This window comes from Quercus robur, chromosome 2 (genome assembly GCF_932294415.1).
Source record: "Quercus robur chromosome 2, dhQueRobu3.1, whole genome shotgun sequence".
NCBI lineage: Eukaryota > Viridiplantae > Streptophyta > Magnoliopsida > Fagales > Fagaceae > Quercus > Quercus robur.
The window spans coordinates 36,738,786-36,810,874 of NC_065535.1; the positions used below are offsets into that span (position 1 = coordinate 36,738,786).

Consider the following 72,089-nt stretch of genomic DNA (forward strand, 5'->3'; position numbering starts at 1 on the left):
AGCATCCTTTGATGCAGCACATTTTAAGCCATAAAATGCTAAAAAAGGCTTAGATATAGCATTAGCATTTTTCAATGCTAATGCTTATAAAGAGAATATTGAAAGTTCAAATTGTGGTTTGCTGACTGCATTAATATTGAAACAGACAAGGGTATAAGAATAACTAACCTTATGTGGCTGTAAACACAAATTTTTCTCAATTGTAGAAAATCAAACAATTGAAAAGAAATTGGTTTGCAAATATAAATTTGTATTGATGTATAATGAGTACAATCTCTATTTCAACTCTTTTACAAAAGAATACCCTTTGATTCTATCTTCATTGAACTTGACTTGAACACGGAATCTTCTTGACTTTAGTTGAAAGATGGATTGAACGGTCTCCACAACAAATCTCTAGCTTCAAGCTTATTAGAGATTTATTGTTCTTCAAGTCTTTGAATATGAAGGCTTTTAGGTTGAAGTTCTTTGGGGCTTTAGAGGCTTGATCCGTTGAGCTTCAAGGATTTGAGGTTTGTTGAAGTTTATAGAGGCTTTTTCAGCTTAATTCCAATAGAACTTCAAAGAACTTATTTGAATGTTCTTCGTGTGTTCTTGAGACAGAATTTCTCCAGAGCTTTGACGTCTTGAAAACTTCATCTTTAAAATGAGAAGGCATGTCCTCTATTTATAGTGATTTTAGAGGATAAGCTTCACTTCGAATTGATATACTTGGAAGTATGTAGTAGACTTTTGATTGGCCCAAATTCTTCTTAGAGATAATTATCTTTATTTATCTATTTTGATAAATATCATATTTTGATAAAGATAATAATCAACAAAGATAAATAATTATCTCTATTTAATTTATTTAATAAAGATAATTATCTACCAATTTTGAATAGAAAATTTATCTTTATTTTATTTATTATTTATTTTAATAAAGATAATTGCCCATAAAATTGGAATAGGAAGTTTATCTTTATCTTTTGGGTCAAATGACATATGGCAAATTTTGGTATGTCAATGTGATGCCAATTTGGATGACACATGTCATCATCTAATTTAATGACATTAATTTAGAATTTGCCACTAAACTTTGATGTGGCATTTTATAATTGGCTTAAAATTTTTTGCCTCTTACCAAAAATTTGTAAACACAAATTTTTCTCAATTGTAGAAAATCAAACAATTGAAAAGAAATATGGTTTGCAAATATAAATTTGTATTGATGTATAATGAGTACAATCTCTATTTTGATTCTTTTACAAAAGAATACCCTCTGATTCTATCTTCTTTGAATTTGACTCGAACAAGAATCCTCTTGACTTTAATTGGAAGATGGATTGATCGGTCTTCACAATAAATCTCTAGCTTCGAGCTTATTAGAGATTTATTGTTCTTCAAGTCTTCGAATGTGAAGGCTCTAGGGTTGAAGTTCTTCAGGGCTTTAGAGGCTTGATCCATTGAGCTTCAAAGATTTGGGTTTGTTGAGGTTTATGGAGGCTTTTTAGCTTAATTCCAATAGAACTTCAAAGAACTCGAACAATAAATCTTCTTGAATTTGGTTGGAAGATGGATTGAACGGTCTTCTCAACGAATCTCTAGCCTTGAGCTTGATAGAGATTTGTTGTTCTTCAAGTTCTTCAAAGATACTTCAAGTTCTTCAAAGTTTCTTGAGACAGAATTTCTCCAGAGCTTAGGCCTCTTGAAAACTTGGTGTCGAAAATGAGAAGGGATGCCCTCTATTTATAGTGATTTTAGAGGATAAGCTCCACTTCGAATTGATATACTTCGAAGTATGTAGTAGACTTATGATTGGCCCAAATTCTTCTTAGAGATAATTATCTTTATTTATCTATTTTGATAAATATCATATTTTGAATAAAGATAATAATCAACAAAGATAAATAATTATCTCTATTTAATTTATTTAATAAAGATAATTATCTACCAATTTTGAATAGAAAATTTATCTTTATTTTATTTATTATTTATTTTAATAAAGATAATTACCCATAAATTTTGAATAGGAAATTTATCTTTATCTTGTGGGCCAAATGACACATGGCAAATTTTGATATGCCAATGTGATGCCAATTTGGATGACACATGTCATCATTTGATTTAATTAATTTAATGACATTAATTCAGAATTTGCCATTAAATTCTGATGTGGCATTTTATAATTGGCTTAAAATTTTGCCTCCTACAGTGGCAGCTTCACCAATTTTGGTTTCTTAGCTCTTCCTAAGTCTATAAATACATCACTACCTCTAATTTTCAAAGTCTCATTGAGAAAATTATTGAAAGGATAATATCTCATTGCTACAAAATGTCTCTAATAATGAAATTTTCAGTTCTGCAAATTTTAGGGCTTTTGATCTTGGATGGTCTCCTGCATTGCCAAGGTTTGGCTCGCCATACTTTTGTGGTATGTATTTGTTGTTTTCTATGAAAATAGATATGCATGCATGTTTATAGCATAATAAATGACCAGCTTGGAAACAAAAACAATATATGCTCTATATAAACTCATTTGTAGTGAACACTATGCTTAAGTGACGTGGTGGTAAGGGCAATTTAAAGATTAACTAGACTTAGTCGGTCAATTGCATTTGAGAGAGGGACACATATGTTGCAAACATGCTTGCAGGCAAGTAGCAAGATAGACTTTCTCCTCCTATTCCTAGCTAGCTGTGACTAAAAAAGAATGCATCTATTCTCACACATAGTTGTACACATTACACATTTTACGTTTTAAAATGTAAACATTTATAAAAATTGTTGACATTACATGTAAAATTATGGACGTGTGTATGGAGTATAAATTAACGAGTGCCTGAGAACAATTTTCCTTAAAATAAAAAAAGGTAACATACACCTTACATGTTATTGTTTTCCATCCATGATCTGTTGTGCACTTACAGATTTTTTATTTTTTATTTTTTTTAGAGTAAACTTACGTGAAGAAAGTAAAGTTTTTTTTAATAATTACTTTGATACAATAAACGGGGAAAGGGATTCAAATTTCAAACCCCGTGTAACCATATGAATAAAATCAGATAATACCAATATGAACAGCAAGCCTATTGGCAAAGGCATTAAAGTTAGAATCACTTCTCTTTTTCGTTTTTTTTTTTTTTTTTTTTTTTTTTTTTTTTTTTTTTGAATATGTAGTTAATTTTAATATATATATATATATATATATTGATGAAATTTGAAGTTATATTTTCTATGATTATACCTAATTATTTTTTAAAAATCAAGATGGCCCAAAGACTTCAAACAAATGGAAATAACCAATTGACTTACACTAATGACCCATTCTAGGGGGGAAAAAAGTTAATACACTTAAACGTAAGTTATACTGTCACACTGGAGGCAATAAGCACCTCAAGAAATATTGCCAACTCATGCATAGATCTCCGATATCTCGATGTCCTTAGTACTGCACACAATATTAGTTAGGTCAGAGGCTCTCTCTCTCTCTCTCATAAAAAGAAAATTTTGGATCAATCTTATTAATAATTGGGTTTTCTTGACTATACCAAATTCTTAAATTTTGGGATTGCAAAATCTATTCTTTCTTTCCATTTTTTTTTTCCCTAGTTAATTTACTTCTATTAGTTATAAGGAGATAAAATTTTACATAGAAAAAAAAAAAGTCAACAACAACAATAACAAAGATAATTTAGACTAATTTTTTTCCGTATGTTTGGATACGAATATTGTGATGCCCCAATTTGATTGATTATGTGATGTGTGTGGGGTGTGTGATGAGTCCCACATCGGGTATTTACTAGGTTGAACTGGGCTTTATTAACAACTGCAAGGAACCTCAATTGTGACTAGTCTTTTTGAGGTATAGCGCAGATGTGGCTAGCGCTTTTTCTTGGGTTATTACAAATATAGTTAAGATAGTAGGGATATATGTTAACATAATACCAAGTTGTTTTAAAAAATTCAAATTAAAAACACTATTTTTGTGTCAAATTATATTGATTTTGTTTTGTTTTGTTTTTTTTCAAATTTCTATTTTTCTCTCGTTGTTATTGTGATAGTAATTAATTCATCAATTTTTTTTCCTCAAAGTTTTTTTTTTTTTGGGGGGGGGGGGGGGGGGGGTGGGGGTGGGGTGTTCAGAATTAGGTTCTAAATAAGATATGGAAACATAATTTTTTTTATTTAAGAGTACTAGGTTAGAAAATTTAATAGTAGAATCAATGATAGATGATTTTCATGATTTAAAGAAAATGTCAACTTACAGCTTCCTAATGATAAGTTGAAATCTATTAAAATTTTTATTTATTTATTGTTTCATTTATAATTTATTAATACTAAATAGGTAGTAATTTTATTTTACATGAATTCATTTAGTATTGATTTTTTTTTTTTAATGATTCTCATTCTAAAATAGTGATTTTTTTTTTATAAAACTTTTAGATCCAAAAGGATTTCTCCTTGATATTATCGCTTTAATATATTAAGCAATATAAAAAAAAAATTCACATAATTGTTCTTTTAAGTACAATGGCGGCTCTAGGAATTTTTTTTAGAGTAGTACTAAAAAATTTAAATTATGCAAAATTTAATAAAGTGATAACTTGAATATTTGTTACAATTACGAGTCGAGTCACTAAGGAGAGCAAAATTGTTACGAATTCAAAGCCAAAAAGAGTATAACTTTAGTCACCATCAAGGAGAACTCATAACCACAATATTTTTCCTGGTACCATTTTTCAAAGAAAAATGAAATTAAATATAATTTATATTGAATAGGTTGAACGAGTTACAAATTTTATCATTTTGTTTTATAGTAGGCTTTTTGTTAAATAATTTGTTCACTTGTTGTTGTTTGGTCTTGTTTTGTTTTTATTTGGTTTATGTTTGTTGTTATTTGGGCTAATATTTATTGTTGTTATTTAAGCTTTTTTATTTAAAAAAAAGGATTAAGGATTTTGTTTGGAGGGAAAAATTAATTTTGGAGTAATGCTATGTCTACAACATTTTTTAGATAAATTTTTTGCAAAAAGCTTTTATTGGTGGGTAAAGAAATAATATCAATATTGGGCTCAAATTAGAATTAGTACATATTAGATTTGTTGTCAACTTATTGTGAAAATGTTGTGAATGGCTAAGGCAATAGCAGAGGTATTTGTTGAATCGAATCATCATTTATGTGTATGGCATATTTATCAAAATGCTGCTAAGAAACTAAGTCATGTATTTCATTCATCAAAGCAATTTACAATTGATTTAGGCAATTGTAGGTATGATTATGAAGATGAAGATGAATGGCTAGTTGCATGGAATAATATGCTTAAGAAATATAATTTTACTAATAATAAATGGTTGTGTGGGATATGTGATTTAAAAGAAAAATGGGCCATGGTATATGGTTGACATATGTTTACTGCTGATATGAAAAACACCCAATGTAGTGAGTCAATGAACAATGTGTTGAAGAAATACTTGAAGTTGAAATATAATCTTTTGCCTTTTTTGAGACATTACACTAGAGTCTTGGCTGATAGAAGATGTCAAGAATTGCAAGCTGAGTTCAAAATGAGGCAGACAACACCAGTTTTACAACTTGATGTAGAGATATTGAGACATGCTGTAAAGTTGTACACCCCAAAAATGTTCAAAATGTTTCAAGATGAATATATGAAGATGGGGGATTGTACAATTTTCAAGGTTAGTAAATCTGATACTATCAATGAATACAAAGTTAAATATTGGCAAAAAACTCAAGAGTAGCTAGTTGAATATGAAGCCTCAACAACTAATGTTCAATGTAGTTGCATGAAGTTCAACTTTGTAGGAATTCTTTGTGTCCATGCTTTGATGGTTCTTGAAAAAAAAAAAAAAAAAAAAAAAACCATTAAGATACTTCCAACTCATTATATATTGAAAGGATACACACAAGATGTAAAGGTTGGTTCTATCAAGAACTATCATGGTGTTGATATTAAAGGTAATGCTAAAGAGTCATTGGGAAAGCGTTACTCTCATTTATGTCACGATTTTTGTGAAGTTTCCATACTTGCAGTAGAGTCTGAGATAATGTATGATTATGCCAAAAGATGTTTTGACACATTATTGAAGGATTTGCAAGAAATGAGGAAAAAATGTTATTCCCTTAGCATGGAGGATCAGATAGAGGTCCATGATGAAATTGTTCTTGGGGATGTTTTACAATGTGATAATGGATGCCAATCTTATGAGGGCATAAATTTTCAAGATATACGTGGGATTAAAACAAAACTTACTATTGGACGTCCAAAATCAAGGTTTAAAGGTGTGTTAGAACGGCCAAGAAATCCTAAATCTCAAAGAAAAAAGGCATGTGAGTCAAGACAAGTTCAATCACTTGGATGCCTAAATAAAGTAAGATATGCTATATTGCACTATAATATATGAATCTATATGTCTATAAATTTATTTTAAGTTTATGTAACAATTATTCTTTGCACATGTTATAAGCCAATTCCTCAATTAACATTAATTCTCTTGAAGAACATAGTAATGTTGAACAAGTTTCACAGTTGGTGGATAATTTCACTTAGTTATGCATCTTTGGGTTTGAGTTTTCAAGTTTCACAGTAAATGGAATTAGATTTATTTGAATTTTGAAATTGATTGGGAGTCGCTTGTGTTTTGGATTGTGAATAAACAAGGCTTAGATAGAGCTACTTATACTTAAGTCTAGATTTCATCTCCTAAAATCTATTATTCCTTTTATTATCTTTATCCTTTTTTTTCCAACTTGTAACACTACTTAAATCCTAGTGCCGTCTACATTTTCCTTTTAATGAAGTGCTGTCAAAATGCCAACTTATGAAAAGCCCACTGCCCACCTGTAATTTTTTGCTTGTTGCATTTTTTTTTTGTTTGGCTGAGTGGTTGGAATATGTGATGGGCCACAAATCAATAAATAGTAGTAGATGGGGTAGTTCTTTTGATCACCACAAGATTGGTTTGATTATCCTGATAGCTTCTATGGAATGCATGCTAATGGTAACAAAATGAAAACTCAGATTTCTAATGCCAATTTTCAAAACAATAATCCAACAACTTCTCCCATTTACAAAAGCACACTTCCATGAGGTTGCAAGGGAACTCATCTTTTGATGGTTCATTTTTCCTTTCCAAACAGAAAATATCGAGGAATTTAAGTCCATTGGTCTCAAACAAGTTTCACATTAATTCGCTTGAAGAACTTAGCCATTTGATAGATAGTAATTTAAGAAGTTCCACAATTTCAGTAAGGTTTGGTTGTCTTTTTCATAGGAAATTTGGTCACGCTTTATCCATCTCTTGTGCTTGGGGGAAGCAATGAATGTGTGTTAGAATTGTAACTAGAATTTATAAGCTAATCTTGCATCTCCCCCACCCCCCCCTCTTTAAGAAGGAAAAAAAGAAGGAAATGTTTCCTTCCCATAACAAAGCCTAATTGACTATGTGGGAGAATTAGTTTATATATATATATATATATATATATTTGAATGAACACCTCACTACTTGAAATAATAAGATAAACATGTCATTAACGTAAATTTGTTAAAATGTAAAATGTAGGAATCTGTCTTTTGTAGTCATTTGGTTGGCAAGACTATGTTGTTGGACAAATTGTTAAGACAAATCAGGTATGCATATTCCTTGTGATTTTTGCTACAACTTGAACCTATATTTTTCTTAAGTTTTTTTTTTTTTTTTTTTTTTTTTTTTTTTTTTTTTAATACATATATTTATATTTGGTGGCATATTTGCAGGTTTCAGTAGCTCTTGATGATAATTTATAATCCTTGAAGAGTACCATATTGGAGACTTTGTGAATTATATTTTTGCAGAGTATGTCTTACTTGGCAAGCTAGTCAATATTTTTGGACAATTTTTTGCACAGCTAATGGACAATATATGGCACATACAAATGACAGCTAGTGGACAACAACATATTGGACAATTTGTTGGAAATAATATCTAACAATTTTTGTAACTAATGAAGCTACTCAAACATGTTAGGTTCTATATTTGCATATTTGAGTAGCTTCTAGTTAGGCACTAATGATATACATAAAATGACAAATATTTTTAAATGCAATGGAAATGTATATTTCTATATGTTAAGATCCATATGTGCATAACTGCATATTATGTAATGAAAAAGTTTTGTATATGCCTTTTTTGTTTCATTGCTAGGTGGTGTTCATTTTTGGACTTTATATTTCAAGATGGCTTTATTTCATGTTGGAGAATCTACAAACTAGAACAAAGTGATAGATTACAGAAGCTTTATGACTTTTCAGATTGCACATTATGTTTGTAAATTCTTCAAAACAAGTGAATATTTTATTGAACTAAGCAAAAATAGATAGAGAAAGTACTTATAGGCTATCCAAAGCCAAGTACAATTACCAAAACAAGCTAAACAATGTTAACAAGAATACAAGCAATTACAGGCCAAGACAGTTTCCAAAACAAACTACTAAAAGGAAACCAAAAGGCTATTCAACAACATTTTAGCCAATCTCTAGTGCAAACTTGAGGCCATATCTCCCACTTTTAGCATAATTCACTGTTGGTAGAGGTGAAAAATTGAGGCAAATATCTCCCACTTTTCAGCAATGATATCTGCATTATGGCTTAAGTTGTGCTCATCTCTAAGAATATTAGCTAACGCACATTCCATATACAAAGTCCAATGGAATTTTTTTTGGGTTAAAAGACGATAACATTAAACTAAAAAGCTACATCCAGTTTAGTACAAAGTATGCTAAAAAATACACCATTATAGTCATCCTCCAAAACATTAGCTAAGTCCACAGGTGGACTTGTAAACAAAGTGAAATCTAGTTCTTGGTCAGCACCTAATCTAGCCATTAGATCAGGGTCTATTCTAACTCAACAATAAGGCAAGGTATATTCAAGTTACAACACAACATAAGACCATCCCTAAGCCCCCAAAGTTCATCAGCAAAGCTGTTATGCTCCAACGTGTCTTGTGAATCCTGTAACCCAATTTCCATGCTCATCCTTAATTATACCTCCACATCCAGCCCGCTCCATACAACCTATAGACGATCCATCAGTGTTCAACTTCTTCCACCCTGATAAATATTGTTAGCAAATCTGGGTTCGTGAGAGAGAGAGAGAGAGAGAGAGAGAGAGAGAGTCTGGGTTCATGGATATTGTTATGGATTTTTGTTGTTTTTTATTTTTCTTTGTCTTGAGTGGGTTCGGTTGGAAAAGAGAGAGCAAATATGCATTCGTGAGAGAGAAATCGCAAAGGGAAAAAAGGGTAGAGGGGTTAGAGTGTTGGGCTTAGCGGCAGCGGAGCAGCAGCGGAGTATCTGTTCGAAACCTAGAAAAACTCAGAACAAGCACAAAAACATCGATCTATATCCAAAACCCATGCGAGCAAAACCCAGAACAACCAATCTTCAAGCTGCCGCCGCTGTCACCTTCAGTCTTCAAGCCTCTGTCGTCACCTTCGCCGCTATCATCACCCTTGCCAAGAGGGCGAGATCAAGAGGTAAAGATAGAGGTTTGGAGAGATTTGATGGGGATTGTGGAATAGCTCAGAGATAGAAGAAGAGATTTTTTTTTTTTTTTTTTTTGATAAAAGGAGAAGAGAAATTAGTTTATAAGGATTTGTTTGGTTTTAGTTAGGAATTGTAATTGAAAATGGAATTGGAAGAAAGAGATAGTCTGAACATGTTTCCAACCAAAGATTGGGGAAAAAACATGTTTTTCCGAATTTTTCGAATATTTTGTTTTTTTTTTTTTTTTTTAATTTTGTTCAAAATACTTTTTAGATCTTAATTTTAGTGATTTTTGGGTTTTAATTTTTTTTTTATTTAGTTAAAATTAATAAATTATTTTTTAAAATTTTTATGCTGACGTGGCATTATATTTTGTGTGATTATATTATTATTTTTTATTTTATCGTCAGCTATGTCAACTTTTGCTGTTAGTTGGGTGACAGAAATGACCTAAATGTCAAGTGTTAATTGGTTTAGAGACTAAAAGTGATAAAACTAAAATGTAGGGACTAAAATGGAAAAAGTGTAAAATGTATGGATTAAAAGTGCATTTACGCCAAAAAGTTATGGAAAAGTGGCTGACGTTTGAGTTAACAGTAGTTTTCTCTTGAATTTGAGTCTTAGTGGGGTTGGACAAGTGTCACTCTCTGAAATTGACACATTGTAGTTTGGAGAGACTTCCTCCAATTCAGACTGTAGAGAAACTTTCTCCATTTGTTTATGTGGGTGCGATCATACCAATAATATTTGTTTATATTCTTCAAAAAAAAGAAAAAAAAAACTGAACAAGCAAGCAAACAATACTTTTTTTTTTCTTTAAAAGTATTAAATATTTCTATATTATATATACAATAAACTAAATATTTGGTCATATGTACACATTGTAATATTTCTTCTTGTACGCTCTGCATGCTCATCACCACACTAACGTGGCCTATGATGGTTTTACCTTTAGGGTAAGTTTGGTAGACTATAATAGAAACTGTAATGTAATAGTTATACCTATGGTTCAGCTTTACAATTGTTCGGTTATGTTTTTATTACTTGTAATAATCATTCCATATGAATCTCTATTCCTTAAAATGAGGAATAGACATTCCTTATTAAAAGTACTGAATCTCTATTCCCTTGCTAAACGTAATACGCTTTGCTTAAGCAAAATTCCCAAAATCCCCCTCTACCCGTGTCTTCTCCAAAAAAAATTTCTCCTTGCTCTGTTAACCAAAATCCCCCACTACCCGTATTTTCTCCAAAACTTCTCCTTGCTCTGTTAACAAAATTTCCAAAATCCCTCACTACCTGCATCTTCTCCAAAATTTCATCTCCTTCCTAAATTTTCCATCTCCCTCCTCTCTAAAATTTTATTTTCCCGCTACTAGAGATCTATTTATATGGGTATTGTCTTTCTTTCACCCTCAGTTGCTGCTCCCTCTTCTCAAGGAATTTTTTTTTCCTTCTTCCCTTAGGTTTGCAATTTCCACAGGTATTGCACCCTCTCTCTCTTCTTTTCTCATCTATTTGTATGGGTATTTCCTTTTACTCACCCTCAGTTGCTGCTTTCTCTTCTCAGGATTTTTTTTTTGTCCATAGATCTGCAATTTCTAAAAGTACTGCCCTCTGTTTCTGCTATCCATATCATTTTTTTTTTTGACATTATATCAAATTTGCCATAATTGATATTTGTATAGCTGTAAGGTTCTGTGAAACAGAGATTAGAAACAATGACCGTGATCAACTAGCCAATCTAAAGCGTATCAATAATATATATATATATATATATATATATATTTTAACAAAAGATTTTTATTTCAGTTGTGCATTTCTTCTCTGTAAAAAGAAATAAAAAGGCTGGTGAATTTGCTCAAGCATACTTCTAGTTATGCTTTTGTCCCAAGATACTTCTAGTTCTTGTTAACCAAATATATATATTGTAAGGACTCAATTTGTAACGATCCTAAACTGATATTGGGTTTGTACGTTAAAGGTCCAAACAATAAAATTTGTAGAGCGTGGGTGTCCAAGAACTAGGTAAACTTTAAAAGAAAAACGATTAAATCCCATGTTTATAGATGGATTAGCACTGATATAACAATTAGTTTTTCCTTCGAAACAAGTTCAGTTCTTTTGTTCTTAAGGCTTTCTCCTGAGTACTCTTTTTCTTTATTTCTGTCCTGATCCCCCTCCTCAATGGTTTCTTTCGTGTTATATACTGCCCTCTTCATATCATCTTTACCACACACGTGTTAGTTGGGTTTAGGGGATCTCTTTTTGTCCCATCTAACACCTTCTAGAACCTCCAACTAGCAGCTGTAAGGCTGCTTCATCACTGTTCAGGCATCACCTCCACATTAATGCGGCCAGAGAGTTGGTTGAGAGGCAATTAATGCCGTGGCAGCTGTCGTTATAGATATTTGTTTGCCTTTTCTTTCTTACCCTTGGTCCCATATCCCGCTTTTAGTGGTAACGTAGCTCCGAAGTACGTTTGTAATAAGGTGGCACTCTGGTCATCCTCGGACTCATATTGTCGAGAAGGATTTTGTTCTTGGACGAATACTGAACTCACCTTACGTGATATCTACTCTTCCTTTCGTTTGGTTATCCTTACAACTTGACATGGGCATCCTCGGACAGCTTTACGTCCTCAAATGGGTCACAAGCCCAATTAACTTAACTTTAATAACTTTATTGACTAGCCGGCCCCCACATATATAAATATATATATATATATATATATTAGGGAAAAAAGATACCTTTAATATTGGGGTAGGGTCTAAGATTTAGTCTTTTTTTTCCTAAGCTCCTAATAGAAACAAAGAACGTACATCAATAAAAATGAATAAATGAGATTTCAAACTGAGATATATAGTTGTTTGTAGTATTTACAGTTGAAAGAATAATGAAATAGTGATAATGTTTGTTGGGCAAATTTTACAGGTGTGAGGCAACGTTGAGAAGAAGACACGTTGAGAATAAAAAAAAAAAAAAAAGACAAGTTAATTTTAATGCAATGAAATGAAAGTAATCCAAAAAAAAGAAAAAGAAAAAAAAGATTGGGTTTATTAAACCAAAAAAAAAAAAAAAAAAAAATTCATTAGAGGTCTCCCTTATTATAATAAGGGCATTTTAGGCAATTTGATTTAAAAAGCTTTCATTACATCGTTTTAAGATGTTGTTCCAAACATGTGGAATACATATTCAGGGTTCTATTACTATAGGGTTACCAAACAACTGAATAAGAATAATTATTACATTACAACATCTTGCATTCCTTGTAATAGCTATTCCTATTCCTATGTAATCATCATTATAGTCTACCAAACATGCCCTTAATTTATCTTTTTCTTATTGGCATGACTGCTCCCATTTGTTGGTTGAAGCCTAGCCAATGAAAAATTAATGTTATTCATAAGCTTTTGAGATTCGATCTCACTGTATGACTTATAAGTTATAAGTTATAACACTATTTTTATGATCTATTATTTCTTGAATAAAAGTTTATTTTTTGTTATCTATTATTTTTTGAATAATAATAATATTTTTTTACACTGCTTCATTAATCATTTTGTGCATTGTGTAAACAAACTACGCTCACTCTAACAAAAAAAAAAAAAAACTTCTTTACTTTTAAATTTTTCATTTTTTTGTTTTTACCCTTTAAAATTTCTTTTTATTCAAGTATAAATGAGAACAATCGCACATGGTGACCTCTTCCCAATCCATTAATATATTGGTACCTAAAATAAATAAGTTTCAGACCACGCTGACCTAATTAATATAGTTTGAACGCTTGAGACATGGTCATAATAGAGCACGCTGCACTATTTTTTTATTTTTATTTTTAACTGATCACCCTGCATACATAATGTATCTCTATTCTCTATTAAAGGGATATAAGAGCATCTCCAACTGTTTGGGCATCCGGCTTTAGTAGCTAAAATTTGGAGAATGAGGTACAACGTAGATGCTCCAATAGCTTCGACAAACATGAATTTTTTTTTGGCTAATGAACAGTAGCCCATCAAGTTTGATGGGCTACTGTTCATTCTTCAATACATTTTTTCTATTATAATAATGATGTGTTGTATAAAAAAAAAAATTGGAAGATGTATAGTTGTTAAAAAAAGAATAAATAATGAATGAAAAAATAATATTTAAATGAGATAGAGAATGAGATAGAAGTGTATTTGAAAAAGTGGATAGGTAAAAGCTAAATGTCACTGTTCATTCTCCAAATAGTACAAAAATTTGGAGAAGCTGTTGGAGATGCTCTAAGTCCGTTAATTAAGTATTATATTATACGTGTCTAAAATTGACTTAAATAAGTTGAGTTTAAGGTAATAAAATAAGCTAGCTTTATTTAACCAAAGCAAATGATGTTGACATGGGGCTTTTTAAATAAAAGTTTACTTAAATAAGTTGAGTTTAAGGAAATAAAATAAGCTAGCTTAATTTAAGTTGAAGACCGGTTATTGACGTGCTTGACAAATAGTACCAATTCAACTTCTAAGCTGCTCCACATATAACATATTGATATTATGTTTCCAAATCCTCACTAGTAGGAGAAATTATAAGGTCCTAATGGTGGACAAATGACGTGATCCACCATTTCACTTAAAGACTTCCACCTGTTTAAAATTGCTAAGTTAAAAAAAAAAAATTTAAAACAAAAACTAATTACTGACTCAGCAATTTTAAACAAGTGGAAGTCTTTTAGTAGAATGGTGGACAAATGACGTGGTCTACCAGAAGACTCTATAATTTCTCCACTAGTAGGCTCCAAGTTGGAATTGAGTTTAGATTTTAGAAACCAACGATATATAACAATATGAAACTACTTGCAATTCGCACTTCAAACTCAAATGAGAAAAATATATTGTGTTCGAGACACTTTAGTTATGAAATTATTAATATTTCAAAAACTAATAATAATCATAATAATAAAATCTTCACCCACTTATCATGGCTTTTAGACCTGGACCGTTCATTGAACCGTAAAAGAGAAATGTTCGAGATTTTTAAGGTCGGACTGAGGTCGAACTGTGATGACATCATAATTAATTTAATAATTATTTAAAATATAAATAAATATATTAAATTAGTAAAAATAAAAAATTAACTAAAATATAAATAAATATATTCTTATTTTGACTTACAATTTTAGAGTTACTAATTTATATATATATATATAGTCTTAAAATTATAAGTTCATATTTCAATCTCTAGGCCCAAATATCAATTCAATAATAATAATAATAATAATAATAATAATAATAGTAGTAGTAGTAGTAGTAGTAGTAACAATAATTAGACAGACTCATCCCTACATGCTAAAGATACTTTGCATGTCCTACTCTTTCCTACTCCCTAGGTTGCATTATCACTCTGACAACTCATCAACACCACCACAAATTTGACAAACAAATCACTCTCCACCACATATTTCAAAACCACCAAATTATCTAATTGACCAAAATCAAAAGAGAACAGAAACTAGAAAAAGCAAATCTAACATTTGCAAGAATTAGCACACGGATGCAGTTTCTTCATCCATTTGCAAGAATCAGAACATGTTTTCACTCCACCTTTCAAATCAATTTCAGCCTTCAAAGCAATGACAAGGTACTGAAATCATCTATCTTCATATCAGCTCTAGAAGTTCCAAAGACACAAGCCTTGAAGAAAAGAGTTTCAAATGGCGACCAAACTTTAGCTTCATCCACAAAGACCTGAATTTGTGCTTTCTTTTCTTCTTCATCGTCTTCTTCTTCTTTGTGTTTTTTTATTTTATTTTTAATCCTTACAAATCAATGGTTCCAGATCTGAAAAAAAGAGGAATCGTGCTAATCGTAGAAATCGGCCACGGTTCTCAAAACCGTACGGTTCGACCACGGTTCGAACGGTTTCATGCTTTTATCTCATAGAGGGGTTCTTAGGATTAAAAGAACCGCAATAGTGAGAAGTTCACGATTAACCGGGTCAGACTGTACGGTCCGATCCGGGTAAAGGAATAATTAATGATATTTTGATTGAGATATTATGATAAAAATTTGAGTAGTATAACAATCCAAAAAAACTTATGGCCATAAGCAGCCCTATCCTTTATAATGGATAAAAAGAATTGTCAATTAACAAAATAAATTCTAAATTCTGGAAAAAAAAAATTGTATTCCTAAGTGTTACGTTTGACGTTTGGAGTATGATATCAATAGCAGTAGCAGTGATGGTGTAATAACCAGTAACTAAACCCAGACAAGAAATTGTTGTTTACTTACTAAAGTACAATTAAATTTTTTTTTTTTTTTTTTTTTCAAAGTCATTTTGGGTTTTGTAAGGTTCATTTGCGCAAGTTAACTGCTAGAGCATAGTAACTATTTGAGATTAGAATAAGGAAGCATTTAGTTCGCCGTGATGTTACATTACCTCGTAATATTACATTAATGTAATCTTAATATAAAAATACAACATTACATTGTTTAGAAATGTTATGAAGTTAAGATGATGTAATCTATTTTGTAATTTTCGATTATGGTAATGTTAAAAAAATAAAATAAATCAAAAACTTTAATATCATATTATCGTAATGTGCATCATATTAATGAAATATTACAGCGAACCAAACGCACTACGCATATTTCATTTAGTTTTGCTAAGTATGCAGGTACGTTGTACAGTGGAAATTTAAAAGCTTTGTTGGATGAGGATCTAGAATTTGGTGATGACTTGCCACATTCCATTGCTTACACCATAAATGGCAAACCGGGAGATTTGTGTCCATGCTCTAAAGGTACGGTTGTAGATTATTGCGTAATTATTCTCTTACCGTCAATGATGTACACTTTATATATGTAATGTCCATAATTTTATGTGTGACATCTATATTTTTTTAATTGATGTTCATATTTGAAACGTAACATGGGTGATCAGTATGAAAGTTGTACACAAAAGAGAAAGAATCAATACCATTATAGATTTTGGAGCTCAAAGGATAACTTGTTGGATAACTTTCTTATAACCAGATAAATTTTGTCATCATCACCTATTGGAATCATAAATTGAGTCATAATTATCTTAATGTTGTAGAAACAACAAACCGTTGGATGGTTGATCAAGGCAAGACTTACCTTCTTCGTCTAGTCAACGAAGTTGTGTCTGCAGATATGTTCTTCGCAATTGCTCAACACGACCTCACAATTGTTGGAACGGATGGGAATTATATCAAACCTGTAAACACTAGTTACATTTTCATAAGCCCAGGACAAACAATGGACATTCTACTCACAGCAAATCGGAGTCTTGGCCATTATTATATAGCTGCTCATCAATTCTGGAGCCCAGTAGAACAAGTAATAGAGTTCGATCTTGTCAATGCTACCATGATCCTCCAATATAGAGGCAATTATCCTATCCCATCATCCCCTACCTTTCCAAATACGCTTCCTCTTTACAAAGACTTAAAAGCTGCCATAAAATTCCAAAGCATATTTAATTAGGAGCTTAGCAAGCGAAGACTATCCAATAAATGTCCCTCTAAATGTGACTACCAGAATGTTTATAGCAGTTTCCATCAACAAAGTTGTTTTTCGAAACATTACACCATCTACAAGTGAAGAAGATATGTTGGCTTCAAGCGCTAATAACATGAGTTGGTCCAACCCAATTTCTAGTAATGTACTACTGGCTTACTACAGGTTTTTCACTCTATCCCTCTTTTACTTTAAATATACATTGCTTTGTTTTAGTGAAGGAAAAAGGTATGCAATTTCAATGCCTTTCCCTTGCTCCTCTACGATCGCATGTCCTACGATGTCTTAGTAATGATATTAACAAACTATTGTGGCTTTTACTCAAATGACCAGTCAGAGATTGATCGATACATGGTCCTCTCATATGTAATAAATTTTAATTTTAATTCTCTTTTTTGATTTTTAGGGACTATTTTAGTAAATTACTTTCCCAAACATTACATTAGGTAATAACTAGTTATGAATATTTCATCTACACGTAACCTGAGAATACTATAGATGACTATAGATTTGGAAAATGTATTAAATTAAGAACTTTCATGCAGGAACATTAGTGGAGTTTATACTACAGATTTTCCAGACTTTCCCCCGTCTTTTTATAACTTTACAGGTGACGATTATGAAGGAGATTTAGCATTAACAAACACTGGGACCAAGGTGAAGGTGTTGAATTATAATGAAGAAGTTGAGATAGTTTTTCAAGGTACCAATTTGTTGGATGGCTCAGCATTTCACCCAATGCATTTGCATGGGTATAGTTTTTACGTGGTTGGAAAAGGTTTTGGGAATTATGACAATGAAACCGATCCAAAAAGTTTTAATTTGGTTGATCCAGTTGAAGTGAATACCTTTTCAGTTCCTAAGAATGGATGGCTTGCCATCAGATTTGTGGCAAACAATCCAGGTTAGTTACGTTTCTATTTTACATATTTAGTTACTGTCACTATAAAAGAAATGCATGCACATTGGAGATACCACGGTCGTGGGCTTTAAATATACTTTGGCTCAAGATCTTGTAACCAACAACCTAGCTCCCTTGCAACTGATTGGATGCGTTAAATGTGTTGATGATCTAACCATGTGGCTTTGGTTGTTCTGTATTTCGTGGATGCTAATCTCAATTATATTTGGTGGCAGGTGTGTGGCTTTGGCATTGTCATTTAGATAGACATATGACTTTGGGAATGGCTGCTGTTATTATTGTGAAGAATGGAGGCACTACTGAGACAAGCATTCGCGAACCCCCTCCTCACATGCCTTCTTGCAAAGTTCCATAAAGATCTCGGCTTCAGAACAATGTTGGATCGGATCATGTAAAAGATAACGAATCAATTTTTAGCTAAATGCATCAATCAACTTTATGTAACAAGTTTATTGTTGTATTGCATTAATTATCTGTAGCTCTTAATAAGCGAACTCTCTTTCATTTTAAAAAAAAATCAAAGTTCCTTTGTTGGAAAACGGTCCATAGCAAGAAACCCTTAGATAAAATACTTTTATATAATAAAATAATTGTGAGTTCCAGTTAGCTTAACTGGTAAAATTTCTGATGATTGAATAAGAGATGTCATAAGTTGAAACCCTCTCAAAATATATATGGTTGTTTATACTATAATTGTCTGTTGATATAAATCAACATGTTGTGCTAGAAAAAAGACGTGTGACTTGGCAGTAGTGGCGACTCTAGAAATTTTGTCCAAGGTGTTCCTATTTCATTTTGAAAAAATTTCGAGCCATTTCGGTCTATTTCAGGATGTTTCAGTAAATACTGGCTAAAATTCAAATTTTGACTGGCATGAAGTTTGTGCTTAAAAAAAAAAAAAAAAAAAAAATTAACAATGTGGTTTATATACCATTAATTGGGTGTCTTTTTTAACAATGTTTTTTTTTTTTTTTTTTTTTTTTTAAAAAAAGTGGTACTCCTATTTTTAACTGTCAGCTGATGTTAAAATTTTGCCTAAAGGACACTATTTGCCAGAAAAGAAAAAACGTGTCAATATTTGCTTTGGTGCCCATTTAATATTTCACCTACCCCCACCTAATCCCACAATTTTTACCCGAATAGAGCCCCTAGTTTTCAAATTCTCTATCTCTGTGTTTTATACTTCTATCTTACAAAGCACCACACTCTCTCTGCCACCCATTCTCTTTGTGCTACAAATAGGTGAACATTGTGAAGGTTGAAGTTTCATGAGTAATCCACCTCAAACTCAAAGAATTATCAAAGGCCACCTTCAGTTTTTTACTCGTCTCACTCTTTAACTCTCTCTCTCTCTTACATTTTTTTTTATTAGATTTTAGTTCAAAATTTGTTTGGCATAAAAATTTGAGGGTGTTCCTACTTTTTTTTTTTTTTTTTTAAGGTAAACAAATAAAAAAATTTAAACTATTATATATAAATTTTTTTTTTCAAGGCAGTGTGTTCCCAGGAACACCCTGCCCTCCAAGTGGCGTCGCCACTGCTTGGCAGCCGTGTGTAAACATCCCATTTTGCAATCTCATTTAACCTCATTTGCATCTCATGTGCAAATCATCATCACATCACATCACATCACATGGGTAAAATTGTAATTTTGATCATTTGATTTCCAATTGCAGTGCATGAAATAAATCTTGAAGTCATAACAATTAAAGCAACACTTCACGTGCCTTAATTGGACCACTGGATTGAAAGACTTAAAGAAAACAAGTTTTAACAATATAACATGCACTTGCATGAATGAAATCCTTATCACACGTGATTATTAACTCTTGATTTTAATTAGAGTATTTTACTCTAAATCAAATTTAACAATGTGTCATAATACTATTGGTTGAGGATATGATTTATTATAGGGTTGTATGCACCTGATTCAATCCTTGAAAAAATTATTAATTAATTTCTTAAAATCGATTAATTTAAATTTAATTAATTTAAATAATTCTTTGGAATTAATTTGCTGAGCTTGGAGACCAAGGAAGTCTGAAAAGAAAGTCAAAATTCGGAGGAAATCATATCACAATTAAAACTAGAAAAAAAACATACCAAAAAGGAAAAAATCTAGAAGGGTTTGGTACCAAATGTCGATTGACACTTGGACCAAAACCTCCCAATTTCTTTCCGTTTTTATTTGTCTTGTTCCCCACTCAATTTGACCTAAATCCCAATGTTTTGTACACAAAAATTCAAATTTTTCGGAGTTTCACATTGCCCAGAGACTCATTCCTGACCCCTAGCATGTAGTATAAAATACCCATCTCTAGTATCAAACCAAAACACACTAGATTTCTACATACTCCTCAAATTTCAAAGAAAAATATGAAATCTCTCTCTCTCTCTCTCATTAGTAGTTTTGATCTTTTAATTATTCTATAGTTCTTTTGAATCAAGTATGCATTTTATTCCTAGTTCTTCACATGTTCTTGAATGCTAGCATGTTAGATCTAGGTTGTCCTTAGAATGTGCATTAGGGTTTCAGAGCATATAAAATATATATTTTATAGCCGTCATAACAAACACATAGAAACACACACAAAATAGGAGTTGCAGTGACATTTGTGCACCTAGAGTTTTGTACCAAGCTGTTAATGGTTCAACAAAGTGTGAATTAAATAACTTTGAAAAGCCACAAAATTCAAAAGGGCTAATGTGTTGTTAGTCACAAATTTACAAATTGGAAATTTGTGCGAAGAAGTCTATTACAAGAATTAGTATAACTAGTTGCTAACCCGTGCGATGCATGGGATAGTTAAATAAAAAAATAATTAATCAACCTCACAATAAAAAAAGGAATCGATAAGAGGTTGATTTGTCCATCAAGAAAAAACCTAAAAGAAGGGAAAAAAAAGGAAAAAGAAAAAAAGAAAGGGAAAACTATCTACAAAGAATTGCAACTGTTTGTATGTTTACTTGGCTTGGTTCAAAGCTAGAACCCAAATTTAATTTTGCAACAATAAAAACATACAACTTCATATTAATTGTAAATCAACCTCACTACAGAATCTAATTTTCGCTCTACTGTATTTTTGGAGATCATGCTCCTAAACATTCAATGTGTCAAGAATTTCAATAAACACTATTGCCACGTCTATCTTTGTTCTAGACATTTAATTTACACATAAGCCAATAGCAACTAAAATTAGACAATCTTGACCCAAGCATTCTCCTTCTAAAATATCATTTCTTTCCTTTAAACTTGCACGTCAAAAGTGATTTCTAGCAAATATTACATTTACACAAAACCTAAGCAACCTAACTCACCTTACATCTTATAATTAAGTTAATAAAATCTTATAATTTCATTTTACAACTATAGCATCTTGCTCATTAAAAGGTCATACTCAATACACAAAACTTTTACTCTTTAAAATGCACATGAGTAGGTTTTGCTTTTCGTAGTTGTGTGCTCTTACTAAGCAAAAAAAGAAAAAGAAAAATAAAAACACCTTAGACTTTCTTGGATTTTGACATCTTATAACATTGCACATCATCAAACAAAATCAGCATGAGATAATGTTATTTTTATGAAGTGAACAAATTTGAAACAAAATTAATGCGTAAAATTCTAAATAAAATTACAATTCAACCGAGCATCAATAATTGCACGGATTAAAAACAAAAGATTCAAAAGCAAAACTCAAAGCTTTTTGTCATATAAGCAAAATCACAAATTCTCTTTTTAAATAGCCTGCATTTCCTACATTTTTTTTACAATAATTAAATGAATAAAAAGAAAAAAAGCTCTAATTTATTTTGATTCAACTGCATGCTAGGAGGATATTATTCTTAGTAATATCATGGTTTACAATTTTGTCAACATGATTCACACACACACACACATACAAAAAGAAAGAAGTGAAAGGATGGTAGTCATATCCATAAAATATAATTTCATCACTTAATTTAGTGCCACTGAGCACCCATTCTCTTGCAATAAATTCATCAAAAAACTGATATGCATCTTCGACTAACATTGTTCTTTTCAAAGTAAGGAAAATAACCTCCAAAGACTTTATATGCTTTCTCACCAAAGCATCTCTAATGACGCTAACACAAATTGTGCAGAAAATTATGAAAGCATTAAATGATTATAAACCAATTGAAGAATGATCCATACATGCTAAGAACTACAATAATACAGAGAAATAAAAATGTCCATATTTAGCTAGGATATTGCAAGCAGAAGAACAAAGACAAAGGCAAATGCAAAACTCAAATGATTTGATCAATACTGGCTAAGAACTACAATAATTCTTAGCATCGAAGTGGTAAAGGTTAAGCATGAGAAAATCAATTCATAGGTATAAATAATTATAGATATAAACATGTTCGGAACTCTATTTTAAAATAATTCAGCCACAGAAAATTACAAAAGGCTACAAATATAATTCCTATGTCAGTATTAATTTGTTGTTGAAATTGTAACTTGGTCTAAAATATAAGTTATATAACTCAATTATATATGATTATGCAAGATGGGCATGGTATTAGATATTATAAATATGAGTGAAAGAAACAAAAACGTTGAATTTATGGCTTGAGTGAAACCATATAAAATACAAATTGTGTTTGAACAAAGTAAATTAGCCAAACCAACTCTTAGAATCATAAGGATGAAAGGACAAACACAAGCATCAAATCATCAACAATAGGTTGTTAGCTTCCAAAATTAAAACTTTAACTCCTAATCCTTTACAGCTAAGACATAGGCATAAGTCCACGCTAATCTCAAAAAAAAAAAAAAAAAAAAAAAAACTAAATACAAAAGCTGCTACTCTTGGCCTAATATTTGGAGTGCTTATCCTAAAATAAGTAAGATTGTTGAAAATAATAACATGTAGATATTCTTTCAATTTTATATGGACTTATCGTTAATATTACTTTAATCCATACACCAATTATAATAGGTCACATTATGGAGAGTGAAAATTTCTTATGTCCTTAAGACTTAATTAATTAGCATCTATAAGATTGAGGATGAGATTCTCATTTTTATATCCCTAACCTTATTATTGGCATAACTTGAAAAAACATAAATCAATAAAGGAGTTAATGTGAACTATTATAAATTGGTGTATGAATTAAAGTGATATTATGGATGAGTTCATATAAAAATGATGTTCTTTAGTTTCAATCAACTCAACAAATTATTAGCTCAATTAGTAGAGTTTTATGTTGTCAAGTAAGAAATTCTAGGGTTCAAACTCAGTTTACAACAAAATCAATTAATGTCTTAGTATGATAGTAAAAAGAAATTATTATAAAATGAATGTCATAGATTCAAAATGAGAGGAATAGAGAGAGAGAGAGAGAGAGCATTGTGTCATTGTATTCTACTCTAATGATTTAGACTCAACTAAAGAGGGACCACTGAAGTGACCCTTTTCTACTAATTAATTAGATTAGTTAAGAATAAATTTGTTTTAAATTCTCTGTCGTTTGACCTCTTCTCTTTAAGCACATTCACTTTTGACACATGGAAGCTGGCAAAAGTTAGCGTAGAAATAATCACTCTTTGATTATTTATTAAAAGACATAAAATACAATATAGTCGTATGAGTGGGGAAAAAACTGGAAAGTGGGAATTATTTTTTTCCATACGATATATAAGAAGACAAAAGAATGGGAGATTAATTTTAGAAAAAAAAAAGCTGATGTGAGGGGTATCGAGATCTGTATTATTAAAGGCTTATTTGTGAGAGAATGGGGGGGAAATCTGATTATTTATTTCAGTGAAAGAATGATTGAAGGATTTTTTTATTTTTTATTTTTTTATAATCTACTGAGATATGGTCTTTTGCTTGTCTCCTAAGATTATTCCTTTTCTTTAGTTTACATGATTTTGTTATATTATTTATGCACTTGTTTTAACATTTAATTCTAAACTAATATATTGCCATGTTCTTCTTGTTAAACTAAATTAATTATTTGAGTTCTTTACTTTTACATCTATTGTTATATAGATCACATAAGTATGAAATTTCTTCAATGATGGTTGTTCTTTAAGTTTCTTTCTTAAAATTCAGTCATATGATTGTACTTAACTAAAAATATATTTTAATAAAGAAAAAAAGTTACATGACTGAATTTTAAAAAATGAATTTAAGAAATAACATCTAAGTATATATATATATATATATATATATAAAGATGCCACCAAGGGAAAAAAGTGAAAAAACCATGCAATCCTAGAGAGAAAGTAAGAAAGGTTTTTTTTTTTTTTTTTTTGTCGAAGAGAGAAAGTAAGAATGGTAAACTTTAGGAATGATTGTGTTACATATAATAAAAGAAAACCATGCTTGGATAAGATTGATTGGATGCTTTGAAATGCGTGCACGCAAGGTCAAAAAGATCAACATGTTGATGGTTGAAGTTGAAGTCGTAGAGCCAAAGCCAAGACATACCTTACCCTAATGACCCAAATAGCCAAATTCATGAATTGGGATCAAAATTGGTATTGGTCTATTATTGTTGTATATTTTTTTTTTCACTACTCTAAAATGTTCGATTATTAATTAACAAGATATTGCGATTAATATAATCCAAATCAGTGAACTATTAGTTAAGATTTGCTGATGATATGATTTTAATCTTTTGAAAATTTGATCTTTATGGTTTTGGTATTGATAAAATAGCAAGCATTCTTTGATTTTTAGAATTACTGCAACAATTTTTTTTAGAATTATTAATACCTATAGTAAATTAGCCAAACCAACTCTTAGAATCATAAGGATGAAAGGACAAACACAAGCATCAAATCATCAACAATAGGTTGTTAGCTTCCAAAATTAAAACTTTAACTCCTAATCCTTTACAGCTAAGACATAGGCATAAGTCCATGCTAATCTCAAAAAAAAAAAAAAAAAAAAAACTAAATACAAAAGCTACTACTCTTGGCCTAATATGCGGAACACTTATCCTAAAATAAGTAAGATTGTTGAAAATAATAACATGTAGATATTCTTTCAATTGAAATTCTTACCTCGGGTTCAGAATTTGCTCTTCAAAGAAGGCTGGCTTCAATTGCAAATTCTTTGATTTTAGCGCTGGGATTTAGATTTTGCTCTCCAATCAATCTCTCAAGAGAATGAGTCGAATAATAGGTCAAGTCGGGATCGTGGGTATTAAATCTTCTTAGGTTTATTAGGTTTTATGTATTATTGGGTTTTAGAGAAAAAAAAAATCAGATTTTTTTTTTTTAATGATGCTAACGAGGAAAATTGTGGTGCCAACAGAAGTTTCGGTTATATATATATATATATATATATATAGATAGATTGGAGACCGAAGCTGAGCTTTCTTATAGATTTGTAGGTTCTACTATAGGTATTTACTTCCGAATAGTATGAGATTTATTGTATTTGTAACATTTATTCTTGTTAGTGGATTCTTCAGGAGTGGTGACTTAAAATTCACCTAATGAGATTTTACCTGAGAATGTTTCCTCCATCGTGATCAAATTGCCATGTCAAACTTATTTTCTGTTACACTTAATTTAGTTTGGTTATTTGATTGTGCCATAATTTAATTTGTATGTAATTTGATTCAATTAATCAAATTGGGACATAATTGGCCTTTGCCCCTTTTTATCAAATAATCCAGTATTTTGTCCTATTTCCCAAACTAATTAGGGAAATTTCCCTCTTTTGAAACTCGATTTTTTCAAAATCGAGTTAAGCCTTATAGTAACGTTTTAAGGAGACTATAGTGACGTTTTAAGGAGACTATAGTGACGTTTTGGAACTCGAGCTCCATGAACTCGAGTTATAGGTTAAAAAAAAAAAAAAAAAACTTGCATGTAACTCGAGTTCATGGAGCTCGAGTTCCAAAAGGCCACTATAGATCCTTAAAATATCACTATAGGCTCCTTAAAATGCCACTGTAGGGTTCCAGAATTTTTTTTTCTAAAAAAACTTGATTTTGAGAAAATCAGATTTCAAAAGGGAGACATTTCCCTAATTAGTTTGGGAAGTGGGGCAAAATGCTAGTTTTTTATTTATTATTTTTTTTTTAATTTTTAAGGGCAAAAGCCCATTTTCTCCTCAAATTGGAAGATTGGTTAATTAATTGTAGTGCTGGTTTGGATCTAGCTGAAAGTCAAGTCTGTGTTTTACTTTTTTTTTTTTTTTTTTTTTTTTTTTTTTTTTTTTTTTTTTTTTTTTCTGCACCATTTCTACTTTAAGAGGACAAGAGTACTGTTCACATACTGTTGAGCACTGTTTGGCATTGTTTACGGGTTAAAAAATATTAAAAATGGGTCCTACGATACTATTCACATATTTAAAAATAATTTTGCTACAGTATTTTCAGTTTTCAGTTTTAGTAACAATAAGTTCAATCCAAACTGACCTGTAGTCAATCTATAACCCAACAAAATGAGATTGTACCAAGTCACCATTTACCCCTGCTTACAAGGTTTGCTTTAGATGATATGATCAAACTCAATCCGCATACAAATTCTTCAAACTAATTAGATCCACATTTTTGTTACTCCTCTATGATCAAGTTTTATTCAAAGCTACTAACCTAGCAAAATACAAGGTTCAAAGATGGTTCAGCAAGTTTGGCTTAAAATGGGCCCCTAATCTCCGATAATGATGACCAAATAACTCTATGAGAGAAGTCATAAATAAAATCCTCATTGTGCACCACTATGACCTCCGTGTTCGTTGTTTGACAAATCTGAATTGAAGCAAATGTTAACCCAATTTGGATTCTTCGTATGACTGCCATAGTCATTTGTACCGTATTTTCTTTTATAATAATAATTCAATTGTAACAATAAATACGGGATTTTAATCTATTTTTTCTATTTAAAAAAAAAAAATCAACTAATGACATCCATTTCTTGACATCAAATTAGTTTTTAGTGTAGGTTAGCTTGGAACCCATAAGAGAATTTCAACTTTATAATGCTAGTGAGCTATAAACCTCTTGCCTAGGCATACCAAATTGTTGGTTAAGAAACAACAAAGCTAATTTCAACCTCAGCCCAATCAAATTCGCTTAAGGGAGAGGAGAACAGATCCACGAAGCAACCTTATAAAACTCATGACTTGAGGCTAGTTTCTCAGGCCTTTCAAATTCACTTAAGGGCAGGGGCGGAGCTAAGGGGGGTCGAGAGGGGGCAAATGCCCCCCCTGACCTTCCCCCAAACTCTTTTAATATAGCAGCCCAATGCTTATTCCCCCCCCCCCCCCCCCTCTTACTAGATTTTTAGATTAGTTTGATATTTTTAACTAAGAGTCAAGAGATAAGTGTCACAATTTTTTTTGATAAGAAAAGATAAGTTTTACATATTATTTGAAAGGAAAAAAAAAAAAAAACTAATAACTTAATTATGGACTCACGATAGTTTTTTTCTTTCTTTCTTTTCTAATTATTATTAGAAGTCTTACGGAACTTTTTGTGTTTTAATTTAATTGAAAATAAATAATTTTAAGGGAATCTCAGCTAGCTAATCCATGGGTTTTATGGGTCAACAAGTTGCTATTGCTGCAAAGTTTCAAAAGTTGGGATAAATACTCTGTTTTAAAGTCATGAAACAGGGGAGTTTCACGCTAGCTCCCTTGGCTCTCTAAACTTTTGAATTTAAAGTGTCTAGAGGAAATCCTAACTAGTTTTTAAAATGTGCTTAAAGTTGCATCATTTTCAAAGGTGTTTTATAACTTTTGTTAGTTCTAAGTAACCAAAGTCATTTATAGCCAAGGTTTGTTTTGACGTTTTTGCAATTATAATTGAAAATCATGAACACGATTTCAGCTGTGTTTCATTTACATAATATGTAACTATTGCTATTCTTTTTAATTTTGCCCCCCCTAAACTAAAATCCTAGCTCCGCCACTGCTTAAGGGAGAAGAGAACAGATCCTTTAAGCAATCTTATAGAAGGCCTAGTTTAAGATTTTTGATTTTTAGATAGGAGACAAAAGCTATAAAACAGGTTGCGTAGGTTTGTTTCGGTAAGTAAGAGATTAGTATCTTTCAAAACTCAGAATCCAATAATGTTATTGATACAAGTCAATAAATAAAGAAATAACGTTATTGATACTTTTCAAATGTCCTGTTATTCATTTCAGATTGTGACGTTAGCCATGATGAAAAATAATCTCACATGTGGAACAGGCGATTTATTGTACTCGTTTTGTTACTTTACCAAACATCTTGAGTTTGAAAAGTCTAAAAGAATTCTTAGTTTCAAAATTTTCAAGGCTTGGCCCGGAGTAGCCTAAGAGCAAATAAAGTTCATAGATGAGCCAATTCTTTTTGTCTTTTCTGTCAACTGTATCTGTATCTGTATATTACCAAAAGGAATCACGCATCGTTAGATTTTTCTAAATTCTTGTTATGTCATACTCAAAGCTTTTGAATTTTTGTAGCAACTAGTAAGACAAGTGGGCAAGCAAAAAACACTGATCTATGTCTCTGTTATAAAGAGAATATTGAAAGTTCAAATTGTGGTTTGCTAACTGCATTAATATTGAAACAGACAAGGGTATAAGGATAACTAACCTTATGTGGCAGCTTCACCAATTTTGGTTTCTTAGCTCTTCCTAAGTCTATAAATACATCACTACCTCTAATTTTCAAAGTCTCATTGAGAAAATTATTGAAAGGATAATATCTCATTGCTACAAAATGCCTCTAATAATGAAATTTTCAGTTCTGCAAATTTTAGGGCTTTTGATCTTGGATGGTCTCCTGCATTGCCAAGGTTTGGCTCGCCATACTTTTGTGGTATGTATTTGTTGTTTTCTATGAAAATAGATATGCATGCATGTCTGTAGCATAATAAATGACCAGCTTGGAAACAAAAACAATATATGCTCTATATAAACTCATTTGTAGTGAACACTATGCTTAAGTGACGTGGTGGTAAGGGCAATTTAAAGATTAACTAGACTTAGTCGGTCAATTGCATTTGAGAGAGGGACACATATGTTGCAAACATGCTTGCAGGCAAGTAGCAAGATAGACTTTCTCCTCCTATTCCTAGCTAGCTGTGACTAAAAAAGAATGCATCTATTCTCACACATAGTTGTACACATTACACATTTTACGTTTTAAAATGTAAACATTTATAAAAATTGTTGACATTACATGTAAAATTATGGACGTGTGTATGGAGTATAAATTAACGAGTGCCTAAGAACAATTTTCCTTAAAATAAAAAAAGGTAACATACACCTTACATGTTATTGTTTTCCATCCATGATCTGTTGTGCACTTACAGATTTTTTATTTTTTATTTTTTTTTAGAGTAAACTTACGTGAAGAAAGTAAAGTTTTTTTTAATAATTACTTTGATACAATAAACGGGGAAAGGGATTCAAATTTCAAACCCCGTGTAACCATATGAATAAAATCAGATAATACCAATATGAACAGCAAGCCTATTGGCAAAGGCATTAAAGTTAGAATCACTTCTCTTTTTCGTTTTTTTTTTTTTTTTTTTTTTTTTTTGAATATGTAGTTAATTTTAATATATATATATATATATATATATTGATGAAATTTGAAGTTATATTTTCTATGATTATACCTAATTATTTTTTAAAAATCAAGATGGCCCAAAGACTTCTAACAAATGGAAATAACCAATTGACTTACACTAATGACCCATTCTAGGGGGGAAAAAGTTAATACACTTAAACGTAAGTTATACTGTCACACTGGAGGCAATAAGCACCTCAAGAAATATTGCCAACTCATGCATAGATCTCCGATATCTCGATGTCCTTAGTACTGCACACAATATTAGTTAGGTCAGAGGCTCTCTCTCTCTCTCTCTCATTAAAAGAAAATTTTGGATCAATCTTATTAATAATTGGGTTTTCTTGACTATACCGAATTCTTAAATTTTGGGATTGCAAAATCTATTCTTTCTTTCCATTTTATTTTATTTTTTTCCCTAGTTAATTTACTTCTATTAGTTATCAGGAGATAAAATTTTACATAGAAAAAAAAAAAGTCAACAACAACAATAACAAAGATAATTTAGACTAATTTTTTTCCGTATGTTTGGATACGAATATAGTTAAGATAGTAGGGATATATGTTATGACAATCCTTTTTTCTCCGAAGTATTTGGTGAGTATAACATAATACCAAGTTGTTTTAAAAAATTCAAATTAAAAACACTATTTTTGTGTCAAATTATATTGATTTTGTTTTGTTTTGTTTTTTTTCAAATTTCTATTTTTCTCTCGTTGTTATTGTGATAGTAATTAATTCATCGCTTTTTTTTCCTCAAAGTTTTTTTTTTTTTTGGGGGGGGGGGGGGGTGGGGTGTTCAGAATTAGGTTCTAAATAAGATATGGAAACATAATTTTTTTTATTTAAGAGTACTAGGTTAGAAAATTTAATAGTAGAATCAATGATAGATGATTTTCATGATTTAAAGAAAATGTCAACTTACAGCTTCCTAATGATAAGTTGAATCTATTAAAATTTTTATTTATTTATTGTTTCATTTATAATTTATTAATACTAAATAGGTAGTAATTTTATTTTACATGAATTCATTTAGTATTGATTTTTTTTTTTTTATAACTTTTAGATCCAAAAGGATTTCTCCTTGATATTATCGCTTTAATATATTAAGCAATATAAAAAAAAAAATTCACATAATTGTTCTTTTAAGTACAATGGCGGCTCTAGGAATTTTTTTTTAGAGTAGTACTAAAAAATTTAAATTATGCAAAATTTAATAAAGTGATAACTTGAATATTTGTTACAATTACAAGTCGAGTCACTAAGGAGAGCAAAATTGTTACGAATTCAAAGCCAAAAAGAGTATAACTTTAGTCACCATCAAGGAGAACTCATAGCCACAATATTTTTCCTGGTACCATTTTTCAAAGAAAAATGAAATTAAATATAATTTATATTGAATAGGTTGAACGAGTTACAAATTTTATCATTTTGTTTTATAGTAGGTGTGGGGCCCAATAGTTTATGGGCCCGGCTCGCTCGCTTATTGGGAGTCCACAGGCCCCAAACTAAAGGAGGTCAGGGCCCAAGCCCAAAAATAGTGAGCCCGATGTGGCTCAAAGATACGTCCGAGGACCGCTCAGTCCTCGGAAGACCCAGAATCCCATTGATGAAAGTGGAATACAAGCAAACTTAAAAGATCAGAAAATATCTCAGGGAAATAGTCCTTAATACCCTTCATTGACATGACACCGCACCTAACAGAGCCGGATTCTTAGGCTTTATGGACCATCTCCCACAATTTCAGGATGAGACTAATGGGACAAATCTCTGTCCTGGAAAAGTCGACCCTACACGTGGACGGGGGATAATGAACGTAGGCTAGTATAAAAGAAAACACAAGGCAACAAAGTAAAGGGAGGGGGGATCCATCTCACTGCCTAAGAAAGACTCCAGGAATGAGAATGCCCGGAAAGTATATACGCTCCACCAGGGATAACCCATCGACGGGTAACCGGAGAATACATTAGTGCTCCTCGGACATGATCCGAGGAGCCCAATCCCTCAATTCATAAAGTTAATGGGTTAGATAACCGGACTAAAGCCTTTTCCAGTCTAGGTTTGTCTAGTGCCCGGCCTGTACCAACGTCCCGTGACCCAACTCCAGCCTTTCAAGCCCACTCTCTACAAAATTTATTGTGAGGGATCCATCACGCGCGAGCCCAACGTCATCGTTGGGCCGCCTGAGAATCGTGTCCCTACAATTGGCGCCGTCTGTGGGAAGGCTTACGCGTTGGCACGAGTGGCGCATAAGTCAGCTCTCTAGCAAGCGGAGATTCACGAGTCTTTCTTATTTCCGGCGACGTGCAGTTGTTGCTCCGCCATAAGCTTCTGCTAGGGGTTACGCCTTGCACCGCTAACGGCGCGGGTTTCTCTAGGGGCTTCCGACCCCAAGTCTGCTCCCCCCGTCATGGCCAAGGGGCTGACCTCCAAAAAAAAAAAAAAAAAAAAAAAAAAAAAAAAAAAAAGAGATCTTAAAAGTTTTGGACAGAACCAAGGCCTTGCATGGTCCTCGGACCCAAGCCTATGGGGAAACCAAATACAAAAAAAAAGTTTTGGACAGAACCAAGGCATTGCATGGTCCTCGGACTCAAGCCTATGGGGAAACCAAATACAAAAAAAGTTTTGGACAGAACCAAGGCCTTGCATGGTCCTCGGACCCAAGCCTATGGGGAAACCAAATACAAAAAAAGTTTTGGATAGAACCAAGGCATTGCATGGTCCTCAGACTCAAGCCTATGGGGAAACCAAATACAAAAAAAGTTTTGGACAGAACCAAGGCATTGCATGGTTCTCGGACTCAAGCCTATGGGGAAACCAAATACAAAAAAAAAAGTTTTGGACAGAACCAAGGCATTGCATGGTCCTCGGACTCAAGCCTATGGGGAAACCAAATACAAAAAAAAAGTTTTGGACAGAACGAAGGCATTGCATGGTCCTTGGACTCAAGCCTATGGGGAAACCAAATACAAAAAAAGTTTTGGACAGAACCAAGGCATTGCATGGTCCTCGGACTCAAGCCTATGGGGAAACCAAATACAAAAAAAGTTTTGGACAGAACCAAGACATTGCATGGTCCTCGGACTCAAGCCTATGGGGAAACCAAATACAAAAAAAAGTTTTGGACAGAACCAAGGCATTGCATGGTCCTCGGACTCAAGCCTATGGGGAAACCAAATACAAAAAAAGTTTTGGACAGAACCAAGGCATTGCATGGTCCTCGGACTCAAGCCTATGGGGAAACCAAATACAAAAAAGTTTTGGACAGAACCAAGGCATTGCATGGTCCTCGGACCCAAGCCTATGGGGAAACCAAATACAAAAAAGTTTTGGACAGAACCAAGGCATTGCATGGTCCTCGGACTCAAGCCTATGGGGAAACCAAATACAAAAAAGTTTTGGACAGAACCAAGGCATTGCATGGTCCTCGGACTCAAGTCTATGGGGAAACCAAATACAAAAAAGTTTTGGACAGAACCAAGGACTTGCATGGTCCTCGGACCCAAGCCTATGGGGAAACCAAGTACACAAAAGCACCATCGGAGCTCCCTACTTCCCAGTCGATTGCTCGGATGGATTATTTGGAGATTATCAGCCTTAGACAGTGTTCGCGCGCTTATCACAGAATATTCAACTGTTATCCTGGTTAGTTCCCTAAGTTTGATTTATTATGAATTATCGATATAATGCCTGGTAGTGTTGGTAAATTGGAGTTAGTTAAATTATGCTTCAAGCAATTTTGCTCTAAATATTCTTGAAGAAACGCACACATAGGGCACACCCATTCAAGAAACAGTGTTGTCAAAGAAACAGTGTTCAAAACAAGTAAAGAAATTTCCATTCTTACTAAAGCAAAGAAATAGTACAACGTACAATGAAAAAACAGGAATCAGTTTGTGTCGAAGCTCACTACATAACCAAGAAGAAAGGAAAATACAAGAGAACAAAATGAAGCTGAGGAGGTAGATCAGAGGAGAGGTTGGCTACAGCTCCAAGACCTTGTTCTTCCTCAATGCTTTCACATGCCCACAACTCAAACAGCAAAAGAGACCCAACTTGAACCTGACACCGTTGAAGGAAAGGTGCAGGGAGTTGGAGGTTGAGGGCCTTTCTCTAAATATACGCCTGCCGCAAAGCAGAGGCGCTGATGGCGGAAAATCTTTCTTCTGCCACACCAAAATTCTGGCATGGACAGAACCTGCTTCAGATTTTGACTAAAAGAGGGAAAGATTCCCTTCCCCCTCGGTCGAAATGAAGTATTCTCCTGAACTTAAGCTTCCTGTGCCCATACCGTACTATTCTGAGTCTCATGAAGGCAGGGTGCATCTGCGGCGGAGAAAGTTCTTTCTTCCCAACCCTCGCCTTAAACATGTTATGCTAAGGGAGGAGAGCTCCGGATATGGAAGCTGTGATGTGGGAGAAAATCTGAAGGATTTGTGCGTATATAAAGCAACTTTCTCTCCCTCCCATTTATTTGAAAAGACAAGGTGATAGTAGTCAACTCACGCGGCGTCCCAAGGAACGCTACAGACAAAACAGTTCTGGCTCAACTTCCAACATCAACTGCAACCACAAGATTAAAGAGCCTCGTAAAGGCGCACCTCGGTCACTGTGATATCAGAGAGTACCACATGGCCAGAAGTTGCAGAAATATCTCTTAATTCATGGGCTAAGTGGATTCGTGGCCCCGGGCCCGCTTTGCGTAAGGGCCCAGGTACTGTGGCCCACGCCGAGCAATGGCCATGGCCGAGGACAACCCCTGCTCGGCGCCTTGGGAAATGCCTTATGAAAGGGAGAATCTGAACTCAAAGAGTCTTGGACAGAACCTAGGACTTGCATGGTCCTCGGACTCAAGCCTATGGGAAAACCAAGTACGAAAAAGATATCTTATAAGTCTTGGACAGAACCTAGGACTTGCATGGTCCTCGGACTCAAGCCTATGGGAAAACCAAGTACGAAAAAGATATCTTATAAGTCTTGGACAGAACCTAGGACTTGCATGGTCCTCGGACTCAAGCCTATGGGAAAACCAAGTACGAAAAAGATATCTTATAAGTCTTGGACAGAACCTAGGACTTGCAAGGTCCTCGGACTCAAGCCTAGAGGGAAACCAAGAACATAAAAAAGATATCCTATAAGTCTTGGACAGAACCTAGGACTTGCATGGCCCTCGGACTCAAGCCTATGGGGAAACCGAGCACCTAAAAGAAAAAGTATAAGTCCTAAGCAAAACCCTGGCTGTGCGAAATCCTCGGACTCAGGCCTTTTGGGAAATCAACTACTCGGATGGAGAAGTTTCTCGGCTTAAATACTGGAAAAGGTTAAGGCCAGCGTGTTAAGAATATGGCGTAACGAACCGATGATAGTTAGCCTAAGGAAACTGCTTATTAAAAGGGTTACATGTCCTCGGATAATTACTTCTTACACCTTATCAAGCACTTAGTCCCCATCGCGACTAATGTTAAGGTAAGTCTCGTTCCTCACTGGTCGGATTGTTATGTCGAATAATAATTTTGTTAAAGTTATTATGGCGTCTTTTTATTAGCAAGTATTTTGGCCTTAGTTGTCATTGGTTCAAATGCTATACTACTGTGCCGAGCAGAACTTGCAAATTTATTAAAACATATAAACAGAACATGCGAAATAAAATAACAATAACTTTTATTAATATAAAAAATTGTTATTACAACGTACAAGGAAGGGCTTACAAGCCTATACAAAAATGAACTGCCGAAGCAGTAATAACATCTGTAATACAGATAAGCAAACCGCCAGGTGTCTTCTGAAATCGCCTTCAAAGTCTCTCTGAAATCTTTGCCTCAGTACTGCTCATATCAGGATAAGAACCTTTTACAGAAAAGAAGGAGAAGGAAGAAGAATTGGAACACATGGAAGCACTTCAGCAGACTCTTGTCGCTGAAGAAAGTAAGGGAAAAAGAAGATGGAGGACATGAGTAGGAAGGAGGAGAAGAAGAGGGAAGCAATGAAAAGAAAGTAAAAGGAGCAAAAGAGGGAGAAGGGGAGCCATATTAGGTATGCTCATGAGAGAGCGGATGGAGATGACAAGGGAGGTTTTCGACTCAGTCACACCGGAAGTGAGGTGTGACGGGTCCCTGCTTCGGATTTTGGCTAAAAGAATGGGGAGGCAAATCTTGAGTCTCCGCCATCCTTGCCCTGACCGAGCCATCTCAAGTTTTGTTAGGACATGGCGTTTCTGAGAAAGGAAGGATTTATTCATGGTTGACTATTATGGAGGATGTATTATTGGATAAGGAATAACCAGACAGAAGAAATGAACTATGAGAAGGGCTTGAGGGATTCAGATATGGAGAATCACCTTTTGTCCTCTCTCTTTATATAGGGGAGTAAGACGAGGGTGCGTAACACGTTCTGATCCCCAAGGAAATCTGCGAATAAATGTGCATCCGTTTCATTCCCCCACGTTATCAGTAACCGTTAGGTTGGGGAGGTCTCGTAAAAGGAAGATATTAAAGGCGTGCTACGGATAACCGAACGGAATAAGCGCATCACGCGTAAATCGAGGGGAATATCTTGTAGACCGACGCATTCCTCGCGGAGGTGAAGAGTCGCCAACGTTGATCAAGGGCCGAATTAAATGAGCCGCAGTTAAGGCTCGGTATTACCAAAACCCACCTTTCCAACCAAGACGTTGGACAGCAGGGTTTTGAGGGGCTATTGTGGGGCCCAATAGTTTATGGGCCCGGCTCGCTCGCTTATAGGGAGTCCACAGGCCCCAAACTAAAGGAGGCCAGGGCCCAAGCCCAAAAATAGTGAGCCCGATGTGGCTCAAAGATACGTCCGAGGACCGCTCTGTCCTCGGAAGACCCAGAATCCCATTGACGAAAGTGGAATACAAGCAAACTTAAAAGATCAGAAAATATCTCAGGGAAATAGTCCTTAATACCCTTCATTGACATGACACCGCACCTAACAGAGCCGGATTCTTAGGCTTTATGGACCATCTCCCACAATTTCGGGATGAGACTGATGGGACAAATCTCTGTCCTGGAAAAGTCGACCCTACACGTGGACGGGGGATAATGAACGTAGGCTAGTATAAAAGAAAATACAAGGTAACAAAGTAAAGGGAGGGGGGATCCATCTCACTGCCTAAGAAAGACTCCAGGAATGAGAATGCCCGGAAAGTATATACGCTCCACCAGGGATAACCCATCGACGGGTAACCGGAGAATACATTAGTGCTCCTCGGACATGATCCGAGGAGCCCAATCCCTCAATTCATAAAGTTAATGGGTTAGATAACCGGACTAAAGCCTTTTCCAGTCTAGGTTTGTCTAGTGCCCGGCCTGTACCAACGTCCCGTGACCCAACTCCAGCCTTTCAAGCCCATTCTCTACAAAATTTATTGTGAGGGATCCATCACGCGCGAGCCCAACGTCATCGTTGGGCCGCCTGAGAATCGTGTCCCTACAGTAGGCTTTTTGTTAAATAATTTGTTCACTTGTTGTTGTTTGGTCTTGTTTTGTTTTTATTTGGTTTATGTTTGTTGTTATTTGGGCTAATATTTATTGTTGTTATTTAAGTTTTTTTATTTTAAAAAAGGGATTAAGGATTATGTTTGGAGGGCAAAATTAATTTTGGAGTAATGCTATGTCTACAACATTTTTTAGATAAATTTTATGCAAAAAGCTTTTATTGGTGGGTAAAGAAATAATATCAATATTGGGCTCAAATTAGAATTAGTACATATTAGATTTGTTGTCAACTTATTGTGAAAATGTTGTGAATATAGCAGCATTGCTCTAATTTTTTTTGAAACCAAATTTTTGCAACTCTTAAGTCAGGGTGTTCAACATTTTCATTACAGTAGTCACAATAGATATGTTTAGCATATAATTTTTTTTTTTGGCAAGTATATATGTACATTTTTTTGCAAGTCAGAGTGGTCCTGTAACCACCTCGGCTTGCATGTAGAGCCGCCACTATTTAAGTATTAATTATGTGAACAATGATGCTATGAATATTACAAATTTTACAATATATAATTTTTATAAAATAATATGTTACCAATTACAAAAAAGTAATTCTAACAATCATTTATTATATTTTTGCACCAATCACATTCATTTCCAAATACATTTATCAAGGTTTTCGTTGTAGTAGCTTCTAGAATATTCCTTATGTGAGTTTAATTAATGTTTGCTTTAAAAGATAAATGTGCAGCATGATGATAAATTAATTGTCACTAAAGGTCATGCGCACATCCTTAGGTAAGCATAAAAAGCATGTTAGGTTCCTTCTTCTGTAGTAATTAAATCAGAAATATTGTAGTTAGTGAAGATTGAAAAATGAAAACAAGATCTTTATATTAACTTCGTAATTGAAGTTTGCATTTTAATGTAACTACATCTGAATTAAAATCCTAAGTTTGTCAGTCAATGAATATTTTGCATTTCAGTGCAAGCATGCATGAATCTGTTTTGTATCGTCCTTATATTTATTTACCTAAGTACAGTTTTGCCTAACTTCTCATTAAAGGTAAAAGATGTTCCATACACAAGACTTTGCAGCACAAAAAACATCTTGACAGTAAACGGACAATTTCCTGGACCAACTCTACACGTTAACAAAGGAGATACTATCGTGGTTGATGTTCTTAACAAAGGCAATTACAACATCACTATCCATTGGTAATATTAAAATATCAATTAAATAATTAAATTCATCATATTCTGATTATTTAAATTTAAATTTGTATCATTGTGATTATAATGTCAATAATGTAGGCATGGAGTGAAGCAACCAAGATATCCTTGGTCAGATGGTCCTGAATATATTACACAATGTCCTATCCAACCAGGACAAAAGTTTAGCCAAAAGATCATATTTTCCTCTGAAGAAGGAACTCTTTGGTGGCACGCTCATAGTGATTGGACAAGGGCCACTGTTTATGGGGCTATCATTATCCATCCCAAGAAGGGAACTAGTTATCCATTTCCCAAGCCTCATGCTGAAGTGCCCATCATATTGGGTATACAAGTTTTGCTAACCCAAAAACACTTACCCTTTCCATTTATTCATGATTTGTAGCACAAGATATAAAATTAACTCTGGCGATGATTAAACGTTTTGTTGAAATGCAGGAGAGTGGTGGAAGAAAGATATAATGGAGCTTTACAATGAATTCCGCGAAAGTGGAGGAGACCCCAATGTTTCTGATGCATATACTATCAATGGTCAACCTGGAGATCTATATCCATGCTCAAAATCTGGTATATTTGAACTTGGTTATCCATTCTCTAAGTTCTCTTCTTAAATTATTCACACAAAAAAAAAAAAAAAAAAAAATCTCTTTCAAGTTTCTAATTTCGGTAATTAAGAGTTCAAGATATAGGGATCAGTGGCAACGCCATGTTTGGTTCAGGGTGTTCCCAGGAACACCCTGGCCTGAAAAAAAAAAAAAAATATATATATATATATATATATCTATATAAAATAATTTAAAATTTTTTACTTATCTACCCTTAAAAAAAAATTAGGAACACCCTCAAACTTTTTTTTATTCCAAACAAATTTTGAACTAAAATCTATAAAAAAAATTATAACAGAGAATTTGAAAAAAAAAAAAAAATTTGTAACAGAGAATATGTGAGAAATATGTGAGAAAATGATTATGAAATAAGAAATATCTCTTAATTTGGGCCAGGAGCCAAACTAGGCTTTGGAGGAACCAGAGAAAGAGAGGAAACTGCAGCTCAGCCGTTGCTACTTCTTCAGAGTGAGAGAGAGAGATTTGAGCAATTTGTTTAGACTTTTTAGATAAGGAGAGGAGAGGACAATCTTTTTAAAAAGTTTGGTATAAATGTGGGTGGATATCCTTTGGCCACGTTAATGGTTAGGTGGGAGAGGCAGACCACTTTACTTTTCTTTTTTTTTCTTTTTTTTTTTTGATGTGAAATACATTTGTGATATGGCTTACGTGGGTTTGAGTGGTCAATCAAAGGCAAAGATTCTAAATTGTTTGCACTTTGTACACCGGTAAGGTTATTGCAATATTCAAGACAAGCATAAAATATTTTTATAATAAATACAATTTTTTTAGAAGAAATATTTAGATATGAAATTATATTAACATAGATAAATATTTTTAAATTAAATAATGGTTTTGTTAAAAAAACTGAAAATTATATATGATTATAAAACTTTAAAACCATAACCTTTTTCTTTTTTTGGTAGTTTGTTTAGGTTAACTTCTTTTTCTTCCTCTAAAAAAATGATAATTTATTTTTCTTTTAATTTGAATTAAATTTAACATGAAAATACTTCTAAAATTTTATATTTTTTTTTAGTAAATATCAATAGCTATATTCTTATTTATTTAATTTTATTATTTTTTATAATTATTTATTAATTAATTTATTTATTTATGACGTCATCGGTTTGATCACCGGTCGGATCCCGGTCCGACCAGAAAACCTATAATCAGTCCCTTCTCCGATTTTTTCACCGTACCGGTTTTTAAAACCATGGTGGGGGGTGGATGGGGGCATGGGGCCGGGGTGAGATATTTGAATTAGGGGAAGTAAATGCACATGGGGTGTGTGCTAGTGCAACTAATAAACAATAATTTAATTAACCAATAATTAATGGAAGGAAGCAACTAATAAAATTAACCAATACATTATAAAAGACAAACAAATTAAATTATGTTATGCTAAACAACAATTAATAATTTTATAATTAATGAAATAACAATATAACAAATTATAATTTATAAAAGACAAATAAATTAATGAAACAACTAAACAACAATAATTAATAATTTTATTAATATTTCAAATGAATTTATAGTTTATTGTTTATTCTTTTGCTAGAATTATGGACAAATATTTGATAAAAAAACCACGTACCTAAGGAACATCTTGAGAAAAATTCCTAAAATTGCCACTGATAGGGATCCATGTATTTCTCTGTGGTGAACTACCTTAATAGAAACACAATTATTTCCACTTTACTTTAAATTATTTATTGGATCTGAAAATATACATAATATCATGTTATTTAAAATTTTAAATAACATTTTAAATATCATATTTAATATAAATGAAGAGGATCTTGACTACAATAAATAAAAAATACTTTATCCCACAATAAGTGTTTTATTTTATATTCCACAATTACAGTTTGTCATGTATCCCTTTATAGATATATATATATGATCAAAAGTTAAAAATGAAAAAAAAAAAAAAAAAATGACATATGGCAATATGTCATACTATTATTTGTTTTTATCAGTAAATAGTGGGGAAGAATTTTTATTATGATACATATTGCAATTTTTATTATTTTTTTTTTATTTTATTATTTTTTTTTATATATAGATAAAAGATAGAATATTACCATGTTTTTTGATAACCAAGTTTTCCTCCTTTTATTGTAGAAACTTTCAAATTAATGGTGGACTACGGAAAGACCTATCTACTCCGCATAATCAATGCTGCTCTTCAAGATATTCTTTTCTTTGCCATTGCAAAACACAACATCACAGTCGTGGGAACAGACGCTAGCTACACCAAGCCATTGAAAACGGATTACATTGCAATATCCCCTGGACAAACGATCGATGTCTTGCTAGAAACAAACCAAGCACTAGGTGACTATTACATGGCTGCAAAAGTATATTCCAGTGCCAATGGAGTACTCTACGATAATACCACCACCACTGCTATTGTACACTACAACCAAAACTACAATGCATCTTCAAGACCTCAATTACCTAATCTTCCTTCCTACAATGACACAAATGCATCAGCTAACTTCACTGGTAGCCTCAGAAGTTTAGCTGATGATAATCATCCTGTTCATGTGCCCTTAAACATAAGCACTCAACTAATGTTTACAGTTTCTGTAAACACTTTTCCGTGCAGTACTAATTCATGTCAAGGCCCTAATGGAAGTCGCCTTGCAGCAAGCGTGAACAACATAAGCTTTGAGTTCCCATCCATTGACATTTTACAAGCATACTATAATCATATTAGTGGCGTCTATGGAGACCAATTTCCAAGTTTTCCACCTTTTATATTTAATTTTACAGCAGAGGATCTCCCATTGGCTCTAGAGACACCAAAAAGGGGCACAGAAGTGAAAGTTCTTGAATATAACTCAACTGTGGAGCTTGTTTTGCAAGGAACGAACTTGGCTGCAGGGACAGATCATCCCATTCACATACATGGATATAGTTTTTACGTAGTTGGTTGGGGATTTGGGAATTTTGACAAAGACAAGGATCCATTGGGATATAATCTTGTTGATCCTCCTCTTCAGAATACTATTGCTGTCCCTAAGAATGGCTGGGCTACCATAAGATTCAAAGCAGACAACCCAGGTAAATTGCAAATTACTGATGTAGTTATTGTCGTTACTGTTAAGAAGATAAATCATATGTCTCACTCATTGTATTCCATTTTATATCCTACAAATCACGGTCTACCATATGCTTTTTTTTTTTTCTTTCCATATAAAATAATAGAAACTTTTTTAAAAAATTCAGACAAATTGCTAATATTGTTGTTGTTGTTGTTGTTGTTGTTGTTGTTAAGGATAAAATACAATGTTTCACTCATTATGTTTCATTTTATACTCTATCAATTATAATCTACCATGTTTTTTTTTCTTTCTTATTAAAATAAGTAAAGTTTGAAATAGAAAAACCTAAAACAAAAAAAAATTAGACACTTAACATACTACAATGAAGTATATATAAAGTTGAACATAAAAGGTGAGACAGATGATTTTTATTAATTCAGCTGTTAGCCATCATTTAGCTGACATCGGTTTCAATTTATTGTAGGAGTGTGGTTCATGCACTGCCATTTAGAACGACACCTAAGTTGGGGCATGGACATGACATTCATTGTCAAAAATGGATCTAACCCAGAAGCGCAATTGCTACCTCCACCATCAGACTTACCGCCATGTTGAATGAGCAGTGAATTTATTTATCCGTGATTTCGTTTACTATATTCTTGTGATTGTTAGCTTTCATTATCTCTCTTCTTTCTGTTCAATTGTGGGTATCGATAAGTTTCTTAGTTGTAATATTGGTCTTGGCAACTTACAATATATCAAGCGTTCCAAAAATTTGTATCAATAAGAAATGACAGCTTTTCTTTTTTAATTACTATATAAATAAAATGTTACAAATTGATGTGATTGGTACCATTTCAATAATATAATAAATAAATTTCTTGATTTCTTTTTTCTTTTTTATTTTAAAAAAATTAACAATTACAATTAAACATTTGAATTGGGTTTTTAGATTAATCTATTTGTTTGAGAAATTTTTGAAAAATGCAATATCCACAATATTTTCGCAATACTTTCACAACAAAGTCTAAGTAGCAAGTTGTTACTGGTTCTAATTTGAGCCTATTACTATTTTTTTTTTCTTTTTTTTTTTTGTCTATCAGAATCAACTTGTCACTTAAGATTTATTATGAAAGTTTTATGAATATGTTGTAAAAGTGTTTTAAACATAGCATTTTTTGCAACTTTCGGTTCAACCTTTCACCGACAAAAATTTTGGAGAGATTAAAATTTATTTTTAATGGGCTCAAATTTATATTTAGGATGTTCATGATTTTTTTTATTTTTTTATTTTTTTATTTTTTAGGCTAGGGTGGTTAAAAATCGATATCATATCATATACTATATAATAAAAGTTGGGCTTATAAATCGAGGTTGTGGCAAATGACTTCACTAAATTGTAGCATTTTTTTCTAAGCTATGGTTGCGCCAAGTAGTTTTACCAAATTATAACAATATTTTAAATAAAAATATTTTTTTTAGATAGAGACAACAATTTATTTGTTTTTATCAATTTCTTTAGATAAAATAACAATAAGTGTTTTAACAAAATATGCAACATGTATCTACATTTCAATTGATATAGACAACAGCGTATTTATTCTTATCAATTTATTTAGATAAAGTAACAATAATTGTTTTAACAAAACATGCAACATGCATTTTAGATAAAATAACAATAAATGTTTTTATAATAAAAGTTAGGTTTAGAAGTCGAGATTGCGCCAAGTGGCTTTACTAAATTGCAACAATTTTTCCTAAGTTGTGGTTGTGCCAAGTGACTTTACCAATTTACAGCAATATTTTGGATAAAAACATTTTTTTAGATAAAGACAACAACTTATTTTTTCTTATCAATTTCTTTTAAATAAGATAATAATATGTGTTTTAAGAAAACATGCATCTAGGATTGATATTGGGTCTGGTTGGATCGGGTTTATTGTGACTCGAAACCCGACCTAATAGAAATTGGGTTTGGTTGCCTGAAACCCGACCCGACCTGACCCAAAAAAGCGGGTCTATAATCGGGCCAGTTTTCTGGGTCTTGAGTTGGGTCTCAGGTTGGGCTTCTTTTTTTTATTTTTTTTTTATTTTTTTACGATAATGGCATGGGATCACCCAAATGGGCTTGCTACTGCTGAAATTGGAGTTGGGTCCTTAAATGGGCCGAGTCCACTATTGATGTCTAATCTCTCTAAGAGACAAACTCCATTTGTTAAGGTTTGGGCCTTGGCCCCATTCGTCTGGGAAGAAACCCAAAACCCAAAAAAAAAAAAAAAAAACCCACATAGTATCTCTCTGAAGCGCATCATACAAAACTCTAAAGAAAGCACAAGCTTCACTTCCTCTTTTTGTGTCATCTTCATTTGCAATCGCATCTGCTCCACTCCACCCCATTCTCTCACATCCAACATGAAGGTTATGTTCAACATCGCAAACCCAACTATTAGGTGCCAAAAGAAGCTTGAAATCGACAATGACCAGAAGTTGTTAGTTCCTCTCTCTCTCTCTCTCTCTCTCTCTCTCTCTCTCTCATTTACAGACTCAAACCTCTTACTACCAACACTTTCAGGAACCTTGAAATACAAAAACCTGAACCAAATCGAAATGGGTCCTTAAAAAAACACAGCTCTTTAGTTAAAGAAACACATCTCTTTAGTTAAAAACCTAAAAAATATCGAAATGGGTCCTTAAAAAAACTAGTTTTGCTACCTGTCAGTACAATTCAAGCCAAACCCACATCACAAAACGCAAGAAAATCAAACCCAAACAGGATATTCACATAGAATAAAACCCAAAATCTAAAAGTATTAAAAACCCCACCAAATTAACGAAGAGAAGGATGACTTACACACATAGAGATAGAACCGGGTGAGATTGAGACTTGGGAGAGTAGCTGAGGGCGGCAGAGAGAGACCAACAAAGAGTAGGATTTTTTTCAAAAAAAAAAAAAAAATGGGGTTCAGAAGCAGCATATATAAGATACTCGACATTGACCCGAAACCGAAAGTAACTCAAAATTTAGACCTAAAACCCGACCCAAATTTCTTATACCCGCCCAAAACCTCTTGGGTTAGGTCGGGTTATCGGGTGGGTCGATCCGTTACTCAGTCCTACATGCATCTAAGTTTCAGTTAATAAAGACAATAATTTATTTGTTATCATAAATTTCTTTAGATAAAGTAACTATAAGTGTTTTAACAAAACATGCAACATGCATTTTAGATAAAATAACAATAAATGTTTTAACAAAACATGCAACATACATCTAAGTTTTCGTTGATAGAAACAACAACTTATTTGTTCTTATTATTTTATCAATTTCTTTAGATAAAGTAACAATAAGTTTTTTAACAAAACATGCAACTTGCATCTAAGTTTCAGTTAATAGAGACAACAACTTATTTGTTCTTATTAATTTCGTTAGATTAAGTAACGACAACTATTTTTATAAAACATGCAACATGCATTTAAGTTTCAAAAATTTAAATCATACGCCAACTAAAAATCTATTATCAAAATTTCAAAACTTATATATATATATTCACCAATAGTCTTTCCATAGAATCCCTCTTACACCCCACGTTTTTGTTTGTTTTTTTTTTTTTTTTTTTTTTTTTCCAAGTTGCAACATACACATGTATTTGTGTTGGAAGGATATACATATTGTATATATTCATAAGAGTTGATAATTTTATATGATACTCTCTCTCTCTCTCTCTCTCTCTCTCTCTCTCTTTGGAACAATTATTTTTAGAATAAACAACTACTCTTATTAATTATTAAATTAATTTTTTTATTAATTTTTAGTACATATTTCTTCAAATTAAGGGATAAAATTAACAATAGTTTAATTTATGTAAATTTCTATCATTTAAATTTTAACAAATTAAAATTCTATTTAAACTAAAAGTCTATTATAATTTTTTTTGAACTTCCTTCCGTGGAAACAAATACTAATAAATAAATTCTAAACCGAAATTCGGAATCCCACACAACCCCCCATGCTTTTTTCCCCTCAAGTTGCATCTTACGTTTTTTCCTTCTTCTTTTTTTATTATATATTGTTTAAAAAAAAATTATTTTATTAATTGTTAGTATATGTATCCTCAAATCGAGGGATAAGATTTTATTATAATTTAATTTAACTAAACTTTATCATCTAAGTTTCTAAAATTGAAATCCTACTCCAACTAAAAATCTACTATAAAAATTTCAAAACTTATACATATTCACCACTAATCTTTTAATAGAAATCTCTCTTGCACCCCACTTTTTTTTTTTCTAGGTTGTAACTTACACATTTGTATTTGTATATTATATTTTTTATTAAATAAATTCATCTTAGTTATTGTTATTTGTTTCTAAATATGTATGTATGGGTTAAACCATCAGTTCCAACATGTCCAATTAGATCAAAAGAGGGACACGTGTCCAGCAGGGGTTAAACCCTTCCTTGCCAAGCTGAATTCCATCATTTCTCATGTGACATAAAGTTGAGGTGACATGACAAAAAGCTAGGAAGTTTCAGCCAGCTGTATCTCCTTCCTTCTCCAACTCATTCGGTCAAGGGCCAAGGGCAGCCATAACCAGACCATGAAAGCTTCTGGAATAACATGAAATCAATTCATTATCATGTTAGAAACGTGTACTTTCTGGTTCATGGACCAAGCACATGAACCCAAATGGGGAAAATTTAGGGAAATGTGGTTTGAAGGGCACCAAAGGGGATTCCAGCAAAGTTCCCAGCATAGGGCTCCATGATTGACACCTAGCTTGGGGTGATACAATCTTCCCTAGGGAACTCTGATTCTAGCAGCAGCAAAACCAAGATCATTAGCCTAATACATGCTTTAATCCCATCAGTTAAGGCCAAATCAGCATTTAATGCTAGGCCAGAATTCTAGTTGTTATTACCCAAAACAACAAGAACATCCTAAAGCTGAGCTTACTACTCTTGGCCAAAATCCTAGGAACGATTCTCTAAGGATTTTCTAAAGATTAAGAAAGATTAAGTAGAGATTATTTGCTAATTACCCCCTCAAACTCAACTATAAATGGAACTCTCCACTAATCCTTCAGGGGGGACCCATACACACTAAGGGACATACTAATAGAAAGAGTTCTTCTTTAACTTCTCTATCTAAACCTTCTTAAATCTCTGGCAAAGTTCTGAGTTCTTAGTTTCAAGCTTAGAAACTAAGTTCTCCAGCTCTTAGCTCATAAAAACTCCTTAAACCCCTACTTATAAACACTTATCTGTCCCCAGCAGAAAGCTGCAGTAGCTTTACTATACACACTCTCTCTCACTACTCATACTACCTGAAATGTCCCTCATTACTCACTACTTATACTATATATTCACGAGCATGTCTTGGCACCATAATGATCTTGCTACGCTAGCTAGAATCTCTCTCTCTCCCTTCATCTCACACTAAGTTTTCCTTATTATTTGTCATAATGGAGCCCATAATATTCATTTACTCATTTACTATTGAAGGTTATGATGTAACTGTCAATGTAGAATTTTTTCCTCATATTGTTGTGTTAGAAGACTCTTCTCTAGAGCCAATGGATGATGAGTTTGAAAATGTGGATACTTTCATTAATCTTTGAAATAGCTAATAGTTGGAGGTTTATTTTGTTTTGTCTTACTTTACCGCTGATACATTTTACCACTGGGCTATTTTTTTGCAAAAACATTTTACCGCTGGGCTATTTTTTGCAAAAACATTTTATTGCTGGGCTATTTATTACAGTATGCTTTTTAATCTTGTTGACGTGTCTGCTGTAGGAATTGTTTATGGGTCATTCTTGTCAGTCTCAACCTAAGCCCAAGGAATAAAATAAAGTGAGTTCTTCAGATCTTCACCGATAGCCTTTGTGTCGTGCCTCGAGCCCATTGTCAAGTTTCAGTTTAGGCTCCCAACCCAACACAAATCTTATTTGCCAGAAGGATAAAATTTTTCGCCACATTTTAGAGACTCCACTAGGGAGCCTAATGAAGCCAAGAGTTCACCATGCCTCCTAGGTTGCGACATAGCCGGCAAGAAAGGACTTGAAACACCAGCTTGCCAGCAGCATAAAGCTATCACAACCCAGCTCCACAAGGAGAACAAGTTGACCAACATGAAGTTAACCAAGAGGGTTCTAACCACCAATTCTCTTTCCTCTTGGAGACGTTACAAGGAATGCAACAAGCTTAGTTCAAACTTGTTGAATCTTTAAGGGTCTTGAGAGAGACTCAAGGGCCAACGCCCCAGTCATTACATGAAGGACCAAATCCTAGAACATAACAGGAGAGGGGGTCAACCGTTGGGAATCCTCAATCTAGTGAGCAGAATGCCTCTCCTCCTCAATTTGTTACTGTTTGTTTTTAGACCCCTTAAAACACAACTGAATTAATCTAGTAAATTAACCAAGTGATTACTTAGTCCAAATTTCAAATCTAGATTAACACAATCATATAATCATATCAATGTAAAGTGTGGAATATAAAGAACACAAAGATATGATGACCTAAGAAACCAAACCGGTAAAAACCTGAGGAGAATTTAACCTAGCTATCTTTAAGGTAAACCTGAATCCACTATGAAAGAATCGAAGTTTTACAATAGGACTTAGACCACTAATATCATATTGCTACCCACCAGTAGAAACTTATTGACACAACCACGTGCAAGCTCCGAGACCACAGACTCCTTCTTTCTTGGATTCTCCAGCAAATACAAGCACACCCGCTTATGTTTCTTTAAGCTCTTTAATGTAGCAACTGAATCGATCACCAAGTTCTTGACATAGTCTTGAATCTTGGAAACCCTAAGTATATGTGAAGGCAACCACCTCTTGATCTCACAAAAGATTCACACACACAGCATAATGGACAACCAAAAATGTGGCTAGGGTTTTCCCTTTTATACTTAAGACAAAATATAAAACCCTACACGTCAAACGGGCTTGGATTGAGTTGGAAGAATTCTGTAGGAAAACATTCTACCCGAGTTTTGATCAATCAAGTCTAATTCTTGATCGATTGAGCCAGATAGAATTGCACAGTAAATTCTACATTAACTCGATTCCAACTTTACATAAAATGCATACACTTTGAGCAAGTCTAAACAAGACTAAAACCTGTTTTGATCATGGTTTGCCAACAATACAAATTAGAGTTCTAATACATTAGTTCATAATCCTTAGAACCTAACAAACTCCCCCTTTGACAATCCGTGACAAAACACAAAACTAAACAAAATTGCTCAAAGTTTACATAAAAATAGCCCAATATAAAAACATAGCCCAACACAACAAATTCAACCTAACTACGATCTATCAGTTGCAAGTGTAGATAGCAGCACTACTTAATCAATCTGTATATTTCTTGAAACACTCAACAAACGCATAAACACATGTGGAAAATACAAGTAAAATAAAAATAACTTCTTGATTTCATATAACACACAGTAAAGATATATATCATGAATAACTCATAAATATAAATCAATAAGCAATGTGAAACAAGAAACATATACCAATCAATGTATCTCCCTCGATCATGAAAAACCCAAAAATACATCATGAGCCAAAAATGTAAATACATAATGAAGCATCTAGATACAATCTAATAGCTCCACAAGTACAAAAATCCCCCTAACAACAAAAATTCTCTACAAGTGTACTCCCCCTTTTTGTGATGGAATGCCAAAGGGCAATCACACATCATCAAAAGGAGGTGGCAGAGGCGATTGTCTCAAATGCTCCAGATCTGCTCGCAAAGCACGAAACTCATCAAGCATGTCCATCAAAATCTGTCCGTGAGCCACCTGAACGGTTATGACAGTCTCCAACATACATCGAATGTCTGAATCATTTGAGGTAGGAGGTGGAGGAACATCAGCAGCATCAGCATCAGCAGCATGATCAACGGGCTCCTCAATTGTAGCATCACTTGTAGAAGAGGGAAGAGGAGGTGCGACATCGGAAGACTTTACCCTAGGGCATTTAGAGCTAGCTCTCAAATGAGTAGCCCTCTACCTAAGAAAGGTGGCACCTATGGGAGCAACAATGTGTACAGGCTCAGACGTGACAAACTCAACTAAACCGAGATGCAAAAGAATCTGGTGAATAAAGACAGGGAAGAACAAAGCAAGAGCTGTAGAACTACTCCTATGCACCTCAATTAAGGAACGAATGAAAAGATGAGGAAAGCTAATAGGAGCATCAGTAACTAGGGCATACAAAAATGCACAATGCTCCAAAGGAATGGTGTGCAGATGAGAGATAGGCCAAAATGAATGACAAGCAATCCTAAAGAAAATATAATGAATCAGAGTGAGCTCAGCAGTGGTGATCCAAGGATCAGAATCCCATTGGATAGAAGACCCAGTGATATAAGACATGATGTCATCCAAGGGAGGAGACTCATCATAAGGGTAGACAGGATGCCGGACCACTGGTACCCCAAAGGCATCAGCCACTACTGAAGGAGTAATGGTGTACCCTACACCCTATACCCAACTCCTCACGAGAGTATTAGCATCATAAGAGTGGACAGAGAGGTTCGAATAGAACTCTCTAATCAAGGTAGCCGGAGGTGGATGTGAAATATCCAACAAAGGTAGCCAGCCCCTACGCTTAAAGTTACGCCTAATCTCGAGATCTAGCTTATCTAAAAGTACCTTTCTCTCAGTCTAAATGTTTCTCCTAAGGTTAAACTTCTCAAACACTTCCTAGTTTTTCTCACTCAGGACCCTATCACGATCAAAAGTGGGGGAAGGAGAAGAAGTGGAGGTCCTATTGGCTCTAGTTTTCCTAGGCATGATGCTAAGGAAAGGACAAGACACACAGAAAAGAACCAAAAAAGAAACAAGAAAAACCAAAGGCAGACTGCAAGTTAGCACCAAAAAAAATAGAAATAACAATTCTGTATGATGCATGCCCTAATGCAGTGAGAAGAAGTTCAATTTAGCTTTAAAATCACAAAATTGGCTTGAACATAGAGTTTACATCAAAAACCCCAAAATTTGAAAAACCCAATTTCTCAAAACCAACAAAATGACCAGATTGATCATTATACTAGATAAAGAACAGTATATAATGACCAAACCAATCACCCAAACAAGCCAATTTCATCAATTAAGCTCAATTTGAACAAAATCCCCAATTCGGGTATATTCAAGCCATAGAATATTAAATTTTTCACAAATCACCAAATTGATCAAATTAAACTATCAATAACAGTTATACATCCACATATGATAAAAACCCATTGATCAATTTGAAGAAAGTAAACTTGAAACATCAAAAACCCCAAAATCCTATAGGTTCGAAATTTCACCACAAATGCATGATTTAATGCATGAAACATGAAAATAAATGCAAAAGGAAGGGTAAAAGGGTCTTACCGGCCTTAGAGGAGAAAAACCTTGCAAAAAGAACGGAGGAAAACGACAAAAAATCTTGATTGGAGCCTTGACCGATTGGATAGAGAGAGAAAGTGTTTGAAAACTTTTTGAAAAAGTGTTTGAATACGTGTACACACCAATTTTATTTGTTCAGAAACTTATTAATAATAGCCGGGATAATGTATACACCAATTTTATTTGCTTGATTTAACATTAAGTCCAATAATGTACACACCAATTTTATCATTTAAGCCGAGGCTACACCTTATGTTCTTTTTGTGCATGTGCTACACTTTCCCGAGCACAAAATCTTACGATATGTACTAAGGTATTCATGATTGGCTAGTAAATAGTGGTGAGACGGTTATTTATGCCTTTCTCAATAAGTTCAAGTTCAAAAATCAAAAGCATGTGACTTCAAGATCAAGATCATATGATCAAAAGCTATAAATATCTTCCCACATAACATGCACTACAAAGCTTCAACTAGTAAGGTGCAATAAATAAGTTCATCCAAGCTAAACAAAGTACATAAGCATGTTATGTAAAGATTAAATTGGCCAACCTAGATTTCAAATCCAAGAAAAAAAAATGCAAAACACAATTTGCTTCCCTTTTCCTTTTTCCCTTTTTTTTTTTTTTTTTTTTTTTTTTTTTAAAGAAGAAACAAAAACAATCCTAGAATGAAATGCATGAATGTTATGCAATGCAAGACCTAGAAACAACAAATAAAAAAAAAAAAATAAATAAATAACAATAGTCACAAAGAGTAAAGCAATGAAGCACAAGGACCATGTCAGAAAGACTCACTTAGATTGAGCCTTTTGCATCTAAAGCTTTTTAAATGCACCTCGAGCATTGGAGTTCTTATTCACATGAGAATGATTACCAACTCTAGGATTGGAATAAAGGTTTAAAACCTTTACCAATTCACCAATAAGTACCATAAGATCTTGTGCTTGAGGCACAGACACTTTTGGTTTGTTTGCTCTCTTAGCAGCTTGTAACAGTTTGGATGAATGTGCCCAGACTTTCCACAAAAATGACAAACCCAAGCAGGCTTACCATGCAACTTGTCCTTAGTAAGGGTAGACTCCTTAGGTTTAGACTCTTTCAGATCAACCTTAATCTTCCTAGATGGTGTAACTTCTACAGATTTAGCCTCACTCACAGAGGGTTTGACAATCTCACTCATAAGGGGTTCGGAAGACGAAGAAGGAACAAAGTTTGTGGAATGTGGTGCAGATACAGAGATGCTTTCTACAAAACCCAAGCCAGTTTTGTCAGAGGGAGACTTTTGAACTCTTAGCATGTGATCTAGTTTGAAGCTTGCAGGCCTATCAGTTTGTTCTCTAGCAACAGATAGTTCATGTTCCAATTTCTTGACTTTTTCAAGCAAAAGCATATTCTCAATCTTCACATTATTCAAAAGTTCAGTAGCATCAAATAAATTCACAAGCAAATTTTTCTTATCAAGCTCAAGAGAAGCAATTTTCTTTAAGCCTAATTCAACACTCACAGCATCCTTTACAACAACTTTGCAAAGTTTTTTATAGGCTTCTTGAAGATCTGCATCCTCAGAGAGTGATAGGCCACAAACTGAATGACCCCTTGTGATAGAAATTAATTAATTAATTAGCCAAGTTATTAATTAATCAATTTATCATGCAAATGCGTGATAGCACAAACAAATCACCAATAAACTAATTAACTAGTGGAAAATAAATAACACGGTGATTTGTTTACGAATGGAGAAAACCTAACGGCAAAAACCCCACCAGGTGATTTTCAGGTCACCACTCCCGAAACTCCACTATTATCACAACAAGCGGTTACAAGTAAAAGAATCCCAAGTACCTTACCAACCTACAGTTGAACCCTCACTCCAATACCCAATTAGACTTGTTCTATAGTGACAGTTCCCCTTTCTGATGCACGACTCCAAAGTACGTGACTAACCAATTATGCGGATCCCAGTACGTGACTTCAATCACCAACTAAGAAGATTGTTGGTTGCAAAGTTATTCAGTTCATCCACACGATGAAGATCAAGAAGATGCTTGGTCACAAAACCCTACAGTGCACATACACAGCAACTTCTTTAAGAGAAAAAGATGAACTAGGGTAAGAATTTCGTCTCTGGTCACAATTTACTTGAACAGAGTTTGCTCAAAACTTGTGCAACTTGTGAACTATTTGACAGCTCTTAAAACAATCCTTTTATATGTCTAGGGTTAGGAAAAAAGAAAGCCCAAAGACATATTCACGAATCCCAAGAAAATCATATTAGAATTCTGAAATTCTTAAACCTCGATAGATAGGAGGTGTTGAGCAGGTGTCGAGCACACTGGGATTTGAATAGCTTTCTTAAACTCGATAGATGCAGCTGTCGAGCTTTAATGAATTTGCATTATCAGCTTGTTTTCTTGGACAGACTTGAAGGCTTCAACACTTGATCTTGAAACAAGATTTCTTGAAGTATTTAAACACATCCTAAATCTACCAAAATACAAGTAAAGTGCGTTTTGTCAAAGGATAAGCCAATTACATAAAATCATGACATATGTTCTTTACATGTGACACACATATGTCCTAACAATCTCCCCTTTTGACAATCTGTGACAAAACCACAACAAATAAATGAGCATATGAGAGAAGTCATAAATCACTCAAGTCATATTCACTTGTTGAATACAATAAAATTTATCCTAACACAAACTTTTGAAAAACTTTGCAAGAAGAGAGTTTATGGCAAGTAGACTTTGACAACCTGTATTTCTGAAATACTTTAAACAAAACTCATCAAGGCATCTTTGTGTGAAACAGAAATAATAGATTGCATACAAGTATAAGAAACATGTGTATTAAGGGAGAAAAGAAACAATACATGAAGGGGTAGGTGAAAGAAAAACATACACCAATATAAATAAGGAGATAGGTACAATGTATGTCAATAAATGGTCACAAGACCTTATGTACAAGAATAATGTATCTAAAAAGAAAGAAAAAAAGATACATAATATCCTCACTACATCCCTTAAATGAGCATATGAACACTCCCCCTAACAAAATGGTCCTATACTAACTCTCCCCTTAAGAATGACTACTCTCATATCCAAAACTACTCCCCCTTTTTGTCACGAGTGACAAAGGGTAAGAGTGTCAAGTAGACATCTCATCGGTAGAGCTAGCATCTCCATTAGCATCATCCGAAGTATCATCGTCATCACCATCATCATCATCCTCATCCTTAGAATCAAAAGCCACGGGAGAAGGTGGTGAAGGAGTAGCCTTAGGAGCAAAACCACCCATGGATGCATGTCGCCATGCAATACGATCGACACGAACGTTCACCTGATACAACTCCGTAGAAAGTGTATCTAGGCGAGTATCCATGCGCTGCAGCTGCATCATGATGTCTCCTAAAGTCACATCGCCCGAAGAAGAGAGAGGAGCAGAACGGGATGGAGCTAAATGGGAGGGAGGAGCTATTGAATCCGACTGCCGCGACCGAAACTAGGCCTCACTACGTTTAACGATAGCGTAATCTATGGCACACATGACGGTGAAATGGTCGAAAGAGGGAAAAGGAACGGAAAAATGGCGTAAGATCCTCATGATAACGGAAGGAAAAATGAGCTTATCACAAGACGCCGAATCTAGATGAACATCTATAATAGAAAGAATGAAATGAGAAGGGAAATCTATAGTAAGATGCTCAAGAAGAGATAGCAAAAATTGAGCACGAGGATCTGTAATGGAGATATAGTGAGAGAGTGGATGCAAAACAAAAGTCATCACCATGTTCATGAATCTAGGACCTTTAGCAAAAGGTCGACATGGTGTAAACAAACGCTCACCCCAAACAGAAAGGCGCTCACAAAAAGTAGACATGAGTTCATCCCTAGACACAGTCCTTAGACGCTCACAATTAGGATAGTCAGGAAACTCTATCCTAGGGACCTAATGCACATCCGCAACAAGTTGCGGTGTGATAGGAATGCGCGTACCTTGAACTTGAGTGAAGAAAAGAGGTACTAAACGATCAATCTCGTGCATGTTGGAGTAAAACTCCTGGATAAGCACAAGAGGACAGGTGACTAGGACGTCACACAATGACTCCCATCCCCTATAATGAATGACAGAGGGAAGGTCGGTGTCGACAAAGTCCGACAGAATGACTCGGCGTTCTGAATGAATGCCTCGTCTAGAAAAGTTCTCCGAGAATCACTTAAAGGCATCATCATCACGGAACCGAATATGAGATAGTGTAGGATCAGAGGACAAAGAAGCTCCGGAACGAAGAAGGTTCCGGGCTGGAATGGATTTACGCTTAGGTGCCATAAACATGACTAACGTAAACAGAAAGAGAGGGAGAGAAAGAAAGACAATCAGAAAAGTCCCAACCAATTTCAAATATAACAATTATATTGAAAAGAGAGTAAGTATGCATGGGAAATGCATGAACATGTGACATCCAAAGGAAATTGCATCATGAACTCAGCCCAATCCAAACCTATCAGCACACAAACAAATAGCACACATCTAAATGCATGACAATACTATTATAATGCTAATGTGATGCAATGTATGAGGTTTTAAACTCATTTAAGTGAAAACCCATCCCAAAATTTCAATAATAACTCATCAATTTTGAAAAACCCCAAAAAAATTTCAAAAACCCTAAAACCTAGGTTTCAAAACATGAAATGCATGAATGTGAAAGGATTAAAAGCTTACCAAGTGAAGAAATTCTTGGAAAAGCTTGAAGAATCCTTGAGGAACAAAGATTGGAGTGAGATGAGAACGTTTGGGAGAGAAAATAGAGAAGTATCGAGAGAGAGATCGAGTGAAATGAGTTCCAGATCACACAAGGAGCTTAAATAGTGCTAGCGGTATATCTCGACAGATGCAGGTGTCGAGAGGTATCGAGACATCTGTCTAGGAAGGTGTCGAGAAAATGGTCGTCGACAGCTGAGGTATTGAGGAACTGTCGAGGAACAACCCAACAGAATCAAGAATAGAAGCTTGATCGATCCACCAAGTGTCGAGAAGCTATCAAGGATGCAGACCCATTCTCGATTGATCCACCAAGTATCGAGAAGCTATCGGGATTGCGATAAGAAAAAGCTCAAGAAACTCGACAGACAGCAAGGTATCGAGAAGGTGTCGAGGAGGTGTCGAGCCAACTTTTAAAAATAGTTTTTCGAGATGAGAAAAACACAGACATGAATGCAATCCAACATGCAACTCAACCAATGATCCAATCAACATATGAAGCTCTCAAAATCATCTCTCAATAATAATTTTAAGCACATGGATCTTTAAAAAGAAACACACACACATACACTAAACAAGTCTAACCAATTTTATATTTCAAAAACAAGTCAAGATAGTTTAGTGAGCATACACTAACACATGTAAAACCTTGTGATAGCCAAATCACATTGTACCTGCACATGTATCAAGAATAGCAAAGAATATTGCATGTTGTGTGTGAAAAACATTGCAAGATTGCATATGTATATACATGTTATGACGATTTAAGATATGAGAAAATCACTTTAACTCACACACAATCATGACTACTTGATGGGGACTATCACCTTCAAGGTACATCCTATAACTCTCACATCTCCTAGAATACACGTTTGCAATTATTTTTAAAGCATTTTTTTTTATCTTTTTGCTTTTGATTTTTCTTTGCATATTTTTCTTTTAAGCATATCATGCATAGGCATATTAGAGAGAGGAAAGAAATACCCAATGATATTTGACGTTCCAATTTTGCTATGCCTAAGCACACAAATGTCATTGACACTGCACTTTTGCTATGCCGAAGCATACAGGTGTCATATTATGATTGGTGGGCAACAGTGTTGAGATGGTTATTAATGCCTTTCTCTCAGGATTTTTTTAGTCCTTCCCGTCAAAAAGAGTGATACGAGTGTTAAGTACAAGAGATAACTTAATCTTACTTATCACAAACAAGAGCCACAAAGCTCACTTGCTTAGTTGTGCACAGAGATACTCATCTAAGCTACAAATGATACAAAGTTTAGAAGACTTTGTTTCAATGGTCATTCAAGGTACACAAATACCAATGTACACAAAACACACACTGTTTTTGTATTTTTATGATTTTTCAATTTTTTATTTTTTTTATATGAAAAATAAAACAAAGCAAAACTAGGAAAAAAAAAAAAAAAACAACAACAACAAAAAACATGTTAAACAACCAAAGCATAAAAACTAGACTGACTCAAAACTTGAAAGCAAAATACATAAGTAATGCATACACAAAAACAAGAAGAGAGAGAGAGAGAAAAGTGACAGAATCACTTGGAGCCCTTTTGCTTCCACATCCTAGAAGAACCTTTCCTTTTATTAAACCTTGAACCGGTGATGAAGGGGAAAAACCGTTTAAGTTTGAAAGGAACATGAGGGCTTTAAGAAGATCTCTAAGGAGAGCAAGAGAGAATTGAAGCTGATTCTGGTTCCCAGATGCTATCATGTCGTTGCTCTGTTAAGTGGCGAGCCACTTGTAGCAATTTGGTCGAGTATGACCTGCAGCTCCACAATGATGACAGAGATGCTGCTTCTTTTGTTTAGACTTTTGAGAGTTAGCCTTCTTAACCCTAGGGTTTTTAACATCTTTCTTCTCAAGTTTAGAGGGTGCTCCTAAGATAAATTTTCCCTTGTATATGTTCTCACTAGCTAATTCAGTTTTAATCTCATTGTTCTCAATTTTAACATTATTAGCAGGAGAAACAAAAACAGTAATACTAGTAGAAGCAATATTAGAGGAAGAAAGACCATACCTTAAACCTGTTCAATCTGAAGCAGATTTCTGAATGCTGAGCATATCATCAAGCTTTGTACTTGAAGTCCGCTCCAATTGAGCTATGACTTGAAACAACTTCACTTCAAGTTTCTTGGTCTTCTTAGCCAAGAAATTGTTCTCGAACCTCAATGCTCCAATAGTCTGATTAGCCTCATCAAACTTTGTGGAAAGCTCCTCACAGTCAAGTTCCACATCACTGAGCCTCTTGGTGGTTAGCCTATACAATTTCTCATGCTTCTCAGAAAACTTGTACAGTTTCTCATAGGCTGTATATATGTCATCTTGATCATCCATCTTCTCAAATTTGGATTCCACCAATTCCTCCTCTTCAACCACATCTTCAACAATCCCATCAGTAGGATCAACAGTGGCAGTGAATGCATTCAAGATTTTGTCATCCTCATTGTTGGAATCATCCTCAGGCTCGATGTCGCTCAAGGTAACAGCAAGTGCCTTACTTTTCCCAATGCTCTTGAGATATGTAGAACACTCATGTTTCATGTGACTGCAGCCTTGACACCCAAAGCACTTAGGTCCTGCGAGAACAATGTACTAACCACCTTCCTTAGCATCCTTCTTCCCTTTGTCTTGGCCTTTAAACCGAGAAGAACTGGATTGCCTGCGGTCCTTGTCGAAGCCCTTTCCATTTGCGTTCTTCATAAACTTCTTGATCTGCCTGGTGATGTAGGACTTCATCTTGGAATCTTCATCATCTAAAAACTCATCCGTCTTACTGCTCTTGGCCTTCAAAGCCATGCTCTTGCTTTTACCCGACTTGCCTATTCTTGTCAACCCTAGCTCGTAGATCTGCAAGTTTCCAACCAGCTCAATCAGAGGAATCTTATCAATATCCTTCGATTCCTCTATTGTCGTAATCTTGGCATGGAATCTCTCGGGTAGAGATCTGAGCACTTTTCTCACAATCTTGGGTTCAGGAATGGTTTCCCCTAGATTGAAGGCTGAGTTCACTATGTCCTTTAGCTTGGCATAGAACTCATCGAATAACTCATCCTCCTCCATCTTTATCTCTTCAAAGCTTGTAGTGAGCCTTTAAAGCTTTGAGTACTTGAGTGCCTTAGTACCCTCATAGGTTGTCTGGAGGACGGTCCATGCTTCCTTAGCAGTTTCAGTAGAGGATATCTTCTTGAATTCCTCATTGGTGACTGCACTGAATAAAGCATTCAATGCCCTGCTGTTGAAATTTGCCACCTTGATCTTGGCTTCATCCCAATCGGCCGGCACTTCCTTTGGCTTAGTCTAGCCAATCTCAACAGCTTGCCACACCTTTTCATCTAAAGACCGCAAGAAAGCTCTTACGCTTACTTTCCAGTATGCATAGTTAGTGCCATCAAATAAAGGAGGTATGATTAATGACTGTCCTCTATCCATGACAAACAGGGGTCAATGGATCAACACAGCAAAGATTAAACCCTAATTAGAGTGTGCCTACTCTGATACCACTTGGTAGGCCACAAACTGAATGACCCCTTGTGATAGAAATTAATTAATTAATTAGCCAAGTTATTAATTAATCAATTTATCATGCAAACGCGTGGTAGCACAAACAAATCACCAATAAACTAATTAAGCAGCAAAAAATAAATAACACGGTAATTTGTTTACGAATGGGGAAAACCTAACGGCAAAAACCCCACCAGGTGATTTTCAAGTCACCACTCCCAAAACTCCACTATTATCACAACAAGCAGTTACAAGTAAAGGAATCCCAAGTACCTTACCAACCTATAGTTGAACCTTTACCCCAATACCCAATTGGACTTGTTCTGTAGTGACAGTTCCCCTTTCTGATGCACGACTCCAAAGTACGTGACTAACCAATTGCGCAGTTCCCAATACGCGACTTCAATCACCAACTAAGAAGATTGTTGGTTGCAAAGTTCTTCAGTTCATCCACAAAATGAAGATCAAGAAGATGCTTGGTCACAAAACCCTACGGTGCACATACACAGCAACTTCTTCAAGAGAAAGAGATGAACTAGGGTAAGAACTTCGTCTCCAGTCACAATTTGTTTGAACAGAGTTTGCTCAAAACTTGTGCAACTTGTGAACTGTTTGACGGCTCTTAAAACAATCTTTTTATATGTCTAAGGTTAGGAGAAAAGAAAGCCCAAAGACATATTCACGGATCCCAAGAAAATCATATTAGAATTCTGAAATTCTTAAACCTTGACAGATAGGAAGTGTCGAGCAGATGTTGAGCACACCGGGTTTTGAACAACTTCCTTAAGCTCGATAGATGTAGCTGTCGAGCCAGCTGTCGAGTTTTAATGAATTTGCACTATTAGCTTGTTTTCTTGGACAGACTTGAAGGTTTCAACACTTGATCTTGAAACAAGGTTTCTTGAAGTATTTAAACACATCCTAAATCTACCCAAATACAAGTAAAGTGCGTTTTGTCAAAGGATAAGCCAATTACATAAAATCATGACATATGTTCTTAACATGTGACACACATATTTCCTAACAAAGAGTTCCCTATTAGAAGGGTTCTCTTCAACAGACAAGCTTTCATTGACTATAGCAGTAGCAGTGAAAGTAATGAAGTTTCCATCCTCATCACAACCAGATTCATCATCAGAAACTTCATCATTACTAAGGGTTACAGCCATAGTCTTACCCTTAGCCCTCAAGTATGTAGGACATTCAAATTTCATATGACCATACCCTTGACCCAAAACATTGAAGACCCATTGAATTATTAGAAGGTTGACCTACTTTTTCTTTAGGTTTTTCAGTGTTATTAACCTTAGTGGGATCATTCCTCTTAAAATTTCTAGGTTCAGCAGTGTTATTGCCTCTTACCCTTCTGTTGTTGTTCTTAAGAAAATTTCTAAAGTTCTTGGCAAGGTAAGCAATTTCAGTCGCAGAGAGATCATCATCAAATCCACTCACCTCAACATCATCAACGGACTTGAGAGCCATTGATTTAGATTTGCTAGTCTTAGGTAGGTCCAACTCATAGGATTGAAGAGATCCTACAAGTTCATCAACAGGGATGGAGTCCACATCCTTGCTCTCAGTGATGGCAGTCACTTTGGGTCTAAAATCTTCAGTTAAAGATCTAATAATCTTCCTAACAATTTTAGGTTGATCATAGATATCACCCAAATTATATGCAAAATTAACAATATCATTAAGTTTAGCATAGAATTCATCAAAAGATTCATCATTAGACATCCTAATGCTTTCAAATTTAGAAGTTAATTGCTGCAACTTATTAATTTTAACAGCCTTTGTGCTTTCATGCACAGTTTGGAGGATATTCCAAGCAGCATGAGCAACCTCAACATTAGAAATTCTCTTAAATTCCTCCATAGAAACAGCGTTAAAGATAGCATTTATAGCTTTGCTATTGAACGCGGCTGCTTCTTTTTGAGAAGTTTGCCACTCACTAACAAGAGTAGTGGGCTTCTCCCATCCGTATTCAACGGAGTTCTAGACTCTCTCATCAATAGATTTTAGAAAAGCTTTCATCCTTACTTTCCAATAAGCATAATTATTCCCATTAAAGTGAGGTGGAATAACAAGAGAGTGTTCGTGTTCCATGACAACAGGGGTCAAGGATCAGCTCAGAGATCAAAAGATCTACAACAAGAGAGCAACCTGCTCTGATACCACTTGTTTGTTTTTAGACCCCTTAAAACACAACTGAATTAACCTAATAAATTAACCAAGTGATTACTTAGTCCAAATTTCAGATTTAGGTTAACACAATCATATAATCATATCAATGTAAAGTGCGGAATATAAAGAACACAAAGATATGATGACTCAGGAAACCAAACCGGTAAAAACCTGGGGAGGATTTAACCTAGCTATCCTCATAGTAAACCTGAATCCACTATGAAAGAATCAAAGTTTTACAATAGGACTTAGACCACTAACATCCTATTGCTATCCACCAGTAGAAACTTACTGACACGACCATGTGCAAACTTTGAGATCACGGACTCCTTCTTTCTTGGATTCTCCAGCAAATACAAGGACACCCGCTTGTGTTTCTTTAAACTCTTTAATGCAACAACTGAATCGATCACCAAGTTCTTGACATAGTCTTGAATATTGGAAACCCTAAGTATGTGTGAAGGCAACCAGCTCTTGATCTCACAAAAGATTCACACACACAGCATAATGGACAACCAAAAACGTGGTTAGGGTTTTCCCTTTTATACTCAAGACAAAACATAAAACCCTACACATCAAATGGGCTTGGGCTGAGTTGGAAGAATTCTGCAGAAAAACATTCTGCCCGAGTTTCGATCGATCGAGTCTAATTCTCGATCGATTAAGCCAGACAGAATTGTACAGTAAATTTTGCATTAACTCGATTCCATCTTTACATAAAATACATACATTTTGAGCAAGTCTAAACAAGACTAAAACATGTTTTGATCATGGTTTGCCAACAATACAAATTAGAGTTCTAATACATTAGTTCCTAATCCTTAGAACCTAACAGTTACATTATCTGATCTCACTGCTTTGCTAGAAAGGGAAAGGGCTAGTCAACCAAAGGAACCAAGGCACTTTGTTCGTAGGCCACCATACCCAGCTGAGTTACTAAGCAAGTCATATCCAGAGAAATATGAGACTCTCACCTTCACTATTTATGATGGGAGGAAAGGCAATGCAATTGAGCATGTCAACAAGTTTCTTGATTCCATGGGTCCTTTTGCTGGAAATGGTGATCTTTGTCTAAGGGAATTTTCAAAATCTCTTAGCGATCGTGCTTACACATGATATTCCACTCTCCAGCCAGGTTCCATTGCCACATGGGATCACATGGTTTATGCTCAAAGTATTTTCATGGGGAGGAAAAAGTTACCATTCTCACTCTTCACAACACCAAGCAAAAGTCCTCTGAATGACTCCTTAACTTCATTCGGTGGTTCAGAGATGTTGCCCTCGATTGTTATGGGCAGTTCAAAGAGCAAGAGCTGGTTGAGATTTGCATTGACAACATGTCCCATGAGTATCAAGCCCATTTGGAGAATCTTGACATTATTCAGTTTGCCCAACTACTCTAGAAAGCCCGTAAGACAACCGTATTAGTCAAGCCTCCCACAGCTGAAAAGCCCAAGTCAGAAAAGAAAAATGCTCCTCAAGCTTTTACAGTTTCCACTAGTGAACTAATAGTTGGGGAGAAGCGAAAAAGGGAAGAAGAGGAAGAGTATCCTCCCATTCCATCCACCGATGAAGAAATGAATTCTGTCATCAACAAATGGATGGCTAATGGAGTGCTTAGACCCTTTAAGCCTAGCCGAGAGCCTACCCCTGAAGATATGCGAAAGCCCTTTTATTGTTGGTATCATTGATATGTGGGTCATGGAACTAGAAATTGTAAAGCAGTCCGGGGAACATTTCATAAGAAAATTTCATATGGCACTTTGAACCTCACTCGTGAGCAAAATTTCCAACAGAACCCACTGCCTTAGCATCACAGAGGGAAAGCCACAGCAGCTGTACTCTTTCATAGTGGGGCTGATGGGGATAAAATGGCCAGTGGTATAGGTATGCCCCCAACAGCTATCTATGCTCTTCAAAGAAGCCCTACCTTCCGAACTTTGTTCAATCAGTTGGGGGCTCAAAAAGGAGTTAAGGAGAACAACTACCAAAGCTCTTGTATCCATCATTTCCAGCTTTGGAACACACTGCCTCATAGCTGAAGCTCATGCCAGCCATGCCTTCCTAAAAACTACTAATGTCATTACCTTCACCGACGAGGATATGGAGGTACAACACCCTGATCATAGTAAACCATTATATATTGCTACTCAAATTAATGATGTTCACATAAGAAGGGCACTAGTCGACATTGGTGCATCGCTTAGTCTTATTCCAACCAGCACACTCAAAGCAGCTAGGATCCCACTCAGCAGAATCATTGGGGCTCCTATTGAGGTTTTTGGTTTTGCAGGAATTCATGAATGCGCTATTGGGAGTATACAATTAGTTCTTAAAGTGGGGCCCATTGTTGCCCTCACTAGATTTCATGTTATCAACTCACCCATTTCTTATCATGCTCTACTTGGAAGGCCATGGCTCCATAAACACAAGTTTGTGCCATCTACTTACCACCAATGTGTCAAGAGAAGATTCAATGGTAAGCCTATACGCATCCCTGCTAATCCTATACCATTTGATCTATCCGAGGCACACTACTTTGAGGCTACTTTCTATGATAAGCTCACCCCAAGTGGGGAAGATTCTACCTCAAGGCCTGTTGGGATCCCTTTACCTAGCTAGCAAGACATTGAGTATAATCCAGAAATTGACATGAGGTCTTTCCTTGATCAAAGGAAAAAGAAAAGAGAACGTGGGGAAACCCCCAGCGGTGTCTCATAGCCACGATATGTATAGATCCAGCTGCCAGATGGTCGTTTGGGGTATCATTTATGACGGTATGCAAGCACTACACTAACATGCTGTTACACTCAAGAAATAGAAACCCTAGAGGTAGAAGAAGATCTGCCCAACAGCCTAGCAGAACTATCTGAAGAGCCTCCAACGATAACCGATTTTTCACCTGATGTGGAGCTGGAGACCATTAATCTCAGTGATGATCATAGTATCTAGTGACCAACTTCAATTAATGCAACTTTGCCACTGCTGGAAAAGGCTCAACTCATTTCACTATTAAAGGAGTACATGGATGTCTTTGCTTAGAAGTACCATAAGATGCCTAGTTTGGATCCTAACCTAATAGCACATGCTCTTAACTTGGAATCAGGGGCAAGGCCAGTAGTATAACCCATGCGGACCTTCCATGCTAATGTTGAAGCTTAGATTATTCAAGAAGTTCAAAAACTCCTCACAACTAGGTTCATCAAGCCTATCATGCACCCAAAGTGGCTTTCAAACATTAAACCGGTCAAGAAAAAGAACGGAAAAATACGATGTTGCATCAACTTCTGGAACCTTAATAAAGCATGTCCCAAAGATGAATTTCCACTTCCAAACATGGATATGCTCATTGATTTAGATGGTGGGCATGCTATGTTTTCATTCATGGATGGCTTCAGCGGTTATAATCATATTAGAATGTCATCCAAAGACATAGCCAAAACAGCCTTTCGAACTCCTTTTGTCAACAAAGATATCTGAAAATTGCTTAACTATCGCCCACATCAAGCAAGTTCACTCCCTACTATCCACAAGGCAATGGTCAAGCAGAAGCTACCAACCGAGTGCTATTAAGAATTCTCAGCAAGATGGTGCATGAATATGAGGGTGGCTAGACAAAACACTTGCTAGAAACTCTGTGGGCATGCCGAAGCTTAAGCAAAATAGCCACCAGACTATCACCATTCTCTCCTGTATATGGTACCGAGGCTATACCTCTAGTTGAGCTATTGGTTCCCACTCCAAGGGTTGTTCATGGATAAGAAATAGATATGGATGCTACCACTTGTGCAAAAATTAGAACTACAGGCCTTGAAACCTTGGAGGAGACATGAAACCTTGCCTATAACCGTACCCAATGGTATCAACAGCAGATGGCCAATGCTTACAACAAGGCCATGAAATCCAGGGTTTTTGTCAATGGATAAATGGTTTTAAAGGCAGTAGATCATATTAGGAGGAATCTCTCAGCACCCTCTAAGTTTACCCCAAGTTGGGAGGGGCCCTATCTTATAAAGGAAGCCAATGACAGCGGTTATTATCGTCTAGCTACAGCAGAAGGTGAAAGTCTCATGGAACCTATCAATGGAAAATGGCTTAAGTTGTATTATGCTTAACTCAACTTTCAAGTATATATATACCAAGTAACTCCCTTTTGTATAATCTTAAACTACTACTATGCAAATAAGAATTAAGCATTGCCTTTTGCCTTAAATATGAATTTCCTATATTCACAGTACTCTAATATTATTTTTCATACATAAATATGCTTACTCTAAACTGTGAATAAGGTTACAACCCTAACAGCTAGGAATTCTGAACCAAAATAGTCATAAGCACAATAAATATTTTCAAAATTATGTATTTGATTTCCATGACTATATTTTAGCTTTAACATATTATTCTTAGATAAATAAAGTATTTTTCACAAAATAAATTCATGTATTTGTGCATAAAGAAGACACAGCTTGCACATCTAGGGAAATATCAAACTACCACATAAGGTTCATATGGCTAGTGCACCTCTGCACAAAACACAGCCTACATAGCTAAATAAACCCAAAATACATAACATGTTTCATTACATCATAATGTAAAAACAAACTATCCAAAATACCAAGCTACTAATAATGATAAAAATGCTAGTAAAATAAGCCATCGCCAAAGGTTTCCGCTGAGGAAGAAGCACCTCTAGTTGACGAGGACCGCATTATTTCATCCCTCTGACTTAACAAAAGTGAAAGCTCAACTCTCATTGCTGTAATTTCTTTCTCAGATTAGCTATCTTTACTGTGAGCTCATCATCTTAAGCAATACAAGCCTCGGCAGCAGCCCAAATCTTATCAAGGATGAATTGGACTCCAAACTTCATGAACAACAAATCCTTAAGAGCATTCTTCCACTCAAGTGCTTTCTTCAAGTTTGAACTCTCAAGCTTTGTACGTTGCATATCTAGCAGTACTGCAACGAGCAATTGAAGTCCAGATTTCCTCAATGAAGCACCTAACTTGCATCTAGTCATGAAGTGCGGGTGTTTCCTTACAATTTCTGCCAACAGAGGCTGACCTTTTGTAGGAATTTCAAACCGCTAGAACATGACAATATCACTTGAAAGGGGATAAAAGTCAGCTGCCACTTTCTCATTCTCTTCATCTTCTATAAATTTCTCCAAGAATTCTTCAAGGCTCATTCCCTTGATGGCAGCACCAGAAGACTCAACCTATAGCTCTATTAAAAGAGGCATGATCATGTCCCCAGCAGTAACAAAAAGCATTCATGCAGCCAAGTATTATTGAACAAGAAACTTGCTTTATTGAATATAAACAACTCGAAGTCATCATACCTGGAGGTTCTTTGCTATGATGTACATCATGAACGGTCAGAGAAACAATATGTCCTTGGCTGGGCACACCAGCAACAGCTTCTCCAGCAATGACAGTGACATCGGGACCCTTGCTAGCAACAGCTTCTCCAGAAACAGTGACCTCATGATCCTCACTAGCATATCCTTGACCAAGCATCTTAGCAGTAGTCTCTCCAGCAGTAACATTAGTAACAGGACTCTCGCTAGCCATTTCTATATCTTCATCAGTTGGACCTAGAGAACAAAGGACGTCAGGAGAGGAAATGCGAGAAGAAACCGAATCGAGGAACAGTAGTTTACCGAAGTCAGCAGCTGCATACTCAAGATCATACCCCTCTGATTGTGTCCCTTCACTAGCACCAGACTGTCGCAGCCATGAGAACATATGGTTAGCACCAAAAATGAAGGCAAAGAAGAAAAGAAAAAAGATAGAAAGGATGTAAGAAGATAAGGGCTTTATGAGAATACCTCTTCTGAAGATTCAAGAACCTTTATTCTGCCAGCACTAGTCTTCCGTCTATATTGTTTCAACAATAAGGATGAACTATCAGATGCAACAGCTGGGACACTGGACTTAGTGGCTGGAGCTACACCAGAACTAGATTGGGCAATAGCTGGGGGCTTGGGACTGCCAACCTTGAGCTTCTCAACACTTGCTCTCTTTCGTCTCACTTTTTTGGGCTTGTCTTCGAAGGAGGGTGATTTGCCATGAGATCTCTTAGGTGCACCAGTGGCTGGATTAAACTTGGGGGCTCTTGTTATGACATTTTTCTCAATCCATTCTATGGGAACATCGCCCCCATAAACCACCCAGCCATTAAGGTCAGCCTGGCACTCAGCAAATCCCAAATTCTGCCTAGTAGCCCACGCCGAAGCTGCTTTTGTATTTATTGGCAGAAAGCTCCCTCGAAGGAGGACTTATCACTACTTCCTCAACCTCCCGACTACTCACATAATCAACAAAGGTGCTTATCACCTTTCTCTAATATAACTTCATGTTTGTGGTAGCATACCCCTCACGGTGTCTACTTGGAACCAAGACTCTCTCTACCTTGCTAGCCCAATACTCTATTGTTGTATCATGAACCGATGGTCTCATTGCATCACTCAAGGGACATCGGCATTAATGTCCGGAACATCTTGATCAAATCCAAATTGTCTCAAAACTCTATGGGGATTATATTGTGTTAAATCAAACCCGGCACCACTTGGATATGGAATGTATGAAGGGGATGTGATAAGTAAAAAATTAGGAATCTTCTCATGATCATTCAGCCCAAAGTCTTGAGATCCAGGTCTGGCATTTGGAAAAGGGATTGGGTAGCAAAACCCAGCAGCAACATAAGAATAGGGCTTCCAAGCAAAGTGAGCCCCATCATCTAGCAATGTGATTGAAGGGAGATTCCAAACCTTCAACCCCATCCATTTCATGAGCAAAGGAAGGCCATCTTCAAAGCCAAGGAATTGGAGCTCACCATTAGGACTAGCAACTCTGACCACCCAATTGGTCGCCTTCACATCACCAACATCTTTACCAACATCAACATAATCTTTCGAATGCTTCCATATGAAGGTTTGCAACAATACTACATTAATACTAGACTTAATAATGTGGTATGGTGATCCTTCAAGCTCATCACTACGTAACCTATCAAGCTCAGAATAAAGAGTGCCTAAACACAAAGTACCTAAAGCCAAGGACACACCTTTGCATAATACTACAGCTAAAGGAAAAGTGAAAGGTTTCATGAACTAAACTGGGTCAGAGTTGAACACACACTTGCTCATCCACAAAGCTAAAAATGCAACCCTTCTTGTATCAACATCCTCAGATTCTCTAAACTCAGAAATCCAAAAGGAGAACCTGGCTCTATTACCTCCCCAAGATGCAAAGGTACCTCCAAAAGTCTCCAACAGCTTCCCGGCAATCACAAACTCCTCATTAGATAGCCCTAGCTCTAACGGATTCACATCTCCCATGCTAGGCAACAAGCAAATCATTTCCACATCTTTAAGGGTGACCGTAGTCTCACCCTAAGGAGAAAAGAAAGTATGGGTATCAGGATTCAAGTGGCATACCAGAAAGCAAAGTGCTCTCACTTCTCTGTACATGTTCCATTCACGGTACAAAGCCATAGCTTCAAAAATCTTGGCATCCCTTAAGATCTAACAGAAACCTTCATCGGCAACCTCTTGCTCCACCCAATCGAAGCAACCCATGGTTGTGCCATAAGGACACAAAAATTGAATAGGGGCTAGTAGAAGCTCTTTCTGTTGGAACCGCAGGTCTGTTATACCAAAAGCGGCTGAGACCCATGCTGTCTCATGACTGGGGGCTTCAACCTTCAAAATCCACTTCTTTGGCACACTAGGTGGGCTAACCTCAAGAGCCCCAATTGCTGGAAACAGAGAAGTTGAACAATACCATGGGTCTTGTAGTGGCAACAAGGCCTCTCCTAGCCTAACCTCCGCATCAACACCCCCAACAACTGCCTTAGCCACACCCCCAGCCACAGCCTCACTTCTTGGTACAACCACCCCAACAAAATCAGCATCACCAGAACCCAGCGATTCTTCTCCTTCAGCCATAGCTCACAGAACCAAGGATATTATTTTCTCAAGAACAAAAAAGAGGCAGAAGAACACTCACTGCCACCACGGGAAGCAAAAGAAGATATAGGTCTTTCTCTCATAAAATCAATAATCATAAAATCGAGTTACATTGAAATTCAGTTTTTAAAAAAAATCGAGTTTCAAAATAGGGACACGGTGCTTAATAGTTTCAAAATAGGGACATTGTGCTAAATATTTTAAAAAATAAGGGCAAAAGCCCATTTTCCTCTAGATCCATGCATGTCTCTATGGTGAACTACCATAATAGAAACACAATCATTTTCACTTCACCTTAAATTATTTATTGGATCTAAAAATATACAGAATATCATGTAATTTAAAATTTTAAATAACATTCTACTAAATACGCTTTTAAATTTATTATATTTGATCTAAATAAAGAGGATCCTATCTACAATGGTGTTTCATTTTATACTCCACAATTACAACTTCTCATCCATCCTTTTATATATATAGTCAAAGTTATAAAAAATTTAAAAAAAAAAAAAAAAAAAAAAAAGACAAATGCACTATGGCATACTATTATTTGTTTTTAAATGTAAATAGTGGGAGGGAAGAGGGGGTTCAACCACACACATAATGCACCACACAATCACTTAAACCTCCATGACATATGCTAAAGTTGATTAGTTTTTTTTTTTTTAATAGGAAGAGATGATTAGTTGGTAGAGCATAAAGTGAGGATTTTTATTATGAAACTTTCAAATTACTGGTTGACTATGGAAAGTGAAAGAAAATTGAAGCTTGCAAATTGTACAAAAATGGCGGAAATAACAACAGAACAATGTAAGAGAGAGAGAATTTTCTGTAAAAATACTTCTGTGCATTCAATATGACAAGCTTAACTATACACTGGGATGCACGGACGCGGCTCCGAACCCAGCGCACCCGCGTCCGACGCGGCGGGACACGCCGACGCGGGAGGGACGCCGCAGACCGCGCGTCCGTGCCGCGTCGTGCCACGTGGATTTCCCGACTCGCGCCGACGCGGCTCAAATCGGCGCCGACTCGCGCCGATTCGGCTCCCACGCACGCCGATTCGCGCCGAACCGGACGGATTCGCGCCGATTCGGGCCGAATCGGATTGTATCGGCAGAATATCGGCCGGAAAAAGGAAATCGGCCGGTAGGGGAAAAAAAAAAAAAAAAAAAAAAAAGAAAACCTTCTGGACTGGACTGGATATTCTTACGCTACTGTTGCCGGTGGACTGATTTGCTTCTTCGTGTTCTTCTTTGCATTATCTTCTGAGTTGTTCTCTGTTTTTTCTTTTTCTTTTTTTCTCTGGAAGTCTTCTGTAACGTAACTACTGTTTCTCTTTTTGACAAGTACAAAAACTTTTCTTTGGTTTTTGTCCCTCTCTGACCAAACGTGAGAGCCACATCCTCTCTCTTTTTTTTTTTTTCTTTTTCTTTTTTAATGGAAAGCTACACGTGAGAGCCTCCAACCTTTTTTGTTTTTTTTTTTTTTAAACTTATTATTATCTATTTATTTTATTCTTATTATTTCTATACTATTATTATTATTATTATTATTATTATTATAATATGAGTTTTCTATTATTATTATTATTATTATTATTATTATTATATAAAAAAGCATGCTTAGTAATATATTAAAAAATATTTTTAATAATTTTTTAATCGCCGAGTCCCGCCGCACCCGCACCCACCTTTTTCAAAAATTGCCGAGTCCCGCACCCGTACCCGCACCCGCACCCGAGTCCTAAAACGCACCCGTGCTTCATAGACTATACATTAACCCACATCTCATATATATAGCATAATCACTCTACACTAAGAAACTTCTAGAGGCTAAACTGGTATAACAGACTGACAACCATATTCCACATTATGCTTCGTGAAACTAGGAGTGACAGTTGGAAGGCAGTTGTGGCTCAACTGCTCACTTAGATGCTATAGTTGGAGATTCAGTCCCTTTGTAGAGACAGCCATTCTGGAACGATGACTGAAGAAGAAGACACAGCACCAAAACGACCACGTTTCTCATTAAACCAAGTGACACCGTTTTGTCTAAGTGAAACGGTATCGTATCAGTAACTAGCCGTTATTAAAACTAGCCGTTATCTTCTTCTTCCTCTATTTTCAAAGTCTGTTTCCTCTGGTTGTTTGTGCTTGCTTTCACAAAAAGACCTATCTACTCCGCATAATCAATGCTGCTGTTCAAGATATTCTCTTCTTTGCCATTGCAAAACACAACATCGTAGTTGTGGGAACAGATTTGCAATATCACCTGGACAAACGATCGATGTCTTGCTCGAAGCAAACCAAGCACTAGGTGACTATTACGTGGCTGCTAAAGTATATTCCAGTGCAA

At 34.9% G+C, this 72,089-nt stretch overlaps 2 protein-coding genes and 1 pseudogene across 4 annotated transcripts; all 3 read left to right on the forward strand.

Annotated features, from left to right (window-relative positions):
* The first annotated feature begins 2,237 nt into the window (after positions 1–2,237).
* On the forward strand, positions 2,238–42,717 carry LOC126713545 (laccase-15-like). 2 transcript variants are annotated; one of them, XM_050413302.1, is made up of 6 exons: positions 2,238–2,413; positions 38,042–38,193; positions 38,290–38,534; positions 38,647–38,775; positions 40,944–41,888; positions 42,354–42,717. In XM_050413302.1, the coding sequence occupies exons 1-6, from the start codon at positions 2,315–2,317 to the stop codon at positions 42,482–42,484; spliced, it is 1,701 nt and encodes a 566-aa protein (XP_050269259.1). In that variant the 5' UTR covers positions 2,238–2,314; the 3' UTR covers positions 42,485–42,717. The 2 variants fall into 2 exon arrangements, with proteins under 2 accessions (XP_050269259.1, XP_050269261.1); XM_050413304.1 differs by lacking the exon at positions 2,238–2,413 and adding an exon at positions 28,614–28,765.
* LOC126713546 (laccase-14-like) lies at positions 14,960–18,643 on the forward strand. 2 transcript variants are annotated; one of them, XR_007651372.1, is made up of 4 exons: positions 14,960–15,146; positions 16,186–16,311; positions 17,661–17,954; positions 18,188–18,643. XR_007651372.1 is itself a non-coding variant. In XM_050413305.1 (3 exons), the coding sequence occupies exons 1-3, from the start codon at positions 17,194–17,196 to the stop codon at positions 18,325–18,327; spliced, it is 456 nt and encodes a 151-aa protein (XP_050269262.1). In that variant the 5' UTR covers positions 17,073–17,193; the 3' UTR covers positions 18,328–18,643. The 2 variants fall into 2 exon arrangements, 1 of the variants encoding a protein (XP_050269262.1); XM_050413305.1 differs by lacking the exons at positions 14,960–15,146; positions 16,186–16,311 and adding an exon at positions 17,073–17,215.
* Positions 42,718–70,266: 27,549 nt separating the features above from the next.
* The window catches only part of LOC126698463 (laccase-15-like), a 3,095-nt pseudogene continuing 1,272 nt past the window's right edge, over positions 70,267–72,089 (forward strand).

What these genes read in the sequence shown, in the direction of transcription:
- LOC126713545 (XM_050413302.1), top strand. Translation starts at nt 2,315, where the DNA reads ATGTCTCTAATAATGAAATTTTCAGTTCTGCAAATTTTAGGGCTTTTG. An exon ending in TACAACATCACTATCCATTG is followed by an intron (nt 38,194 to 38,289) that starts GTAATATTAAAA and finishes TCAATAATGTAG; the next exon opens with GCATGGAGTGAAGCAACCAA. An exon ending in TGAAGTGCCCATCATATTGG is followed by an intron (nt 38,535 to 38,646) that starts GTATACAAGTTT and finishes GTTGAAATGCAG; the next exon opens with GAGAGTGGTGGAAGAAAGAT.
- LOC126713546 (XM_050413305.1), top strand. Translation starts at nt 17,194, where the DNA reads ATGTACTACTGGCTTACTACAG. An exon ending in GTACTACTGGCTTACTACAG is followed by an intron (nt 17,216 to 17,660) that starts GTTTTTCACTCT and finishes ATAACTTTACAG; the next exon opens with GTGACGATTATGAAGGAGAT. An exon ending in ATTTGTGGCAAACAATCCAG is followed by an intron (nt 17,955 to 18,187) that starts GTTAGTTACGTT and finishes ATTTGGTGGCAG; the next exon opens with GTGTGTGGCTTTGGCATTGT.